The sequence below is a fragment of the Ambystoma mexicanum genome, chromosome 7p (genome assembly GCF_040938575.1).
Source record: "Ambystoma mexicanum isolate Mex_15411 chromosome 7p, UKY_AmexF1_1, whole genome shotgun sequence".
Lineage (NCBI taxonomy): Eukaryota > Metazoa > Chordata > Amphibia > Caudata > Ambystomatidae > Ambystoma > Ambystoma mexicanum.
In genome coordinates, this window is record NC_090939.1 from 512922154 (window position 1) to 512994242 (window position 72089).

Below are 72089 nucleotides of genomic sequence, written 5' to 3' on the forward strand. Positions count from 1 at the left end.
CTGGGAATACCTTGGTTGAGACATCACAACCCGTGCATCAACTGGAGTACCAACCAATTGAGTTTTGATTCTGAATTCTGCGGTAACAACTGTATCAACGTACCACACCCAGAGGTACAATCCGCCAACCTGGTAGCCCAACCTTAGTTGACGATATCAGCTATTCCGGTGGAATACAAGGAATACGAGGACGTATTTGAAGATGTTCTGCATAAACTCCTTCCACCTCATGCCCTGAGGACTGCAGCATCAAGCTTAAAGAAGACATACCCTTGCCCTTTGGAAGGATGTATCCATTATCCCAACTGGAACGGACTGCGCTTAAGGAATATCTCGATTCCAACCTCAGCAACGGACTGATAAGAAGTTCAAAGTCATCAGGCGGTGTATCTTTGTTTTTTGTAGCAAAGAAGGGTACCAAAGAACTCCGCCCCTGTATCGCTTACCGTGGATTGAACAGTATTACTGTTCGGGACAGATACCCTATGCCCCTCATAAGGGATATCCTAGAAGCTGTTAAGGACTCACAAATCTTCACTAAGATTGGCTTATGAGGAGCCTATCATTTGCTAAGGATATGTCATGGCGATGAATGGAAGACCGCCTTTCGAACACCGTTGGGGTTGTTTGAGGATTGCGTAATGCCTTTTGGTCTAGTTAATGCCCCAGCGGTGTTCCAGATATTCATATCTGTTGTAGTGTATCTGGATGATATCCTGGTATTTTCCAGCTCACTAAATGAACAACGTACTCAGGTTAAAGAGGTTCTTCGTAGGCTAAGAGAGAACGATCTGTTCGCCAAACCTGAGAAGTGTTCATTTGAGGTTACAGAAATACCTTATCTTGGATTCATAATCTCATCTACAGGTATACGGATGGATCGAGATAAGGTTAAGGCCATTCTCAGAAGGCCTGATCTATCATCTGTCAAGGAGGTTCAATGCTTTCTTGGACTGGCGAATTTCTACCGCCGCTTTATTCCACATTTCTCTGAGATAGGGCTTCATTACACGGATGGCGGGGAATCATGGCGCTATTAGCGCCATGGTTCATGCCGGCAAAATACCGGCACTGCCTTGGCGGAAAGGGGAATTACCGCCCCATTCCAAGGTTGGTGGGGCGGTAATTCCCCCTTCCACCATTGCCCTTCCCTATTCCCATTTTTGCCCCATAGAGCATAATGGGAATGGGGAAGGCGCTAATTACGGTACCGCAAATTGCGGTACCGTAATTAGCTCCGTGGGTCCCTTTGCGGGTTGGTTTTTAACGCCTGCAAAAAGCAGGCGTTAAATTCCCCGACCCACAAAGGGACCTCGTAGTAAGGCGGTAAGGATTTATCGGTACCGGTATTTTACCGGTACCGGTAAATCCTTACCGCCATCCGTGTAATGAGGCCCATAGTGTTACCTCTTACCTCACTCCTTAAGAAGGGAGTTCTTTTTTCCTGGAATCCAGTGGCCCAGAAGGCATTTGCCACACTACAGGAACTGTTTACTACAGCCCCTGTTCTTATACAACCTGACCAGTCGAAGCCTTTCATAGTTGAGACTGATGCCTCCGGCGGCGCTCTGGGAGCTGTACTCTTACAGGAAGACAAGGAAGCACAGGAACACCCTATCGCCTATTACTCACAAACTCTTACCATCTGTGAGCGGAATTATTCTGTACTTGAGCGAGAGTTGTTGGCCATGAGAATGGCTTGTGAAGAGTGGAGACACCTCTTACAAGGAGCAACCAATCCATTCCTCATACGTACCGACCATAGAAATCTAAGAGTCCTTCAGCAGATGGAATGCCATTAATCTCGTCATGCCCGCTGGGCCTATTACTTTTCGACTTTTGATTTCCAGATTACCTACATACCAGGTACATTGAACGGAGTAGCTGATGCTCTTTCCAGAAGCTGGCCTGAGCCTGGACAGGAGAGGACTGTGTTGGTCAATGAAGAGAAGTTGTTACCCAAACAAAGATTCATAGCCATGATCAATCTTTATCTCCAAAAGGTACAGGAAGGTTATAAATCCTGCACGAAACAGACACCTACCTCCAAGGATCTACAAGAGATAGAAGGGTTATGGTTTTACAAGTCAGCTCTTTTTCTACCCACTCCAGATCTTCAAGAACAAGCACTCAGTTTATGTCATGACCTTCCACTGGCTGGACATAGAGGCCAGAAAGCCACACATGAGCTACTTACTTGAAGTTTTTGGTGGCCTTCGGTAAATTCTGACGTTAAGTCATATGTCCGGTCTTGTTCAGTTTGTGCCAGTGCTAAGGTATCTAGGCAGAAACCTATCGGTCTGTTACAACAACCCGAGCTGCCTACTCGCCCCTGGGAAAACATCTCTATGGATTTTATTGTGGACCTTCCCTCTTCTCAGGGAAAGACAGCAATAATGGTAACAATTGATTCGTTTTCCAAACAAGACCATTTTTCTTCTCTGAAAGGAGTACCCTCGGCAGCAGAAACTGCCTCGGTGTTTCTTAGAGACATAGTAAGACTACATGGACTACCTCGAGTGATCATTTCTGATAGGGGCGTTCAGTTCACTTCAAAGTTCTGGTCCATACTTTGTAAGGAGCTAGGAATTCATAGAGCAATGTCGTCGGGTTATCACCCGCAGTCAAATGGACAGACGGAGAGACTCAATGCCACTCTTGAAGAGTACCTCCGTTGTTTCTGTAATAAGGAACAGGACGATTGGGATTCTTTGATCCCCATGTCAGAATTTGTTTACAACAATACTTATCACACATCTATTGGTATGAGTCCGTTTTTGTGTACCTACGGCTATCACCCTCACTCCTTCCCTAAGATCGGTTTTAGCGATACCAAGGTGCCGTCTGTGGACAAAACATTGGCTGAGATCCAACAAATACATACCTCTGCTCTGCATACCTTGGAAGAGAGCAGAAAGAACTCCAAGAATTATGCTGACGCTAAGAGAAGACCAGTCCCTCAATGGGGTCCAGGGTCACTAGTCTGGCTATCCACCAGGTACTTACCCAGGTGGGCGAGGTTAGGCAAATTCACCCCAAGATATATCGGTCCTTTTCGGATAGAGGCTAAGATCAATCCTGTGGCATACAAACTAAAGCTACCTGCTTGTTTCAGTAGAATACACCCTGTGTTCCATACTTCCTTGTTGAATGAACATATCGAGGATCCTTTTCACAGAAGAACTAGGAAGAAGGACATCAAGACGTCCCCGATTCCTGAAGAGTATGAAGTAGCCAGATTGATGGATTCACGTTACAAACAAGGGACATTGCAATACCTGGTCCATTGGAAGGGTTACCCAAATTCCGAAAGAACTTGGGAGCCTAGGTCGCATTTACATGCCCCAGAACTAATCGAGAAGTTTCACAGACTGTATCCCGGTAAACCGGGAGGGTTCCGGCATCGAAGGGGGCATGCTGTTATGTACCAGCCATGGAAGTTATGGTATAGGTGGAGATACACCTAACATGGATTCCTTTCTATGTCAAGTTAACGGTCTAGCCTTCCACCAAGATGGCGTCCGGAGCGTATATACGCATCACGTACAGTATCAATGATGCGTTGTATCATCGTTAATTTCTAACTTTGTTCGTTGCCCCTTTGCTCGTGTTATTCTGTCACACAGAAGACCTTACCTCCTCCTTCTTGCCTTAGCCTTTTCTCCCTTTCTGCAATCACTCGCGGTGTTACCCCTTTCAGGTGTATTACTCATCAGCGGTTTATTCTAGTAAGTTCACAGGAGTTTCTTTTCTCATTTCTTCAGTTTTCTGTCCCTTTACTTGTATTTTACTATCTTTCTAATTCTGCCTTATCTACTACCTTTTTTCTAATTTTCCTTCTTGTTCTGCCTTTTCGCCTTTCCGAGGCTCTGTCTGCTTCCAGTTCCTCGACCAGTGCACTCTCTCACTGCTGCAATTATACTTCGGTGCCGCAGCTCCTGGTACCGCAGTTTCCTATGGAGCTGCTGGTTCTACGCACCGCCTGCCTTCTGCAGTGCCTGCCGAATCTTGCAGTTTCCCCAGACAACGTCTGCCTTCTGCGGTGCCTTCTGGATTACAGTTCTCCTCGAACAGTGTCTGCCTTCTGCGGTGCATGCAGGATCTTGTAGTTTCTCCATACTACAAGTCTGTTCTTGTCCTTTGATTGCTTTACATTGTTCAGCATATCTACAACCCCTAAAGACCCTTGTCACCACAGCGGGACTCACAGTTACCATATTGGATACTACTTTCCGACAGTAGAGAAGATCTGCTACACAGGGTTTTTTGCCAACGGCTTTTTCCCTGGAGTTTTGGGACTGGCTCCTGGGAGATCACTGGATTTGGTACCCATCCGGTCAAGTTGGCCTCCGAGGAGGCACGTCCTTATTTACGTCAAAAGAGAACCAAAAAGAAGAAGGAATCAAAGAAATACTGAAGAAGACAGGATTGGTCAACTTCTACTAGCTCCACTGGAGATTCAGGTGAGGAGGAGTTGGGCATAGAGAAAGGGGAAGTTGTAAGTTTTGACAATTGTGCTCAGTTTCTGTGTTTGCTTTTCTAATCCTTGGGTCTGGGGAAAAAAATCCTTGTCGGATTAAAAAAAACCTTAATTTCCTTTAGTATTAACTACTTCATTTTTTCCTTTCAGTGTTTTCTTCATCTTTCTGATCAATGTTATGTTTGTTGCCTTCCTGCCCATTTTAACAACAGTTAGATACCTGTAGGCGTATTCTAAATGTGCATTTGTTCCTACAGATTTGTGATACTCATTCATTTCTGTAATTGTTATATCCTGTTTCCTTCATCTTTCCCATTAATGTTTTCATTGTTGCCTTCCTGATGATTTTTAACAATAGTTAGATACCTATAGGCGTATTCTACCTGTGCATTTGTTTCCAACAATCTGTGATAATCATTTATTTGTGTCATGGTTCCAACCTGTTGGGTAGTTAGATACCTGTGGGTGTATTCTATCTGTTTGTAGTGTTTCACATACTTTGTTGACAATCTTGAAGTACACATTATTTCATAAATTTTGGCTTCAAGAACATTAAATACGCATTTGTTAGGTTCGCTGGTAACCTCTGCTTTAGAGTAATGGTGCTATCATTACATTCAAACCATTCATAATTCTTTTTAACATATGCAGTGTAGTGAACTGCATTGGTTGTAGCTCCTGCATGGTAGATTATTCCTACTGTTGTAAAGGTTTTCTTTCCAAGTGACACTTGACCGTGTGTGAATACAGTCAGTTTGCAGTTGTTTTTGGTGCCATATGCATTATAACATAGAAGCATAAGTATTATGTAGGCACTATGTGATTGTATTAGTAAGGTGGAGCGATTGTCTGAATTGCAAATACTACATAATCTGCCATGGTCTGCATTTTGTACAAGTTGCTGAAATGGAATGCTCTCACTATTTGGTATGGAAACATACATAAATCACTAATTTGGGATTTCTTCCTGTATCACTTTGCTACAGAGAGTGCATGCATGTTTCCACATGTACGAAATTTGGAAGATTTCATTTACATTTTCTTTTCCAATACTAATAGAATGTACATTAGAAATTCTTGTGGATCTTCTTGTGAGTTCATAGTAAATCGCACCATTCCAACACAGTCGTCCAATAGTTGCCTTACTCCGTGAAGACTGTATGCGTTGTCAGGATTGCTTGTTGCATGTCTATGCAGCACTAACATTTGCAAACACAAATGGTCTGTACTGTGCAGGTAAATATTGTTAACAATTAGTGGCAATTGAAATAGAATATCCATTGCTACATTTGCATAGCAATTGACCCCACTTTCATTTGTAAATTTGAATGGGCCAGCAAGTTCTGTTTCTGAGTGCATTTTTCGGTTTTTCTGTTGCTTCTTTGCCAATGTTCCTGGTTTACATTCCCTAATAGGTTCTATGTTTGTGGCAATTGATGAAACTTTAGCTTCTTTTGTTTTCTTTGCGGAATTTGCTGTTGCATTCTGTTGCATTTCTGTTTCATTTACTTTTCTTTTACCATGTTTCACTTTATCTGGAACAGGGTATATTTTCAGATGAGGAGTGTACAGTGAACACAATCTATTGTATTCTAGAATGCAAGGAATATCAGCTTTGACTTTACTTGAATCAAAGTTTATTAGCAATTGACAGTCAAGTGTACGTGAGAGTGATAATGCTACGTAGCTCATGCCTTCCTTAAACACTGTGTTTCCTATATCTATCAATACTTTTGTCTAGGGTAAGACCTTGGGATTTATGAATGGTAACTGCATATGCAAGAGTTAGAGAAAATTGCTCTCTACGTACATACATGTCTTTGAAGAGAAGGAATCAAGCAATTGAGCGTCCTATCCTTTTCACTTCTGAAACTTTATCAAAACTAATATTTACAAATTGAATGTTGCTATCACGTGGGTATGATTGAACGGCAACAACTGTGCCCAGTGCTCCATTAACTAGTCCTTGCTCTACGTCAAGGTTACGTTTAAGCATTCCTCTACAATTTAATGATAATTTCAATATTTTTTCCAACCCAGCTCTGTTGGAGATTGAATTTTCTAAACTATTTAGTCTTGTTGTGGCTTGCTCACACATGGGTACTGTCATACCATGTACGTCTAGTTTGTCTGTGGTGCTAATTTCTATTATTGCTTGCATTTATTTCTTTAACATTGTTTCATTGAATTTGAAACAGCTTGCAAGAGTTGGCATTAAAGCCATACAATTGACATTTTTGTGCGCTATTTGTTCCATAACATCAGTTGAACCTGCATTATCGCCATAAAGTGCATGTATATGCCGGTTTTTCAATACAGCTTGTGCTTCTTGCGATAATACACCAACTCTAATACTTTTTAGGATGTTGGCATAAGTGAGATCTGCAGATTGCGGCATGTTCTCAGTTAATTCTCTGTATTGGATATGTTGCCAAGGTTAACATTACCTATGCTACCAACAGTTTTCCGGCAGAGTTTGTGGCCTAAGGTTTTAAAAATTGGTTCACCTTTCACTGGTGTCAATTGTAGAAGATCTCCGAAAACGATAATGTGTTACCCTGCAAAGAGTTCTTTGTTATTATTTTTAAGTACTTCTTGCGATCTGAGATGAATCAAAGCCAACATTAGGTTGGAGACCATGCTCATTTCATCTATTAGTAGCATTTTCATTTGTTTCAATACTCTATGTAATTCCATTGCATCTTCTGCAGAAAGTTTGTAGTAGTCTAATTTATTTTGATACTGTACTGGAAGCAGTAGTAATAGGTGTAAAGTCACACCGCCTATGTTGTAGGCAGCTAAACCTGTGGGGGCTGTTACAACAGCTGACAGTTTGTTGTTTGTCAATTGTGGAAGGAACTTGCTGATGATTTTGATTAAGAATGTTTTCCCTTATTCAGCTTCACCACTGACCTACAGCAGTACAGGTTTGTAATTTTGGCAGATACAATCTTTATTTTCGTGTTGTACACCATGTACAATTTGTTTTGTTACGTCTTCAAAAATGGTACACTGATCGTTGTTAAGTTTTGCTTGTTGTACAGTTAATTCTTCTGTATCTTCTTGATATTGATACATGGTGTTTTCTACTTCAGCCATAGCTACTTCAGCCTCATTTTCTGTTAGTGGTTGTGCTAATGGTGCTTGACTTCCTGTTACAGAAGGTTTACTACTGTCGGAAGATTCTTTATCGAGTTGGGCCTGAAGTTCTACTTCCTGTTAGTGCTCATTGTGTAACATTGTTTTGTACTGCTTAAAGTTCACATCGTTGATAGTGCTTTCATTTGCTTTGAAAGCATCTTCATAGCACTCATAATTATCTAGTATGTCTTCCTCTTTTCTCCATGGTTTGAAAAGTTGTAACAGAGACATGTAATATAGTTCTTTCTGTTGAGGAGTTTTTGATGACAATTTCATATGATTAATTAAACTTCGTTTGTTAAGTTTCACTAAGCTCCCTTCACAATCGGTCACTCTATATCTTCGTTTGCTTTCATCTGGTTTTACATTATTTGTGTATGCAAAGTTTTGAGCTATGTGGTATAGACACATGCTTTCCAGAGTGGTACTCCTGTTCGGATAGTATGTGTCCAGTAAATTGTTTTTTAGAATGTCTTGGCTGTTGGGATAATTTCTGGCAATTGTTTCTATGTCCTCATATGATTTTAGCACTCTTTTTCTAGATTTTGCAGGAGCAAGACTGAGCCATACTATGTTGTCTGATTTTCCATACAAAGCAGTGCCAGTTAAACAATCTGCTGCTTCGTAGGCCCCACATTCTCTATGAGAGAGCATTTTTATGCGTAGGCTGTACAATTACTGCGCTAATGTTTTGTCGATGCTAGGTCATCCCAGAGGTGTTGAAGCTCTGTTATTTCTGCTTTTATTAAGTAGGCTGTAACATATTGTGCAACAGCAGTTGAATTGTCTGAAATGTACTGCACATCTATGTTTGCATTCCATAATAGGGCAATGATTGCATTGTAATCATTGATATATTTTGATTCTTTCCTTCTTTTATGTAATACGTGTTTTTAGGTGATTTACCTTTAACACTACGTCAAATTGAAGACATGAAGTTGTTTACTTCACCTGTTTCTGTAACTGGTCTAGGGAAACCAAAGCAGCATTTGGTGTAGTATTTATCATTTTTTTGTATTTGAGGCGGCAATATTCGCCACATTTGTGTCTTTGAAATTGTAAAATCTGCCCATGCAGCTCACTATGTGTCTGTTGTGAAGGGATGTCACAATCTGGAGAATGACTTGAAGTCACCGTAAGGGTATTGTCCAAATGCTTCACTTTCCCACCCGAGGCACCACTCTCCTCACCTGAGTCTTCAGGGTCTGAGGCTCCGACGCCGTGTCTGTGGGCAAGGTAATCCTTTTTACTCTTCGTTGTGAGTGCTCTGACACGGAATGAAGCCGTGGTGGAACTCTGTATTGGTTACCACCTTGGCTCCATTCCCGTATGCAGGCGAGTAAGGGGAAAAAGCCCAAAGGCGGAAAAAAACCCTGAATTGTAGTCGTGGATTGCGATGAGAGATGTAGTTGTCGCTGTATTGGTAGTGGAATTCAATAGCCTCGGGATCCTTGGGTAAACAACTCGAAGATCCTTCCGGAGAGGAACTGACAAGGGAGGAAAGAACGCTGGCAAGCAGCCGGTAGGCGTAAAAACGCAGTAGCAGAGGGAAATCGGCGGAGGAGAGGAGCCGCCAGGGAGACGGGGAAGGAAGGAGAAAAGAAGGGAGAGAAAACCCCAGAAGGGGGTACAAGAGCGAGCGAGAGAAAAGCACTGGAAGCGTCTCACCGTGAAAACGAAAGGAGACGGTTGCAACGCAAGGAATCATGGGAAGCAGGAAGTAAATAGGCGAGACGAAGAACAGAGGAAAAAACACTAGACCGTAAACAGAGAAACGTGAAAAGAACGTGGTGGCAGTGTTAATGGCGGCGAAGCCGTAGCAGCGGCATCCATCGCCAACCAAGAGGGTTCATGACAGTATGCCCCCTCTTACTGCCCACCCCGCCCGGCTTACCAGGATGGCTCTGATGAAATTTAGCTACTAGGCGGGGCGCTTTGACAAAATGCACAGGTTCCCAGGAATCTTCAGACCTGGGATAACCCTTCCAGGAAATGAGATATTGCAAACGTCCCCGGTAGTAGCGGGAGTCACGGATTTTAGAAACTTCATACACCTCCTGGGAGTCTCTGGATGAAATGTCTTGCAAGGGTTTAGACCTAAAACGTGGTTCAGTTCGTGATTCTTTGAGAAGGGAGGTATGAAACACCGGGTGCACCCGGCGAAGGTAGGAGGGTAGTTGGATCTTGTAAGCCACAGGGTTGATTCTTTCTAGGATGGGAAACGGACCCAGGAACCGAGGTGACAACTTGGAGGACCGAATCCACCTTGGTAAATATTTGGTCGAAAGCCAAACCTTCGTCCCTTTAGTCCAAGTGGGGGCCGTTTGGCGATGTTGATCAGCAAGGGTTTTGTAGGTCCTAAGGCTCCTCGCTAGACTGTCTCTGGCCGTCCGGTGAGCCTCAGAAATTTCCGATAAAGCAGCTTCGGCAGCAGGAGAGTTACTGGTGTGAGAAGCAATGGGCCAAATGGACTTGGGATGAAGTCCGTAGTTGCAGTAAAAAGGAGAGATACCCGTGGCAGAGTGTTTGGAGTTGTTGTAGGTGAATTCTGCCGTGGGGAGGAGTTGTACCCAATTATCTTGGAGTCTATTTATGTAGCATCTGAGATATTGTTCCAGAGTGGAATTGAGTCTTTCCGTCTGACCGTTAGTCTGGGGATGGTAGCCAGATGAAAGAGCACGGTCAATACCTAACCGGGAACACAAGGCCTTCCAGAATTTAGAGATATATTGGCTACCCCGGTCCGAAGTAATCTTATCGGGCAAGCCATGAAGGCGAAATATATCTCTGGCAAAAACTTCGGCCATGTGATTGGCCGTAGGTAAGCCCTCCAGTGGAGAGAAATGGGCCATCTTGGTGAATGAATCTATAGTTACCATGATGCAAGAACAGGACTCTGATAAGGGTAAATCCACAATGAAGTCAGTAGACAAGTTCCCCCATGGCCTTTGTGGTATGTCAGGCTGAGTAAGGAGACCTAACGGTTTGCCTGTTGGATTCTTTGCCATAGCGCAGACTGGGCATGCTTTTATGTATGACTGGACTTCTCGTCGAAGATTGGGCCAGAAAAACGAGCGTTTTATGAGTTCAATGGTGTTTGCCTGGCCTCGATGTCCTGCAACTCGGCTGTCATGGCACCAGAAGAGAATCCTCTTGCGGAGATGTCCTGAAGGTATGTAAAGTCGGTTCTTGTAAAACCAGAGACCATCCTTGGTATGAAACTGAGACGCCAAGCATTTGTCTCTATAGCAGGGTTCGGAGTCTGAAGCTTCTTTGAGCTCCTGTAGAAAAGTGTGAAGAGGTGCCACTATGCGAGTAGATGGAAACATAAGTTCGGTTGAGAGGTGGCCCGAACCAGCAACCGACTCCTTGCGAGACAAGGCGTCGGCTAGGACATTCTGAGAGCCCGGTAAATAGGTAATGGTGAAATCGTATTGGGAAAAAAAATAAGCCCATCGCGCCTGGCGAGAATTGGCACACTCGAGGGACTGCAGGACCTTTAGATTCTTATGATCCGTGCGAATGATGAAGGGAATACTGGCACCCAACAACAGATGTCGCCATTCCTCACAGGCCAATTTCATAGCTAGTAACTCCTTTTCAAGTACGGTATAATGAAGTTGACTGATGTTCAGAGTGCGAGAGAGGTAGGCGACTGGATGTTCTATACCTTCGGACTCCTGGAGCAAGGCAGCACCGATGGCCGCGGAAGAGGCATCAGTTTCCACGATAAACTGTTTAGTTTGATCGGCCTGGAGCAATATGGGTGCTGAGCAAAACAAAGTTTTGAGATGTCTGAAACTAGACTCTGCCGTCGATGACCACACAAAGGTTCCAGATGATTTCTTGAGAAGTGTGGTTATAGGTAGCACCATCTCGGAGAACCGGGGTATGAATCTTCTGTAAAAGTTTGTTAAACCCAAGAACCTCTGAACCTCTTTGACAGAGGTGGGAGAAGACCACTCTAAAATGGCAGACACCTTGCGAGGGTCCATGGAGATACCCCGGTCAGACAAAATAAACCCCAAATAGGGAATGCTCGAGACCCCGAACTGGCATTTTTCAGGTTTGGCTAGTAAACGGTTCTCCTTAAGTCGAGAAAGCACTGTCCGGACATGCTCTTCGTGTTCTTCCTTGTTGATGGAAAATACAAGAATATCGTCTAGATAGATGATCACTGAAACAAATAAGAGATCTGAAAACAAGCGGTCCATAAATCTCTGGAAAACTGCGGGAGCATTAACTAGCCCAAAGGGCATGACTCTATATTCAAACAATCCGAAGGGTGTTCGAAAAGCCGTCTTCCATTCATCCCCCTTGGCAATGCGCAATAAATGGTATGCATTGCGAAGATCCAGCTTAGTGAAAATGTGAGCACCTTGAACCGCCTCAAGAATGTCTGTGATGAGTGGCATAGGATAGCGGTCTCTGACAGTGACCTTGTTGAGACCTCTATAATCAATGCAAGGTCGTAATTCTTTGGAATCCCTCTTGGAGATGAAGAAAAAGGGAGCTCCGGCAGGAGATTTTGAAGGTTGGATGAGGCCATTGTGCAGATTCACATCCAGGTACGTTCGTAAGACCTCCTTCTCGGATCTGGACAAGGAAAACATACGACCGAACGGAACCAGTGCGTTGGGCTCAAGATCAATAGAGCAGTCCTCAGGACGATGGGGTGGTAAAGGTGCTGGCTTGACTTCTGTGAAAACCTCTCTGAAAGCCTCACCAAGATGTGCCATATTATGGATAGTTGAGGATTCCTGACAAGAAGCAGGGGTGACCTGCAGTTGTAGATAAGATTGTTGAGGAATACAATGCTTCTTGCAAAACTCAGACTCGAAACGTAGCAAATTAGATACCCAATCTATTTGTGGGTTATGTCTCCTGAGCCAAGTGATTCCCAAAATAACTGGAAAATGGGCAGCTCTAATGATGTCAAATTGAAGACTCTCCACATGCTGGAAAATTCGGACTTCTAGCTCCTCAGTCGTCTGCGTTATGGGTCCTGAAGACAAGGGAGTACCATCTACACCCTCCACCTTCTGGTCTTCGAGTCTAGCTAGCCTTTTGAGGCCCACCTTGTCAACCCATAGGGTATCAACGAAGTTACCGGCTGCTCCGCAGTCTAAGAGTGCCAAAGTCTCTACGAGCTGATCTTGGATCATCACGCTGATATCGATAACCATGAGTCTGGAATCTTCAGGTGTCTTCTTTGTGGATACAGCCAAAGAAACGTAGGGACTGGAAGATTTGGATAACCACCGGTTTTCTGTCCCTTTTAAAACCGGGGTGATTCGTTTCCCGAACGCCGTGGAGGTAGTTCGGAACAGTCCTTGAGCAGATGTTTGTCAGACCCACAGTAGGCGCAAAGCCCTCTTTCTCTTCGTCTTCTTCTTTCTTCCATGGTGAGTGGTGCTCGGGTGGTTCCAATCTGCATAGGTTCTTCACTCTGTTTAGAAGATGGAAGAAGAGTGTTGGATGATGTCCCTATGGTAGAGGGATTTTCTCTGTAACGTCTTCTTTCATTGCGTCTCTCATGGAGACGATGTTCAATCTGTAGGACCGAGGATAAAAGATCCGAAAAAGAGGCAGGTCGGGGAGACCGGGCTAGTTCGTCCTTTATCTCCTCTTTGAGACCTCTGCGAAAAATGGCAAATTGTGCCTGTTCAGGCCAACCGGCCCCTGCCGCCAGAGTCTTAAATCTAGTAATGTAGGTGAGGAGGTCTGAGGCTCCCTGTTTAACATCCAGGAGATCCTCACAAGCAGTGTAGGTGAGTTCGTGTCTTTCAAAGGATTCTCTGAGAAGAATCTTAAAATTTCCGTAATTCTGTAGAACCGGGTCTTCTCCTGTCACAAGAGGTGTAGCCCACGCAAGGGCATTGCCCACCATATTCGAAATGAGGAAGCCAACCTTAGCCTGATCAGAAGAAAACATACGAGGGCGGAGAGTGAAGTAAATAGTGGCAGCTTCCAGAAACTCTTTAAGTTTTTTGGGAGAACCGTCGAACTTCCCCGAAGATAGGGCCATAGGTGGCAATTCTGGGGGAGGGGAAGGTTCTTTGCCCAAAACCAATTGTTTTAATACCACATTTTCTGCCTTAACAGTCTGAAGCTCTTGAGAAAGGGACTGTACCGCTTTCCATAGTTCTTGGATTTGATCCTGCAACTGTTCTGGAGTAGCCATTGGTATCTTCGGGCGTTGCAAACTGTCACAATCTGGAGAATGACTTGAAGTCACCGTAAGGGTATTGTCCAAATGCTTCACTTTCCCACCCGAGGCACCACTCTCCTCACCTGAGTCTTCAGGGTCTGAGGCTCCGACGCCGTGTCTGTGGGCAAGGTAATCCTTTTTACTCTTCGTTGTGAGTGCTCTGACACGGAATGAAGCCGTGGTGGAACTCTGTATTGGTTACCACCTTGGCTCCATTCCCGTATGCAGGCGAGTAAGGGGAAAAAGCCCAAAGGCGGAAAAAACCCCTGAATTGTAGTCGTGGATTGCGATGAGAGATGTAGTTGTCGCTGTATTGGTAGTGGAATTCAATAGCCTCGGGATCCTTGGGTAAACAACTCGAAGATCCTTCCGGAGAGGAACTGACAAGGGAGGAAAGAACGCTGGCAAGCAGCCGGTAGGCGTAAAAACGCAGTAGCAGAGGGAAATCGGCGGAGGAGAGGAGCCGCCAGGGAGACGGGGAAGGAAGGAGAAAAGAAGGGAGAGAAAACCCCAGAAGGGGGTACAAGAGCGAGCGAGAGAAAAGCACTGGAAGCGTCTCACCGTGAAAACGAAAGGAGACGGTTGCAACGCAAGGAATCATGGGAAGCAGGAAGTAAATAGGCGAGACGAAGAACAGAGGAAAAAACACTAGACCGTAAACAGAGAAACGTGAAAAGAACGTGGTGGCAGTGTTAATGGCGGCGAAGCCGTAGCAGCGGCATCCATCGCCAACCAAGAGGGTTCATGACAAGGGATTTCACGTGTGACATATTATTGGAGAAACTGCAAAACAGTGCTATCACTGTTGTGCCCAAATTTTGGTGCACCTTTGAACCATAACAGCATGTGAATATGTGGTGCTCCTCTCACTTGATATTCTTTTCTCCAAAAGAAGTGTTGCACTTATCCAAGGGGAGGAACAGTTATATTGCAAATAAAGTGTAGCATTGCAATGAAACGATGATGGAAATATCTTGAGACATTAACTGGATCTAGAGAGCAAAGTTCTCCAGGTGTTAATATATCTATGTTGTTTTTGTTGCTGTTTGCTATGCGTAGGAACTCATGAAAATCTTCCCATGCATATTCTGCACAATTTAGCGTAACAAACCAAGTTGGTGGTCCAAGGTTTCTGATCATGCAACGCACGTCTCCGTGCCATCTGAACCAGTATTCCTTTGTACCACGCATGTTTGCAAATAAATGTGTTATACTTGATTGTAAAACCTCATCTTTTTCTTGTACTTTTTGTATTAACTGCGTAGCTGACATATTTCTAAAGTGCGTTCCAGATTTAAGAATGTGTGCAACTCGATAACATAGTGTTGCTAATTCACTTTCATAGAGTAGGTGGAATATGTATTCCACATTTTGTCTAATACTGGGATCTTGCGAATACATTCGTAATGAGCGGTATTCTGATGCCCCAATCTGAGTGGGTCTATCATTGTATCTTCCACCTTTGCCAGTTGGAAATAGCATTGGAAAAGCATGTGCTTCTATACTTTTTTCCCAAATACTCATTGGTGACCCTTTGGTTTGTCGCATTTGGTAAGTTTCTAGTGGATCATCTAAGCTTTCATTGGAATGCAATGGATGAATTGTGAAATGGTCCAAAAGAGTGGATACTGTAGCTGGATCCAGAAGTTCGAATTGTCCAGTTTCTGATGGCTCTTGAATTATTTCAGTTGTTTATCTTAAGCTTTCATCAATATATATTTCCTTGTAGTACTCATTATTGTCTTTTAGATATTGCAATGCTTGTCTAACTTTGTGTAAATCCACTAATTGTTGCCAAATGTTTTTGTCCTTTGTTGGTACTCCATTCACCAAGACTATTAAAGAATGCACTATTGAACGTTCCACTCCTACAGTGTGTACATTTTCCATTAGATCTAATGGCAAGTAAACTACTTTGCCACAAATGCCTTTCACTAATTCAGAGGAAGGTAATTTTGCTGTTTTTGGATGAAGGCGTCTAATTGCTTGAAATGGGTGAACTGTTTGAATTATTATGCTCTCATACAAATTGAGCTGTTGCAGGATTTTTGGTAATGGAAACAATTCCAAATTATTTGTAATAGCATGGGAAGGAGTGTGGTTGTTGTCTAATTTTGCAGTACAGTAACTGCAACATATTAGGCGTTCAGTTATTTCATATTTGTTTTCAGATAAAAGGTACAAAGCTAATTCAAACCATTTAGAGTCTTCTTTGTTTTTATTTTGTATGCTATGTCCATATTTTTTGTGTTCCTTTTGTAAAACGTTCTGCGGCAACACAAACACACATGGTTTGGTACTTCAGCCGTTTACCTTTTAAATTTTACTATTTCTTTTCTGTATGCGTGTAATAGAAGGTTGCTATGTGCAGAATTGTCGCTACTATGTTCTAAAACTGTTGCATTTTCTACGTGGTTCTCACTTCCAAAATACTTTTTCTGAATACGGTCCATTTCTTCTTGTAAATATTTGGGTGTACCATGCAGAAGAATGGTATTTAAATTGCCTAATTCTGAAGCTGGACTTTTTGCATAGTATATTTTATACACTACATTTCTTACATTGGAATGATGTTCTGATATTCTTTTGACATCATGGAAGGTACTTTTGCAAATAGGCCCAGAAATGTAGGCTTATGAATGTCCTTTTAGTCCTGTGTCTTTTCGCACTGCACAAATATCCATATTTTGCAGCACTTTCATTTTACTTTTATATTCACCTTTTACATATTGATTGAGGAACTGACGTAAAGACTTGAAAGCTTTGTTTGGAATGGCACACATTGATGTGCATGGCCATTTGTATACTGGACGGTGTGGTTCTGCTGAATCGAGAGGTAATTCTGAGTTTTCAGGAGATAGTTTTGTAAGCAGTGTTTCTTGTTCCGTGATGGTAGTATTGATTTTCTCATACCCTCATCCACTGCTATGGATGGCAATTGTGTTTGTTTGATTTTGTTTGTATGCTTCTTCATTAAAATATGGCTCTGTGGTTGTTGTGTGACTCCATTCACCACCACAAACATGAAATAAATTATTTTTGTCCACATTCCGTTTATTGCTGAGTTTCTTTTGTAGTTTGGTACTTAGTTTTGTTAGTGCTTTCATCCTATTTAACACTAATTTGAACAACTTCCTTTTGAGAAGGATTGCACTGTCCACGAGTGCTTGTAGAATTAACTTCCTACGTACGTTTTAAGGGGTGAGGATGATGTTGGTCCTCTTCTTAGTAGATTCTGAAGGACTCTATGCTGAAACATTTTTGCTAAAATACTTTTTTTTACTATGGGTTCTTCTTACACTATCAGGATTATTAGGAACATTGTTAGCTGCACTGGCAGCCGTTTTTTTGACACCATTTCTATGTTTTGTGACACTTTTTGATGCAGGAGGTACAGTTTCGGTAGTTGAGACTTCCTTTATTATGTTACCCAACTGCATTAGCTGGTTTGTACCATGATTCTCTACAAACTCTACAACAGGTGGATGCTTACATTGGGTAACTTTATTTTATTTTGCTCTAATGCTGCATTCCTTTCTACACAGTTGCTTTTTGGTAGGCATTCTTTGGTGTCTGTTGAGAAAAAAAATATACTTTGGTCTGTTGTCCAATGTATGTGTGCAGTGTGCATGTGTGCATAAGTCTGATGGGAAACTCTTTGTCATGGTGTGTCAACATACAGTGAACTCTAACAATCATTTGGTAAGGCTACTTTACTGTTTGTAAACTACTACAATGTGCTTCAGATGAGAGTACCAAGTGGCCTACTTGTGACGAGAACCATTATTAATAACCGAAATGCCAAAAACTTGTTACAGCAACTTCTTTTCACAATCTCACATTCTTTGTTCAATAAATTAATATTTGTAGGTAGAATGGTTTACAAATCAATGCATGCTTTGGTGCCCAAAATAAACAAATAACCCACGCATCCTCTTTAAGGAGTAGTTACAATATAAAGGTTGTACTGTACTTACTTTTTTGTGCAAGATGACCAGGTTTCTTCGGATATGTCGTCTGCAGTTTAGATGCTGTTGATTCTCAGGAGAGTAGTCTTCACTGCGAATTAAAAAAAACGAAATCAATTACTTTGTGTGTCTGCAGTAGTGATGATACTGCAGGCATTACTTGTGCTTCTTTCGTCATAGGATTGAACTTTCATATTTCAACCCAGTCCACATGCACATTTCACTTCTCTCTGTGCAGTCTTTGCATAGTACTTGCAATATGGTACTTGAAAGTCCTTCAAAATAACTAAATCTTTTAAGGGTATGGAAATGCCTTGTTCTTTACAAAGTGTACTATGCATAGGAGAGAGGTTTGTAAGCGAAAGGGCAAATTACTAGATGGGGAAACATTTAGTACTTTTTAATGAAAAGCACGATGTTGAAAAATCGGGAGACCCTCAGAAGGAAATGTCAGCACTACAATCGGGAGCGCTTACTTTTCTCATACGATCACATTGCAAGTAGCATTATTGTAGGCCGTACAGAGTTCAGAACTCCGCAATTTTCACATACAAAATTGAGGTCTGCCCTAAAAAGGCATGCTTGCAACGTATGTACAGGTTATGCGGAAGACAGTAAGCAGTCGTGCAAATTGTGAATGACAAATCTGCAATCTTGCACTTTAAAGGGGGGAGCGTTGTTATGTATTCCCTATGGACATTTAGCTGCATTATTTTGTCTAATTTAAATCATAAGGTTTCCACATGTTCTCTGATTAAAATATACATACCTGTACTCTATACTGATGCATGTGGACATGTATGGAGCTGTACGTAGAAATTTGCAATCCTTGCACAGTAGCTTGTGAAGTAGGTGCTTTGCAATGGTATGCGACTTCCATTCAGAATCATCGACAGTAATTTTGAAGTGTGCAATGTTGATGACGGAGTTCAAATTAGCGATGTTCTATGTGATTGGTGGATGATTGTGCGGCCGCTTAGTTGTGTCCAATGATGGACTCACTTTGGTACCGCTGTAGGAAGGATGGAAGGACTGGGTAAGAGTTACATGCTGCACGTAGGCAACGCTTGTCCGCTGGTAGGGCGTGTCACATAGCGGTTTCTACAGCAAATCCTGCATGCAAAGGTGCCTGTAGGCATCAGCCAATCAGATGTTCATATTACTCTTTTGTGTGGAAAGACGGTGCACACACTGAAGATGGCAGAGGTGGAGAGGGTCAGGGTTCTGATGCTTGGAGACATTTTTGTGCAAGGCTTGCAACACTATGCTAAGAGTAGGCATGTGGCACACCATTTCGATGTGCGAGGAGTGGAGGTGGTGTGGAGCGCTGACACTGATGCCAATGCTGCAGCAATTCTGCAAGTTTGTAGATACATGCGTAGAATGACCACTCCTCATGTGGTAATTTTGCACTATGGTGCTTGCCATTTGGGATACCTGACTTCACGTACTTTGTTGGCAGATTTGCCACAGTTGGTTGAAGCACTCATGATCATCTTCCCAACACGAAAGTAATTTTTTCTGCTTTACTCCCGAGAGTACAATGGAACAACACTTCTGTTTTCTGTTCAGATCAAAGCATCGGGAGGTGTATCAACAATTGCGGTATGTGTGCATTCATGCTACGAGTTGGTATGTTTTTTTGTAGCCACGATAACATTGCTCCAAGCAATGCGCATTACTTTGAAGGAGATGGTGTTGCGCTATCTTCTTTATGCGATGTTCTTTTGGAACATAAGGCTTGCTTTAGAGAAGGTTCTGTAATGTTTGCAAGAGTAAAGCAAGGACAAAAAATACAAAAAAATACATAAAATACCAGATGTCTGTATGGTATCTGGCCAAAAAAATAAAAAAACGGCTCTTTTCAGAGCCTACCTTAAAGGGGAAAAAGCGGAATAGTACTTTAATGTACCGTCGTCATGCTCTGATCCTGTACATGTCCGTGAACATGGCGGTAGTTAGCAGCCAGCACATATCACCACAGGGTGTTCAAGGGTGGAGCTGCATGTAAATGAGAATGAGCGGAGCTAGGGATTGGTCCATAAAGTTCAGTAGGTGTGTTCTGACTGACATACTTTAGTAAACTGTCTTGTCCCTCACAGGAGACCACACAGCCATGGCTTTCTATGCTAGAAAACAGATTATCTGGATTTTGGGAGACTCATGGATACATTGGTTGAAGGTGCATGCAGAAAGCTGCAGTTTATCTACAAATCTTGGATTTCCACATGTGGAAGTGCACTGGCATGACGTGCGTGGCATGAGATGGCTGGACTTGGTACCTCTTTGTGTTACTTTACTGACAGAGCGTCCTCCAGATATACTGATCATTCATTGGGGAGGAAACAGTTTAGGCCATGTATCTGGAATTTCTTTGCAATTTGCAATGAAGGAAGGACCCGCGAAGCTCATGGACATGTTTCCAAATTGTCAAATACTTTGTTCCGTTATTGCCCAAAGACAAATATGGCTGCGTTCTTCTGCATTTGGTCCACAAATAGAGAAAGCGAGACGCAATGTGACTAAGGCTGTGTGTGCATTTTTAAGAGGTGTCGGCATGTCCTCTTTCCACAATGAAAACATTTTGTTTCGCAGCACTTTCATTTTCTGCAGAGATGGAGTCCACCTCACGCATGCTGGCAATCAGATTTATCTTCACAATGTGCAAAATGCATTGCAACCTCTTTTGCAATCACACTAACCTATCTGTCAATCCGTTTTCCCCAATCCACTGTTTTTCACCCACACAACACACCACCGAAAGGCTCTTTTCAGAGCCTCCACTTACTCTCAACGTACACTTTATTGCGTTTGCTCCACTTGCACCCTCCCTTGCACGACTGTCCGCAAACTTTTTCAGAACTCTGCAGGGGTCTACGGCCGTCACTTCATAGTTCTTTTGTTATACTGAGAAAGGCAGCTCTGAAAAGAGCCTTTTCTGTGATTTTTGTTGTTTTTACGTTCATTGCTTTACAGCACACGGCACACTAGGAGAAGAGGCGAAAGGAGGGTAAAGAAGGGACACCAGCCACGGGGATAAAAAAGGGCAACTGAACAGAGAAAGATTTAGGGTGAGCTTAATTTAGGTCAGGAGCAGATCATCTGGTGCTCGGTGACTGCAGCCTCAAAAGCACTTTGAAAACTCTCCCCCCTGCATCACAATACGTGCACACTACTGTCACCTTTGAAAGGTAAGGGTCAACAGCATTGTGAATGGCTTGTGAGGCAGCTGGAGGGAGGCGCTCCCCCACAGGAGTTTCTCTTGTGGTGGGAGGATCGGATACCGGGGATGCAGTGGAGGAACTGAAATGACTACGCTCTTCACATGGCACCAGCTTGCGAATGTTCGCAGTGTGGAACAAAGTGAGGTGTCGCTTACGCTCCAAATCTCCCATGACTCAACACCACCTCACACTGGTTACACTTCACCAGGTTCGCATAAACGGAAAACAACCGCCACACCCACAACTCCTGCCGAGTGCTCCTAGTGCGGAGTTCCTCCACTTCATTCTCTTCCTCCTCTTCTTCCTCGATCTCTACATCCTCACCCATATATCTCTCTGCAGGCCCTTGGTGAGGTGGTGGTGGTGGTGGGTTTGGGGGTGGTGCAGAGGCTAATGACCCAACAGCAGCTATGGAAGCCATACCGATTAGTTTCCTTTTGGTCACTACAGCAGTAAAGGCAACACACATCTGCTATAGCTAGAAGGACAATGAAGATGCCCTCGGGGGTGTGGCCTTTAGTAGGGGTGCATGGGTGTGCCTCGTGACTGTCTTCATCCCTACAAAGCGGTACACAAATTTTACACAGCAAGTCCTGAGGTGGCCTATTGTTTGGGATGTATGAAATTACATTTTTACACTCTACAATACTTTGCCTTGTGTCTACAAGTTCAATTGTATTGTTGCCGAAGCACACCAACCGTGGAAATTAGTCCCCACGCTCAGCGTAGGTGCGGTCACATGATGATGTCCTCAACACATCCGCCCCAGTAATGAAAGTCCCCTGGACAGCAAATGCAAAGAATCAAACGTGCGCATGCGCACAAGTGTCCTACGGACAGCGTTCGGGTTCTCAAACTACTTCAAGGTGCGACACAAGTGAGACGAACAGTTAGGAACAGGCGCGATGTTCCCAATACTTACGTTTCTACTGCGCATGTGCACACATGCTATTTTCACTGTACGGACAGTTCCAGTGTCTTTAGGACAACTCCATTTTGTTTGCCTACCAACTTGCCGGCCACCGTGCCTGTTCTATGGACGGCACCATTTTGGCTGCGCCCGACACGGACCTCAATACTGTCCTTCACACACTCCCATTTTCCTCATTTACACCCATTCCGGACATCTGGTGTTTTCTACAAACATATATTATCTCGTTTCCAAGCGGTACGCCGCGGTAGTATATTCCTTGGACACCCCTTTCTGTTTTTGTACACACAATTTCAACAGATGGTGCAGTCACACATCACATCAATCTTACTTGACATTAGACAGCACCCACATTCCATTCCTTGCGGATAGATCGAACAGGCGCGCTGTTCGCAAACATTTTATGTCTTTTTAAAAAATAATTCTACACACAATCTCTTTCTCTACAACTACTGTACAAAAACATTTCAAACACACACACACACACGCACACACACATCAATCTAAAGAAATAGCGGGTGAAGCGGACACTGAAACAAATATGGGGGAAAAGGGATGGATATTTCGTCAAAACATCTATTTTCCTGTTCAGGTTTTGGGGATGGTTCACTAGGGAATGGAGAAGCAGGGCAGGTGCAGGTGGGGCAATGATAACAAACTTTTCCTCTCACACAGTCCTCCAAAAACTCCCGTAAACTTTGAAAATTGTCGTTCAATATGTCAATTCTCTTATCTATCCTTTTAATCCTGTCTTCTTCTGTTTCGTTTGTTGGCCTTTCTTCTTTTCTTTGCTGGTCTGTTAAAAAAAAAAAATACATAAGTTGAATGCCTCTAAAATACTGGTCACTATTTAGCATATGCAGAGCACTCTGTACCATTATTGTCGCTGTCTTCAGACATTTCCTCATGTGGGAAATACTCCTCCAGCCACTGCAAAGTACTAGCCATTTCTGAGTCAAAACATCAGAAAGAAATTATTAATTCTGCACCACATACCACAAATAAAATCACCCATATAAAAAAATGACCTGCACTCACTCTCTTGCTGTAATGTCCCTTTGTCCTACTGCGTCCGTCCACTTTCGTTCCAGGCTGCCGAGTTTCTGTGAAGTGATTACGCTGGAGGCATCCTTTCTTTTTTATGGCACCATCCACTTTATTCTACATGGTTATTAAATGTGTCATTTTCTTTTCCCAGCTTCAGGTTTCCATATTTAATTATTACTACTTATAATATCTTTATGTCCTTCTTCTACGTTGCACATTTTTTGTGTAAGACAATAGTACATTTTCAGCTATCCCCCGCCTCTTTGGGGATTGTTGATCCTGTCCAACCCTGTCCGCAAACAAGCGCTCAGTCTGTCCCTTTCCAATATCAATAGGGAGGGGGTTCTGTATGTTCTATGTTAAATGTATGTCAAGTACGTAGATTATACTACATATCTCTCAAAATCACATGATTACAGTGTATATTCTGCTCAACGACTTCATTGCCACAATTTCATGCCTATACAATTCCCTACAAAAAAAACTTTGTTACGGGGACCTTATGGTTAAGTTGCCCTCCCAAAATCCAGTGAAATTCACTACAAACAAACATTGTTGAGGGGACGTTATGGTTAAGTTGCCCTCCCAAAAACCAGTGAAATTCACTACAAAGAAAGATTTGTTGAGGGGACGTTATGGTTAAGTTGCCCTCCCAAAAACCAGTGAAATTCACTACAAAAAAAAGATTTGTTGAGGGGACGTTATGGTTAAGTTGCCCTAACAAAAACATGTACACTTCACTAAAAAAATACTTTCCTCCTCCCCTTTATGCTTCAAATTAAAACAGAAAAACCCCTGAAATTCGCCAGTTATGGCAAAGTAAGCCCCCAACCCTGCCACCACCCCTGTGCACTGCTAACACTAACACCCAGACCATGAAAGATGTCATCTCAAATGTGAATGCTGACATCAATGACGACATCACTTGTTTAGCCCCTTTCTTTTCCTTCCCTGCCATACATATATATGCGCATTCAGTAAAACAATTTCACTAAAGGAATGTTATACTTCATAGTGCAACCAAACACCACTGCACATTACCCCATTATAGTAAGCTTAGCAACCATAACTCGCACCATCTACTTGCATTGCTAAGACTAACACCCAGGACATCAAAGATGACATCACAAATATCATTGATGACATATTAGTGAATAGTGTGGCTAAACTGCACACTGTGACAAATCTGGACAATTTGTCCCTGAGGCTAGGTCGGTGAGTCCGTTAAGAAAGACCCTTCCTAGGGGTCAGGGGAAACAGGGCCTCGCTGGGAGTTACTCCCCTCTAGGGGACAATGACTTCCAATCCTACAGAGAACTCTGTCAGCACATATAGGAATAGAAGAAACTGATGTTACTTCTGTTTTGCACATCCAAAAAACACTGACATTGCTTTTATATCATTGGCTCAAGGTAGTGCTGACATCCCCTTGAACTCAGCAACTGACAAAAAGCAACACACCCCTTTGCAGTACGGCAGTGGGAATAAAGGGACAAAGAACTTTGAATGGAGAAGGAAGAATTCTACGCAGAGGCGTGCCTCTGATGTACAGATGTACTGGAGGGGCGAAGCCGCGCTACACTGCATTTTGTATGACATTGCAATTTACTGCTCTTATAATATGTATGTGCTGTTGGGCTTTGCAACAGGAATGCGCTGAGTTAAGCCGGTCCTGACTTCCCCAATATGCTGAATTCAAGGGTTTTGTGGGTTTACGTTTACTCAACTTAACTGCACTTCAACTAAATGCATTTCCTTTAATTTCAAGGATTTTATTATACCAAAGTTTGTTTTCATTCCTCCGGCCGTGCCCACTGTATAATTTTCAGCGCCACGACCCATGGCCTTCAGCCGTGCCCACTGTATATTTTTCGGTGCCACTGACATTTGGCCATTCCTACTTTCAATTTTTCAGCACCATTGTTCATGGTCTTTGACCTTCGCCCGTGCCAACTATATATTTTTCGTCACCTTTGGCCATGGCCGTTTATCAGAATAAATGGCAACACAAATGCTTCCCTGCCCTCCCAGACCCTCACCAAGTGCCACCCTCATGTGTGCCTTTTTTCCCCCAACACCCTGATGGCCCTCTCACCTCCCCTGCCCTCTCCCATTTCCCCCACAACAATCGTTATTTCTGTGATGCAGTTTCAGTTGAAATGTCGGGTAGCCGCATTTATTCCCCAGGTCATACCCAAGGGTATGTGAAAAATGTTGGAGCCTCATGTTGCAAACTTGGTCCCTAGACCCCCTCCAACTCCCAAATTTCACTTGGTATCCTCTTGCCTCCCCCTCCCCACCTGTGGCCTGATGGTATTTGCATGTCTTTTTTACCTGCAAATGGAGTTTTATTTTCCGATACCATGGGGTAATCCATGTGGTATAAGTGTGGGTATCTCTCGCATGGAGAAAAACAATGGCAGCTATTTCATTTATAAACACCAAGATTCTCAATGTACCCTCGTATATATAGCTATATACTAATTAAGGAGAAGGGGGCACCCATTCTCCATCAAATATTTACAAAAACCTGATGGAATAACCCCAAACCACAAAAGGATTGTGAGTATACGCTTTGTGCCCAAGTTGCTTCAAACCTGGTCCAAAACCATCCTGCAGTTTTGGTTGTGCACTGCAGCAAAAATGTACATTTCTTGTCTATGGAAAAATGAATGGGGACTAGGCCAAAAGTGCTCTTTTTTTGTTTTCTTGATAACTTTAAAAAAAATGTATTTCCTATGTACCTCTGGCTCAACTTAACTATAAGGTGGCGACCGCCGCCCAATAATATTGATATCTATATCTGTCAATAGGCTAGTGCGACCAGGTGAATATGTGTCAACTGTTCATCCCTTTTACTAACCCTGAGTTTTCCTTTAATATATTATTCGCAGCAGCTGTTAAGTCATGAAAGTGATCACTTTCTTAAAAATGCAAATTGCATGCAGGGGAACAAAAACATTAGCACTTGGGTTCCTGACATGCAATTGTACACATTTTTTTAATTTTTTTATTGATTTAGCTGATTTCTCAACTTTACAATTTATATAAAACGTATTCCATAATTAGATTTATTATTACAAACATCATTTAAAATAAAATTGCAAACATGATTAAGAACATTATTAAAAACATAATTAAGAAGCAACAACATGACGACAGCACAGTAAAACAAAACAAAACAAACCAGAGTTTAAATGCATGAATGACCAATCAAATAGAGTACAGACATTTAGATGCTCAAGATTGTTCACAAGTCAGCAGCGTTTTGTGCACATCAGAGAGCTTCGGAGCACTAAGGAAATTAGTTGTTGTTATGCATATACTCATATTAGTTGTTGCGATTATCGTAGCCCACCTATGTTCCACGGGAATGCTTGCAATTGTGACCATGTGTTTAGCAAAATATTTATTTCTCACAACAGAGAGCGCTATACAATCTGTGATCAGATGTTCCAGTGTTTCTTTGTGTAGTGCATTAACACAGAATCGGCTAATATTTTCACCTTGGCCAATCAGTTTTCTTTGGGCCATAAGATCACGGGTAGGCCATAAATTCAAACGTAACCGTAGGATAGCAGACTGTATTTGGGGATTAGGAGCCTTACCCAAATATGGCTCTGCGGTCCCCATTTTCTTTTCACCAAAAAGTTGCTGATCAAAATGTTTAAAAGTTAAACAAGTGGATCGTGTATTAATCCAATCTTGAAGAAAACATTTTTTTTGGCTCTATCTGGGTCATTGATCAAGATTTCCAAGGTAATATGAGAAGTTGCCATTATTTCCGCAACATAGCTATACCACTCTTGTGCAAAAGTGATGCTTAGATGTGAACATGTACTTGGCAAGTATTGGTAGTAAAGAATTAGACTTGAAATATGTCAAAAATTTGCACAATAAGGCACAAAGTTGCCACTGATATTTGGCTTGTAGAGAAGTGAGTCCTAACTCGTATCTCAGCCATGATCCTGGGGTAGACCGGGGGACATTTAAAATTGTGAGCCAGTATTTGGCTTCAAGTTTGTTCAGAAAGTTGCATTTGATAATGGCAGTTGCTTCTAACCCATATAATAGTGTGGGAGTAATTTTCTGACGCCAGAAGATAACTGCTGGCCAGATAGAAAATTTTCCAAACTTATGTAAAATTAGCTTGGTCTGAGATATGGCAGAAGTAAGCTTATAAATAATGATTGCTCATGTTCGTCAAAATATTGTGTTAAAGCAGTGATTAGTCGCTGGAGCCCAAATGGAGTCTTGGATATTAAGACGAGATCGTCAGCTTACCACAGAGCTTGTATTGTCACATTATTCATCTTGGGTGAGTCAGTAGCAATATTCATAAAAGAGAATCTTACACTGTGGATGAAGAAATTGAAGAGGGCCGAAGCAAGCGTGCAGCCTTGCTTCAGCCCTCTTGCAGTGCATATTGCTGATGATAGAAGACCAGCCATTGAAAGTCTAATTTGTACTGATGCGCAAGAATGCAGTTGATAAATAATGTCGACCAAGCTTGATGGGCAATGTGCTCCAATGAGTTTGTCTATTAATTTAACCCTCGAAACCGAGTCGAAGGCAGCTTTCAGGTTGATGAAGGCAAAATAAATTGGAACTTTTGAATTGTGTGCTTGTTTTTTCCATGCATTCAAAGTGAAAAGGTTTATCGCCGTCCCCTTACCTGCGACAAAACCTGTTTGATTAGGGTCCCGTTGCTTGAATTCGTCCAGCCATTGATTGAAGTCACGCAAGCCAAGGCATGCTAAGATTTGACCTGGCGTATTGAGGAGAGCGATGGGGCGGTAATTAGCAGGCAATCCTCGATCGCCCTTTTTAAAAATAGGGATAAACAGGGATGTTCGCCATGAATCTGGGATCTTTCGAGTTTGCAGAATATGTTGATAGATATTATTCAATATGATGGCCCATTGCTTTGGATGTTCTTTTAGCATGAAGTTTGTGAGGCCATCTGGACCTGTTGCCCGTGAACTCGAGGTTTTGCTAATAAGTTCTTCAATAATATATTCTAAAAAGACCAACCTCCATGGTGAGTTGGGTTGCATGATGTAATTATAGGTTTTGAATTTTTCATCCATATATAATTTGGAGAAATGTGTTACTCAGTTAGTTTCGGAAATGCCATTCAGCAGCAAGTCCACTTGGTTTTGGCTTGTTCTTTCATTTAAAAGCATCCAAATTTGTGAGCTATTTTTCCCTGCAATTCAAGATATAAACCTCTCGCTGTCTTTTTGGAACATATTTGCCTTGTACGCACAAATCCAATTCCTATATTTACATTTGATGGATTGTCTGGCTTGTTTTCTTCCCTCAACCGGCAATGTGATGACGGCTCTCAATGCCTTCTTATGGTTTGTTTTCATTTGTTGAAGATGAGAATCATAGGTGTGACAATGAGACTTTGTACGAAGATCTTGTGAATTAATGAATGTCTTGGTTCTGAATGGATCTAGAGTGCCTACATATGACTCACAACCAAGCTCAGCCTCATGATTTTGTATGGTTGTATTCAACAATTCTAATTTGTCAGTTGTCCACCGAAAACAGGTTTTTGCATTGTTGATAATTAAGTTCCTTGGCATCCATTTGTGACAATCGGTGGGGGATTCATCACCCCAGGGCCAGGTTAAAATTAGCATATGATGGTAACTAGTAACCTGTTTTAGGAGTTCAAATTTTGTCACTTGCATGAAAAGATTTTCCGATAGGAATATATAATCGATGATGCTTTTCAAATTTCCTCTCTCCCAGGTTGGTTGAGCCGGAATATCTCCTGGCAGTGAGCCATTGGCCATTCGGAAGCATCCATCTTCCATGACATTTTTCAATCTTTCAATACCTTTAAAGTCAATTTCTTTTGCAAGACTCATGCTATTGAGGTTAAAATCACCTACTATTATGGTTGCCATGATGTTATCTGTTTTGACTATGGTTTCCAGTAAGATAGACAGGTCTTTATAGAAGACATTATCAGCAACAGTCACTGGGTTTCTCTACAAGTTGATCAATGCCAGATTTTGCTTGCCATTTGAGATTTTAACCAGCTGTAGAAACTTATTTGGTGACATCCAAGGCTGTAGCACAAGTCCCGCACTTGTTTTAACTGCAGCCAACAATCCTGCCATGGGTCTGCACTTAACTGCAGGTATTGCTGGTGCCAGGGAAATTTCATGGTCATCCTAACTTGGAGATTTTATCATCCATGTTTCCTGGAGGGGTATGATATCAAATTCATTAAGGTCTTTATTTACAGATGACTGCAGGTGGCAATTCCATCTAGAATTCCAACTAAGTAGAGAGACAGTTGACTTGTGTGCATCTGGTAATGGTTATGGTTGTTGTGGATGATCACAGAAAGCACAATGGCAATTTTGTTGGAGCTTCTGTATTGGTTGGATCTGGTTTCCCTTAGATGTTAGATCCTTAGGCTGCACGAGTAATCATTACCGATCCTGGGCTATTGTATACATTTGCAAGGCTGACAGTACTTGTGAAGAGTAGAACAAGGCCACATTGCCTCTACTCTTCCCTGTTACGCTTTGTTTTGCCCAAAAAAACAAACACTCTTGCAAATTACACTTTGCGGGCTGCTTTTATTAATGGATGTCTGTGGAATCCACCTGATCCTTAATAGGTGCAAATGCAGCGCGGATTGCACAGGAATCCATTGGTATCAGACCTGCATGGAAATCCCATCCAGGTGTAAAACCTGGTGCTCTTCCAAACAGAGGGGGATATCAAAGCAGAGATGCCAACTCTGCTTTGTCCCTCCTATTGCGTGGGAGGACACAGAAATGTGCTGGGACAGAAAGCAAAAGTGTAAAGATATTACACCTTCATGTTACGCTTTTATTTAGCACCCTGTTTAGTGGAAAATGAAACCCTAGTCTAATTTTTGAATTGAGGTTAGCCAGCACTAAAAAATGCCCTAATGGTATAGTGTTTACATGCAACCCTAGGAAAGGAATGGTGGTGTCATGGTTAACGTGGACTCATCTGGTCACTTTACCAGCAGGGTAATGCATGGCATGAATGGATCGATGGGGGAGAACAAAAATAATGTGTTAGCAATCATGCAGCTGGAGACTAAATAGAAGTAACAGAAGCACCAGGCAAGGGAATGGACATAGTCTGTCAGTCCTGCTCCCCTTTAAGTGTTTATGTACAACAGTGATGCTACAGTTTTACCACATCATGAATAGAAACAAGATGAAAAAACAGATATTTGTAAGATGCTATTGTACTCTATGTTCTCTGTCTCCCTCTCTTTGTCTCTCAGTCTCTCTCTAAAAAGCATTAAGTCATTGGAAATAAATGCAAACACATCTTTCGGTTCCAAAAATCTATTTCTTGGGTGTTACAAAATGTTGTTGTGTAGGTCCTTGGAGGTTGCACTTTGAAGCGTTGTTGCATACTCTCTCTCCATTTCACTCCCTCTCTTTCTCTCTAGCACCAACTGTGATAACACGGCAGCTGCACAGAGCCCTGAGGAAAAAAAAAACTCAGCCTGCTGCAGGCTGTTTGTCATTGGCAGAAGGAGTGCAGTGGCACGAAGGCTGGTGGGCCGCAGATCAGCAGGCATCCCAGTGGAACCACTCTGCAGAGCCGTCAAACGACGGGAGAGCGCGAGTCCCACCACAGGGCCTTCTAGTCGGGAGGCCACGCTTATGTAACCCGCAGCCATCCATTATGAGCGAAGGAGCTCTCAGGCTAATCTATTGATTGAGGGAGACAGTGGAAATACAGCAGGGGGGAAGCAGGACTCTCGTCCATTAGGGCTGCTGCTCTGCGCCAATTAGAAGGAACATCCAATCTTTACTCAGCAGCCATCATCGGGCATTCGGCGGCCAGCCCTGAAGTACTGGCATTCAGTCTTGCTTTCATCACTCCCTTTCAAAACTTCATTCCCACTCCCAGATACAACAATTAAAGGCATGAGAAAACCGGGGCAATGATTCAAAAGCATAACATGCATTCGGAGTGTGGAGTCTTGAGAAATAATGTCCTTCTGTACGAGTTTGGTGGTATTTCTGCCAGACTACTGCCGAAATTGATTACTGTTGCTACGAATTGGTCCTGTGTGTTTAGCGCGGGATTCCAAGTTGCGGAGTGGTGGTGCAAACCCCAGTTTAGGAGTCTCTAGGACTTCATGGGGTTTTTGGTGGAACTACTGTCTCCGGTAGTTACGCCACTGTGATTCTGGCAAAAAATGTGTGGTAGGGTAGCAGATTCACCTCCAGCTTTGTGCTAGAGGTAAATCCTCCTACCCTATCGTCAGTCTCGTAGTTTGGCTGTGCGGGAATGCGGCGGAAACGGAATTACTGCCGCATTACGGCCAATGTTTCCCACACCACCGACCTCGTAATGAGTCTTGATGCCCAACTACACAGTGGCGGAATGGATCCATGGGTGGACTATATTTGTTTCAACACTGTATCAGGTTCAACACTGCACGCCACACTTATTGCAAAGTCACACAAAAAGAGACTCAGGGCCTCATTACACGGATGGCGGTAAGGATTTACCGGTACCGGTAAAATACCGGTACCAGTAAATCCTTACCGCCTTACTACGAGGTCCCTTTGCGGGTTGGGGGATTTAACGCCTGCTTTTTGCAGGCGTTAAAATCCAACCCGCTAAGGGACCTCAGAGCTAATTACGGCACCGCAAAATTGTGGTGCCGTAATTAGCACCTTCCCCATTCCCATAGAGCCCTATGGGGCAGAAATGGGAATGGGGAAGGGCAATGGTGGAAGGGGGATTTACCGCTCCTCCAACCTTGGAATGGGGCGGTAAATCCCCTTTCCGCCAAGGCGGTGCCGGTATTTTACCGGCATGAGCCATGGCGCTAATATCGCCATGGCTCACCGCCTATGTGTAATGAGGCCCTCAGTCTCCATTTCCTTTCTAAGAGGTGTCCCTAAAGGAGGGTTAAAGAGGGCAATTTGCCACGCGCCCTATTTACAGCTTCCCCCCGTCCCCCGTACCCTCCCCGCACCCACGCTCCTTAATTGATGTACTGCCTTCCTCTGGCAAACAACACTTTTCAGGAGTCAATTATGTGTTTACAATCTCTTTGCTTAGATTGTCCTTTCTTCTGGCCTGAATCCGACAGGGTGCTCTAGGTGGGTGGTCAGGGAGGCAATGAGTTGTGCAAGATGCAGAGTGACCAGAGAATGACTAAAATACTCTAATGTTGATCAGCGCCACCCCCACCCAGTATGTGACAGACAGCACTAGGACGGAACATTGAACATTTCAAGGACATGATAGTAGAACGAAATTAATATTCATTTGTATATTGTAGCCTTCCCTCAAGACATGCCTTATTATTAACACAACATTCCAATTTGAAGAAGATGTGACCAAAATGTGTGAAACCAGTTCAGGGAGATTTTTTATTATTTGTGACCGAGTTCTCCAAAAAAAAAAAAAAACGGGCTTCAGGAAGATCGATAGCCTAACTTCTTGAAGTTGAGTGAAACGCAAGCGGTCTGATGACACATGTTATACTTACTCAACTATCTCTCTCTCTTTCCCTCCATTCATGAATGACATAAGATAAGTCATGAGCTGGAATGTGACATTTTGGCGAATTACTACATTTTTGGCTCCAAAAAAGATGTATAAACAGACACAATAAAATCATGATGCTTCCTCGTTAATGACCGCTGATTGTGTCTGATAGTCCTTCAAATTCCTTTGATTCTTAAGCGCACTGATGCCTTTGGGCGTGCTACGCTCACATACATAATAGTGCTGTTCTGCAGCAGATGCATTAACCCACTGAGACATGCTACTCAGAGGCAGCCTTAGGAATTATCTTTAAAACCCTATGCATTACACATAAGTGCATTGTCAAAAAAAGCACCTAAATATATCAATAATATAGTCTCAATTTTTGGCTCTATTACCGCCACGCTAATACCGCCAGCGGGCCCAATGGGGAATGGGAAATTCCTGAATGGGCCCGATGGGGAATGGGGACTTACCGTTCCACCAAACCCCTGATCCGGCACAAACAGTGCCAGGGGGTGTGGCAGTAACGCTAATAGCCTCGGCGGTAATACCATCAGGGATACCGCCAAACTCGTGATGAGGCCCATTGTCTTTCATTAGGAGACTTTCATTCTTGGAAGGGCAGTTATACAACCCACAGGCCATTTTTGTCTAGCCTTGTATTTTGTGGTGTTTGTAATTTTCTATTCATGATGGTGTAAAACAACAATAACATCATACTTTTTTCTGAACATATTTCCATCCGGAAGTATATATTTGTCTGAGTACTTTATTATGATATATGTGGTTTTCAAGTTATTATTTTAACAGAATATTGATGGAAAATAAACATGGTGGTAAGCACTCATGCCAAACAGACCTTTCTAACTACACTGCAATCCGGAAAAAATGCAGTGCTTGCAACTTAGCATCATCATATTTCAATGATTTCCGTCCAACTGTCCAAACCTAATTACTACTGGTTTATTCACACACACCCTCGTTTATATGAATGATTATATCATCCTCGATTTCATGCCAAAACAGGGCTTATTTAGTTCACATGAGATCACCTGTGGGTAAGGCACAGAAGGATAAACTGATTTATTCAGGATTAGACACTTGAGTTAATTGATGAAGCCATGATGTAATAATGCCAGTCAGCAACTAATTGACCACATATTTTCTCAGGTCTAGTTGGAAGAAATGATTTATTTTAATCAGTGAATTCCACGAATGCTCTGTTTCAAACAAATTCCATGAAAAGTGACACATCATAATAAACCAATTTGACAACTATGTAATTCCCTGTAGAATTATTTTAAGTAAAACAAGTATAATCGCAGCTCTACCCGCATCCCTCCTTGATGGAAGAATACAACTTCCAGAATGCATGGCACTGTGTTTCAAGTAACTTGCCTATTGAAGTCACAGGTATCCTGTCAACACTGCTCTTTTGGGCAAGTAAATATAGTGATGGCCATGTCATTTCACAGCCTCCCATTTAAGGACTCCACTATTATGCTTACTATACCCCTGGTTTCTCAACCTCTCCTTGATGCTGTGGTAGTAAGCGGTAGCGAAGATGATCAAAATACTCGCAACTCATTGAACGCTATGCTAGCAAGATAGTTCAGGGAGTTGAATGTTCCTTGACACCTTGGTGTCCACACAGAATACAGGTTTCTATTCTTTTAGGGAATCCAAACATGATTACTTTCTGGGCCTGCAAAAACCCAAATTTTTCACTATATAAACCAATAAGCAACCCCAGGCAGCAAAGGTACCAACAAGATTTATTTTGGTACAGCTGTGCACAAATTAACAAAGACATTGGCATAGTATCACTGTCCCAGAAATGTGGCCACAGAGCAGAGAAACAACAGTATTTTGGAGTGTTTTACACACTGAGCCTTATATATAGAAGAAACAGTAGTATAATTGTAGGCATTAACATTAACAAGGAACTTCCAAACAGAGCAACCTCTGACCTCAGAGCGCATGGCTTTTCAGCACCATTCGAGACCTCTACAATTCTGCATGGCTCAACTGCGTTACCAACCACTGCCTTGATTATATCTTTCCCAAACAAGTAATACGACTTGGCCCTCCACCTGCTCCTACCTGCGAGGCTAAAAACCTTGGGGTCATCTTCGACTCCACACTCTACTTCTCTCATCACATCTCTGACGTTTCTAAGAAGTCACACTACCAGCTGCACCTCCTCAGAGGTATTCTACATTTCCTCTCCTTCCCCCAGAAACTCATTGTCTCCAGAACTCTGGTTCGCTCTAGAATGGACTACTGCAACAGACTCTTTCTAAATCTTCCTGCCTCTATTCTCCGCCCTCTGCAACTTATCCAGAACAGGACTGTGAGACTTGTCCTTGGCCTCAAGCCCAGGGATTGTATCTCTCCAGGATTGAAATCTCTGCACTGGCTCCCAGTGGCTGCGAGGATCAAGTTCAAAACCCTCTGCATTGTCCACAAGGTGTTCTGGGGCCTGGGGCCCCAATACCTTCAACTCCCTCTTCTTAAATATCTTCACTCTCGAGCACTTTGCTCAACCGCCTCCAACTCCCTTATGGTCATTCCGTTCTCCAAGCAACACGTTGGTGGTAGATCTCTTTCTTCGGCTGGGGCCTCCCTCTGGAACAACCTCCCTGCCTCCCTGAAACTTGAGGAGAACCATCTCCGGTTCGGGAAGCACCTCAAAACCTTTCTCTTTGCTTCTTCCTTTTTTCCTCCCCTCCCCTGCTGATCTCCTGGCTGAAACTGAATCTGCACTGGTTACCTGCTACCCTCTCTTCTCAGGCCCAAGTCCCTCCGCCTCCAGTCACACACACCTGCACTGCCTGCAGGCAACCCCCGCTTTTGGGGACTGTTTCTGTATCCCTACAGTCCCACTACCAGTGCTTGACCCCTGATGTCTCCACTTACCTTTGCACTTGCCACCTGCTGGCCGTTACCTTTACTTATTGTTTTATTCTACACTCGTGTACTGCACTGTCCCTCCCACCTTTCCCCCACACTTTCCCCCTCCCCTTCCCATGCACTTGCGCAATCTGAATGACACCTGGCCTAGTAGGATTGTTGTCTGTCCTCCCTTTATTCCCCCTCCCTTGCCTCGTTGCGCCTTAAAACACTAGTGTATAGGCGTGTTATAAATGCCATATCATATACCATATACTAGCCCCACTGTGACTTTTATTCCGGTTCTTAGGCAGCTAAGCACTCATGTTACGATACAAGCGCATTGCAAGGCAGGCCTGCGCTCTGGACAGAGGCTTACATCATTCCCATACAGTCGTATGGGCCTCACGTGCATGACGACCAGTCAAATCTTTCACTGCGTCACTTCCCTAATCATGGCTGTGATCATCTTGACTGAGGAGGGGAAAGGAGGAAAGGGAAAGTGAGTCATGATCATTTTCAAGGTTTGTGGTTGCAGTCCTGGAGGGGTTGTTTTGCCGGGTCTTGGCCCTGTGCTGATTCGATCGCACTATACGGTATTCCTGCAGAAGAGCCACTTTGCCCTGTCTACCCCAGACCCAATCCCTGCTCTGACATCATTGAAACTCTTAGGGGGTAATTCATAGAATTCAGCGCACAAGTGGCGCACGCGGCTGGCGCACAGTGTGCGTGTGCGAATCCCTGCGCCAGCCGCGTGCACTAAAATCCATTTTCGCGCACAGCGTATTCATGGATTCCAGCCACCAAAACCAGCCGTGGCGCACAGTGGCGCAGCGACCCTGCAGTAGCACCAGTTACGCCCCCAAGAACGCCTCTCGCGCAGGGAAAAGACATCAATATACCCAATCCAGCGCAAAGGGCTGCGCTAACCCTGTACCAGCACAGCAAGCGGGCTACGTGTATCACTGGGGTCCGTGGGAAGTACCTCACGCGATTGGCCCCGTGCGAGCAGGGTACGCGTATTTCAGGGGTGCGCGGGAAGTTCCACATGCGATTTCATCATGGTACGTGTATTTCAGGGGTGCGCAGGAATTTCCACACGCGATTGGCCCCGTGCGAGCAGGGTACGCGTATTTCAGGGGTGCGCGGGAAGTTCCACATGCGATTTCATCATGGTACGTGTATTTCAGGGGTGCGCGGGAATTTCCACACGCGATTGGGCCCGTGCGAGCAGGGTACGCATATCTCAGGGGTGCGCGGGAAGTTTCACACGCGATTCCATCAGGGTACGTGTATTTCGGGGTGCGCGTGAAGTTCCACACGCGATATCAGCAGGGTACGTGTATTTCAGGGTGCAGGGGAAGTTACACACGCGATTTCCGCAGGGTACGTGTATTTCAGGGGTGCGCGTGAAGTTCCACACGCGATATCAGCAGGGTACGTGTATTTCAGGGTGCAGGGGAAGTTACACACGCGATTCCAGCAGGGTACGTGTATTTCAGGGGTGCGCGGGAATATCCACACGCGATTGGGCCCGTGCGAGCAAGGTACGCGTATCTCAGGGGTGCGCAGGAAGTTCCACACGCGATTCCATCAGGGTACGTGTATTTCGGGGTGCGGGGGAAGTTTCACACGCGAAATCAGCAGGGTACGTGTATTCCAGGGGTGCGCGGGAAGTTCCACACGCGATTCCATCAGGGTACGTGTATTTCAGGGTGCAGGGGAAGTTACACACGCGATTTCAGCAGGGTACGTGTATTTCAGGGGTGCGCAGGAATTTCCACACGCGATTGGGCCCGTGCGAGCAGGGTACGCGCATCTCAGGGGTGCGCGGGAAGTTCCACACGCGATTCCATCAGGGTACGTGTATTTCGGGGTGCGCGTGAAGTTCCACACGCGATATCAGCAGGGTACGTGTATTTCAGGGTGCAGGGGAAGTTACACACGTGACTTCCGCAGGGTACGTGTTTTTCAGGGGTGCGCGTGAAGTTCCACACGCGATATCAGCAGGGTACGTGTATTTCAGGGTGCAGGGGAAGTTACACACGCGAAATCAGCAGGGTACTTGTATTCCAGGGGTGCGCGGGAAGTTCGACACGCGATTCCATCAGGGTACATGTATTTCAGGGTGCAGGTGGAGTTACACACGCAAATTCAGCAGGGTACGTGTATTTCAGGGGTGCGCGGGAATTTCCACACGCGATTGGGCCCGTGCGAGCAGGGTACGCGTATCTCAGGGGTGCGCGGGAAGTTCCACATGCGATTCCATCAGGGTACGTGTATTTGGGGCTGCGGGGGAAGTTCGACACGTGATTCCATCAGGGTACGTGTATTACAGGGGTGCGCGGGGAGCACCACACGTGAATTGCACGTGTGGGCCCTCCCAGGTGTTCCCTCTACACCCTCCACGGCCCCTGCAGGTGGCTCACACCACAGGGGCCTACCCTGCACATGTCCTGCAGGCACCCCATCCACCATGGCCATGCCCCCCAGCCAACCCACATGTCAACTTGCACTACTGCCCACCAACGTATGTCCCCCTGCACCCCCAGCCACCAGGGGCACCCTCCACAGGCCCCCACCCATGTCTCACACCACCCCCCAGCAGTGCAGGGGCACCCTCCACCAGGCCCCCACCCATGTCTCACACCACCCCCAGCCACCAGGGGCAGCCTCCACCAGGCCCCCACCCATGTCTCCCACCACCCCCACCCCCCAGCAGTGCAGGGGCACCCACCACCAGGCCCCCACCCATGTCTCCCACCACCCCCACCCCCCAGCACCGTGGGGCACCTGCAAAGCAGGCCCCCACCCATGTCCAACTCATGTTCCCCACCACCCCCACCCCCCAGCACTGTGGGACACCTGCCAGCAGGCCCCCACCCATGTCCAACTCATGTCTCCCACCACCCCCACCCCCCAGCACTGTGTGGCACCTGCCAGCAGGCCCCCACCCATGTCCAACTCATGTCTCCCACCACCCCCACCCCCCAGCACTGTGGGGCATCTGCCAGCAGGCACCCACCCATGTCCAACTCATGTTCCCCACCACCCCCACCCCCCCGCAGTGCAGGGGCAGCCTCCACCAGGCCCCCACCCATGTCTCCCACCACCCCCACCCCCCCAGTCAACAGGGGCAGCCTCCACCAGGCCCCCACCCATGTCTCCCACCCCCCACCACCCCCAGTCACCAGGGGCAGGCTCCACCAGGCCCCCACTCATGTCTCCCACCACCCCCACCCCCAGTCACCAGGGGCACCTGCCAGCAGGCCCCCAACCATGTCTCCCACCACCCCCACCCCCCAGCCACCAGGGGCACCCACCACCAGGCCCCCACCCATGTCTCCCACCACCCCCACCCCCCAGCCACCAGGGGCAGGCTCCACCAGGCCCACATCCCATGTCTACCACCACCCCCACCCCCCAGCAGTGCAGGGGCACCCACCACCAGGCCCCCACCCATGTCTCCCACCACCCCCACCCCTCAGCCACCAGGGGCCGCCTCCACCAGGCCCCCACCCATGTCTCCCACCACCCCCACCTCCCAGCACTGTGGGGCACCTGCCAGCAGGCCCCCACCCATGTGCAACTCATGTACCCCTGCACCCCCACCCCCCGGCACTGTGGGGCACCTGCCAGCAGGCCCCCACCCATGTCCAACTCATGTTCCCCACCACCCCCACCCCCCAGCACTGTGGGGCACCTGCCAGCAGGCCCCCACTCATGTCCAACTCATGTACCCCTGCACCCTCACCCCCCAGCACTGTGGGGCACCTGCCAGCAGGCCCCCACCCATGTCCAACTCATGTTCCCCACCACCTCCATCCCCCAGCCACCAGGGGCAGCCTCCACCAGGCCCCCACCCATGTCTCACACCACCCCCACCCCCCAGCCACCAGGGGCAGCCTCCACCAGGCCCCCACCCATGTCTACCACCGCCCCCACCCCCCAGCAGTGCAGGGGCACCCACCACCAGGCCCCCACCCATGTCTCCCACCACCCCCACCCCCCAGCCACCAGGGGCAGCCTCCACCAGGCCCCCACCCATGTCTCCCAGCACCCCCACCCCCCAGCACTGTGGGGCACCTGCCAGCAGGCCCCCACCCATGTGCAACTCATGTACCCCTGCACCCCCACCCCCCAGCACTGTGGGGCACCTGCCAGCAGGCCCCCACCCATGTCCAACTCATGTTCCCCACCACCCCCACCGCCAGCACTGTGGGGCACCTGCCAGCAGGCCCCCACCCATGTCCAACTCATGTTCCCCACCACCCCCACCCCCCAGCCACCAGGGGCAGCCTCCACCAGGCCCACACCCATGTCTCCCACCACCCCCACCCCCCAGTCACCAGGGGCACCTGCCAGCAGGCCCCCACCCATGTCCAACTCATGTTCTCCACCACCCCCACCCCCCAGCACTGTGGGGCACCTGCCAGCAGGCCCCCACCCATGTCCAACTCATGTTCCACACCACCCCCACCCCCCAGCAGTGCAGGGGCAGCCTCCACCAGGCCCCCACCCATGTCTCCCACCACCCCCACCCCCCCAGTCACCAGGGGCAGCCTCCACCAGGCCCCCACCCATGTCTCCCACCACCCCCACCCCGCAGCCACCAGGGGCAGCCTCCACCAGGCCCCCACCCATGCCTCCCACCACCCCCACCCCCCAGCACTGTAGGGCACCTGCCAGCAGGCCCCCACCCATGTCCAACTCATGTTCCCCACCACCCCCACCCCCAGCACTGTGGGGCACCTGCCAGCAGGCCCCCACCCATGTCCAACTCATGTTCCCCACCACCCCCACCCCCCAGCAGTGCAGGGGCAGCCTCCACCAGGCCCCCACCCATGTCTCCCACCACCCCCACCCCCCCCCAGTCACCAGGGGCGGCCTCCACCAGGTCCCCACCCATGTCTCCCACCACCCCCACCCCCCAGCCACCAGGGGCAGCCTCCACCAGGCCCCCACCCATGCCTCCCACCACCCCCACCCCCCAGCACTGTGGGGCACCTGACAGCAGGCCCCCACCCATGTCCAACTCATGTTCCCCACCACCCCCACCCCCAGCACTGTGGGGCACCTGCCAGCAGGCCCCCACCCATGTCCAACTTATGTTCCCCACCACCCCCACCCCCCAGCAGTGCAGGGGCAGCCTCCACCAGGCCCCCACCCATGTCTCCCACCACCCCCACCCCCCAGTCACCAGGGGCGGCCTCCACCAGGCCCCCACCCATGTCTCCCAATACCCCCACCCTCCAGCCACCAGGGGCAGCCTCCACCAGGCCCCCACCCATGTCTCCCACCACCCCCACCCCCCAGCACTGTGGGGCACCTGACAGCAGGCCCCCACCCATGTCCAACTCATGTTCCCCACCACCCCCACCCCCCAGCCACCAGGGGCAGCCTCCACCAGGCCCCCACCCATGTCTCCCACCACCCCCACCCCCCAGCCACCAGAGGCACCCTCCACCAGGCCCTCGCCCATGTCCCATCCATGCCCCCCTGCACCTGGGTCCCACCAATCCCCAATCATGTCCGTAATGGCCATCCTCCCCTGCCAAAAGGCCCAACCAACTATCACATCCACCCACATATCAAAGGCAATTACATGTTACACACCCAATGTAAATAATGCAAATGAACACATGTCTGTCACACACAATGGCTGCAAGTGAATGTTAAAACACCCAACATGACATGCATGAAAGCAATGAGATGATACGACACATTGAAGGATGAAAATATAAATGTATTTAAAATAAACTTGAATGGAAATGAAATGAGAAAAACCACAAAGCAAAACAACCAAAAGAAGATGAATGTCCATGAAAAAAATCAAAAACACACAGCACAATCAAAATAAATGGTGTCCAAAGTCACAGTCAGAAAAGAAATCCAAGGGTAAATGATAAACAAAAACCATTGCTCCATGGCGATGAAAAAACTCCATAAAAAAGAAAAATCCATTGAAGAACTATTTACAAGATAATCCCGGGTCCATGAGCCCAACCAAATGAAACCTAACTATCACTACTAACTAAGAACTGAACTACATACAAAAACGTGGCGCATTGTCCAATCGCAACCAAATAAAAAAAAAAATAAAGGAAACCTAACACTAACTATATAACTATATACAAACGCCGCGGGCAAGTCCAGCGGCTCACTCCGTGGTGTTCTGGGCCAGGGCATCATCGAACTCCTGTTCGATGTCCCGGAGGCGGTCCTGTTCCATGGCCCGAGGGTCCGCAGGGACGCCGCCGTCACCTCCTCCAACCCCCTGCGGATTGCCTCGAGGCACTCGGCCCGCCTCAGGGCCCTCCGCATGGAGTTCTCCGCCCTGAATATTGTGAGCCGCGCCTCTTCCGCCCGCCACCGCTCCACACCTATCTGCTGGCCCAACCGCTGCCACACAGAAGACACACCCCATCCTGGGTCCACCTGCCCTCCGGCCGATGCCTGCCCCTCCGATGTTGAAGGCCCCGAGGCTTCATGGCTCCCACCACGTTGCTGCTGCTGCTGTGCCTCTGCCCGTGCACTGCCTCCTGCTGCCTGCACATCCTCCGCCGGCTGGGGTGCAGTTGTTGATGTGGCCACCCCTGCTGGACGTCCGACTCCCGACTGTGGCAGGGATGCCTCCTCCACCAGCCTGGCCGCACCGTCAGAGGCAGCTCCACAGGGCACCCAGGTGACTGATGGGTGGGAAGATGGCACAGAGGACGACTGGCGCGTAGGGGGTCCAGTTGAGGAGGGGGTCGGAGCAAGCCCCATCAGACGGAGGAATCCGGCCTGGGTGACCGGTCCCAGCAGGGTGACGTGGTCAACGAGCCATTCGAGATGACGTGCAGTCTCTCCATGAAAAGACTGCAGGTCACCTCGCATGGCCCGTTGACGCAACGCCACACCAGCCAGGACAGGCTCAACCCGGACCTGGATAGCCACGTCCGCAGGCAGAGGAAGGCCAGTTGACGTGAGCTCATCCCCTGCCTGAAAACGGGTCTGGACGTAGGCATCCCTGCTGGTGCAAGATGATGCAGGGACAGGATCGGGGACAGGATTGCACACAGGCACCTCCGCGGCGGCCTGTGCTGCCTCCTGTCCCTGGTCCTGCACTGCACCACTAGCACCAGTGGGATCCCGACCTCCAGACCCCGTCTCTGGTGCTTGCACGGCCTCCTCCTCCACCAAACCCCCCACCAACCTGGATGACTCCGAGCCATCTTCCCCTGTTGGGCCCTGTGGGGTCCCAGCTGCCCCTTCTGCTCCCGAGGAGTCCAACTCCAACCTCCGCCTCTTGGACCTCCCCCCGGCAGCTGCGGCCTGGGACGCGGCACCGGACTCCTCACTCCCCGACGAGATCACAACACGGGAGGGGAGCCGGGCCTTGCGTCTCCGGCTGGCGGTGGGATCCCCGCCGCTGTGCTCCACAGCACCTTCTCCGCCCTCTTCATCAGTTGACGCTGCAGACAGGGAGAAACAAAACACAGGCATCAGGGCACTGTACAATGGACACATACACACATGACAGTTGTACATGAGTGGCATTGGCAAACCTCAGACATGTCATCACAATCCCCAACACACATGTCATTACAACTCACACACATGAGCCATACCACAGCCATATCGCAACTGCCACCACCATCCATACACATACAACATCATGAGGAGCCAAAGGTGAGCCAGACATCACATGCAACACAGGAAGTGCACCACACATGTACACACACCACCACACTTGCATGCATGTGTACACCTCTGCCAAGTGTCGCACTGTTCAGATGGGCATCCATGTCACATCTGCCAATCAGGCTTCCACATACCGCTGTCACATGCATCCATGTTGCATCACTGTTGCACCCTTGTCAAATACACACACATGCACATGTACACAGTGCTGATACACGCAGCCGAAAACAACATACATGCGTGACATCACGGACATGTCTACTTACATACACATTCATCCAAACATGTGTGCCCACACAACTGCATTTGGCATGCAAGCCTACACACACAAGCACCATCCATGTCTCACACATTACAGCCCTTGCATGTGTCAGCCCCACGGCCCTGTACACCCCCACCTATACTCGACCCCATACAAACAGATGTGCAACCTGCACACTACTGAATAATCACCACACGCACTGCTCACAATCAGGATGCATGTACATTCACCGCTCGACTCCAGACGGGTCTGCTTCTCAAGGACCTGGACGTGGAGCGCTGGGGATATGCGTTCCAGGACCCTCATCTGTTCTTCCGACAAGTGGCCCCGGCGCCCCTTGGCATCCGCTGCCTTCAAGAGGCGCCGGGCCTTGTTCAGGGTCCTGGACCTGAAGTCCTCCCAGCGCTTCCTGACATGTTGTACAGAAGGTCTGTAAGTCGCAGACTGCCCCCCCCTCCGCGTTGATGGCAGTCACGATGTCAGTCCAGATCCGAGTCCGTCCTTCCTTGTCGGCGCGGGAACTTCCGAAGAGGGCATCATACTGCCCCAGGACTTGCTCCACAAGGACACCAACTTCGGTGGTACTGAAGCTGGTTCCCCTCTGCCTCTCTGGCCGGGGGTTGTCAGTGGTCACAGATGGTGTTTGCCCCGACATGACAACCTCAGAGGCAGGAGTGGGTGGGCAACTGGGTCCTGGGGCTGGGCTGTGGAGCGATGGAATCCCAGTCGGGAGTCTTCGGTTCCAGCAGGGGTGTTCACAGCAACAGCACCCCTGGCTGATGTGCAGGCAGCAAATGGCAGTGCATGTGGGCAGCAGGCAGTCAGGCAGCAGCAGATGGCAGGTGGGAGCGTGCTCGGGGCTCTGGGGGGCAGTATTTCGGCCTTCTGGGCAGGAGCGTGATCTTCCGTGTGCTTACGCGTGGCCAGCTTGATACGGAGTGATTTGGCACGTGAAAAATCTGCACGTCAGCGTGTAATTCGAGGAAAGGCCCCTAGCGCGTAAGCGCGTCTGCACGCAAACGCATTTTCATTGGACAGAAGGTCCCTCAAGCGCAAGCGCCCCTGTGACGTGACGCATACAGACGTGCATGGGCATTTCAGCGTGCGTGAAAAACTGCACGTCCGCGTGTAATACGAGGAAAGGGCCAGGCGCGTAAGCGCGCGTGGAAACTGCACATCCGCGTGTAATACGAGGAAAGGGCCATGCGCGTAAGCGCGCGTGGAACCTGCACGTCCGCGTGTAATACGAGGAAAGGGCCATGCGCGTAAGCGCACATGAAAAACTGCACGTCCGTGTGTAATACGAGGAAAGGGCCATGCGCGTAAGCGCGCGTGGAAACTGCACGTCCGCGTGTAATACGAGGAAAGGGCCCATGCGCGTAGGTGACGTGACACGCGCGTGCGTTTCCCTCAGCACGGGTTAAAGGTGAGCGGGCCCAGCAGTTCGCTGTACATGCCTTTCATGGAGACCGACGTGTGTTGCTGCTTCCTGTTGTTTTGCACGCCATCACAACTTCACAGCTATCAAGGACGTATCTCTTCTTTTGGCGGGGGTATTGGCTACGCGTGTTTTTCTGCATCGCGCTAGTCAGACGGTGAGTCGCACACGCTCTTTTTCCCACTGCGGGTGCCCCTGTGTATCGCACCCATTTTTGATGTCATAGTAGCCTGCGTGTCCCACGCGTACGCGTTATTCGTGTTACTAGGTGCCACCACGTACTGCGGGAGGTTGAATCCACGCACGTAGTGTGGGATGTATTTACCCATGCATCCTAGCCCTACCTCAAAACTGTGCAGTACTGACATGAAAACATTATGATGGCCAGAGCTTCCCAGAAAATGCACAGGGAAATGCATGAAGAATAGGCTGCCACTCATTTTTGCCGATGTTATGGGCACAGAAGGACACTGCCTAAAACCACCATTGGACTACCCGCACAGTAGTCTGAAACCATTGGGAATGGCAATGCTGATTGCCAAATGCAACCTAGAATTGTGGGGAATTAATTTCTTAAATCCCAAAAATGGGTGCAGTACCAGTACTCACCACTATCCAAAAGCCGGCGTTTTAAAACCACTCTGTTTCCCTGAAGGCAAGTCAAAATGCCTATTTTCAAACATTGCAATATGTGCAAAATATTTACTGAACACCAGCAGACATTTGGCAGAATGGAGTTTTGTGTGCCTACAAAATCTGGGAAATGAAGAGCCCAAAAACAATGCTTATAACAAAAATGCTATGGAGTCAGCAGCTTAAGCCTAACTGCAACTGGATTTAAAACCACCAAAATCGAAAATGTTAAATTAAATGAGTGACCTATGTTTGGTGTCACATGCCTTTGTAACTGTTGAAATGTCATAGTTTTGCACTTAGAATCAGCATTCTAGCTGCATGTGTAAAATTACAAGTTATTTTAAAAGCAACAAAAAGTTAGCTGAAGGTCTGGCTTAAGGAACTTGATTTTGCCTAGCAACGGATCCCATCAGCAGTGAAACTTGAGTCACCACTGTGTTCCCAGGCCAACCTTCCTTTTGCTGCCCAAGCTAAGGATATGCCATCTATCTGATAATTGAATTATCTGTGCTCTGCAAGAGAGTGAACAAAGCCCTCTTCACTCAGGCAAAGGTTTTTATTACCGCAGTCGTAAATTGTAGCTTCCTCTTGGCAGGAGCTGGGAGGAGCACTGCCTGTGAGAGCAAGCTGGCTTGGCAGAACTGGAAAGAACCAGAAATTCAACCTTGTGCTGAGGGTAAACCACACCCCTTTGGAGCCAGAACATAACTTTAAAAAGATGAATAACTCATAGAGCGGACATGTGAAAATTTTATAAATGATACCATAATTCTTGTGATTTTTCTGCCCACAGTTTAAGACGTGGTAGGAACCGGTGGTATGTTCAGGGGGGTTTTAGCGGAAAAGTGGATATTACTATAAATGTGTGCATGTTAAAAATCTGAAACTTCATCAGTTAATGTCCCTACCCCCTGCACACATGTATGTAAAGTTGGGTCCATGTCGGAAATTGAAAAAGCAGTTAAAAAGTCAATTATGTACACTCTTTGAATGCGAGCTCCTAGAATGAGCAGATTTGGACATAGACATGGCTAAATTCAGCCACACCATGTATATGTAATTTTAAACAAATGTGTACCTGTGCAAATATGTTTTTAGGTCAGATATAGATTGTGTGTAAAGTTGACAGGGGTGGGTTCTCTGTATCATAAACAGACCTCATCATGATGACACTTCATTTCATTCCCCCAATCAAGTAAGGAATGAAAATTTGACCAATGACAGGTGAGAGAGGCAAGTCTAGTGATGCAACACACACACCCATTCTCAAGAAACAGATAAAAGCAGAGAGTCAGGACACATAGAGACATTCAATTTCATCTGCCGCTGGAAGCCCTGCCGGAAAAATCCATACTTACCTCCATCAAACTCCAGAAAGCCAAACTAGAGACTTCAATCTATCCAGAGCAGAGACCAGACCAGAGAGAAAGCAGTGTTGTGCCTAGCAGAGACCAGACCAGAGAGAAAGCAGTGCTGTGCCTAGCAGAGACCAGACCAGAGAGAAAGCAGTGCTGTGCCTAGCCGAGACCAGACCAGGCGCTGTGAGCAGAATCCGGAAAGACCTGACCAGACTGAAGATCGTGACCAAGTCGCTTTCCTGTTCAAAATCTCTTGTGAGTACTTAGCAAAACTCAGAACACATCTCTTAGTTTAAATTCATCTAATTCAATCTATTTAACCTAAGTAGAACTGCCTCCTACCTGTCACCTGTCATTTCTAGTAAAATTTGTCATTTTGAAAAAGTGTGCGTTTAAAATTTACAAAACCAAAAACGACCTTTACTAAATTACTCATATCTCCGCAACCGTTTGGGCTAGAGACTTGCAATAACTTTCATTTGGAAGCTGAGATCCCAGGTTTTCCTAGGACCCCAAGGTAGAGATAGTCCTTGCGGTTCCTCTGTAATAGCGCTCGGCGCATCCGCGAATTTTACCGCGATTTGCAATTTCTTCACATGTAAAAACTGCTGCGGTTTGCCTTTCATTGCCAGAAATTCGTTTAACCTGCTAACTATCCCTGCATCATTGCTAGTGTGAGCCTGGACTAATATTAACTAGATACCACTCATCCTGAACCTCTAAAAGGGAATTAAGAGCGTTTCCAGCATATTTCTCATTCATTGCTAGCACCTATCAAAGCATTTGCCTGTGTTTTCAAACTTCTGTTTAAGCTTGCTGGATTGAACTGATTACATTGATTGCATTTCTGAGAGCTGTGTGCTTTCCTCCCATTTCCTTGCATTGCATAAAGAGGGGGGGAGTGAATAGCCAGAGAAAAGTGATTACATTGTTTGGTTGAAATCATATTGAGTATTTTCTGTACTGCATTCATTGAATATTGCATCCACCTGAGCCTACATAAAGCATCCTCTACCACATTATACTTTTGTTCCTATTTACCAGTGTGCTACCTTATCCATTTCATGTCAACTCATTAGTGATTAAAGAAGTGTGCTAGTGCCAGATTCTCCGTTGTTAATATTTACCATATCAGATTAAGTGTGATATTCAATTATTAATTTATTAAAAAGTGTGATATATATTTTAATTTATCAAATAAACCTTTTAAACTTGCAAAACAGAATTACTTCTTGGCTCAGTGGGGTCAGGGGGATTCCAAGAGAGGGGTGTTATACAAGGGTAGTCATCCAGAACGCATGAACTGGACCTAAAGATATATCAATAAGGGTTTTCATTCAGTATTCTAGACTAGGCGTTAACTTGGCTGTAGTGCTGAATTGAATCCTCTTACAAAGTGGGGGCTCGAGCCGAGACGTTGGGTTAGATTTACCACTTGTGCAGCTTAATACAGTGTGCTAACTGACGGGATACATACACCCGGTCGGATCACCACGCTGCATTACGCTGTGAAGCATTCCTCAAAAGGGACACTCCAAGAAAAGTTCTGTTCTGCAAAAATAAAATACTAACTTCTGTAAGTCAGGACAGAGACCAATCTCTAGAATGACGACCTTAGTAGACATGAAAATAGCCAGAGAGCACCTCTTGCATAAGCTATTTGTGAGAGGTGAATGGACCGAACAGGGCCAGGATGTGTGGTTGCAGGCCATCACACAACAGGTCACTGAAACAGGGTCAGATATATATAGAGATCAGGGTCCCTTACATGTGGCCCTGAGTGAACTATATATGGCTCCTAAAGCCAAAGAGGAACACAATAAGATTGCCAGGATAGCAGCATACCTGTACCTATATATGGGAGACATGCAGGATAGATGTGCTGAAAGCCAAAATCTGGCAAATAGGCAACAGATGGCCTTACAGAAGGTCCAATCTGATCTGGACTCTTCTGAGCAGAGGCTGCAGAGGAGCCAGGAGTCAGAAAATGACAGCAGACTGTACATCACTAAAATGAAGGAGGATATGGATGTGCTGCAAAAGGAAAAGTCAGAACAGGATACCAGATTTCTGGCCTTGCAGAAGGAACACCAAGAAGGTTTGGACTCCCTACTGCAAAGCCAGAAAAAGCTGGAGCAACAGTTAGACTTTAACAGGGCATGCACGGAGCAGGTAGCCACCCTGCAAAGTAATCTAGATAGAGTGAAGGTAGAGAGCAACAAGCTGATCTTGAAAGACCTGGATACCCAGGCAGAGTTTGATGAAGAACGCCAGAAAGCTGGTGCCTTTCAAAGGCAGAGGGACGACCTGGCGGCACAAATGCAGGCTCTTAGTCAGGAAAGAGACGCCTTAGGCCAGGAAGTCTGCCATTTAAAAAGGAAAATGGAAGATAATAACCTGGCCCACCAGGGGCTGGGTGACCTCCAAAAAGAAAACCAGAACTTGGTAGAGCACACCAGAAGGGTGGAGGATGCTCTAGCAAGAAAGGAGCAGGCCAATAGGGACACAGCTCAGGAGGTAACCCTCCTGCAGCAAAGACTGGCCCAGTTCTCCAGGACCAACCAGGAAGCACAGAGGGAAAATGAGGCCCTCTGTCAACACAATGATAGGCTCCAACAGCAGGTAGCGGTGCAGGAGAAACTGATAGAGTCGAGTAAGGCCTTAACAGAGGAACTGAAAGCACAAATGCAGGCTCTTGCATTGCAACAGGGAGCAGGGGCGGATAGAGATGAGGTCCGCTGGGAAAGAGAGACTCCTGACCATAACCGCAGGAGCCCTAACACCAGGGGCCTTCATCTTCCCCAGTCCCTGGACTCTACCACCCCCATGTCCCCTGGCGCACATGAGCACAGGGCCACAGGGATGGCAGATTACTATCCAGCTAAGAGTATGGGGCTCATAGGCCAGTACCACTCAGGAATGGAGGGGTGGGCATCCGGGTATGGGCACCCAAGTACAGTACAGTTCAATGGGGAACCCCAGGAGAGTAGGCCCATTAAGGGCATCCTGAAAACCTCTGCCCAGTTAGGTCAGTGGAGGGGGTACCCATCAAATCCTGACAGCAAGGAGGAATCTGAAGACTCCTCTGAACTGCGCAGGACACAGGAGACCAGGTCCCCACATTCTGCCAGTCATTCCCAGGCTCGCAGAATCCGGGAAAACCTGGAAGAACAGACGGGAACCTCTGGGAGCAGTGCCTCTGAGTCCGACGAAGAATGGACAAGGGTTACCCGAACCAAAAAGGCCAATAAGGCAAAAAGGGCCTTGCTCAAGGACCCCTTAAAGCAGATTAAGGCGATCAGGAGCGTCATCACGCCTTACCATAAGAACGCTAAGTATTCTGTTTGGGAGCACTTAGAGTTGTTTGAACAAATGATGGAGACTTTCCATTTGAAGGACAGCCAAAGCTGCATTCAATATGTAAAGTGGACCTTCTCCCCGGAATACTCCAGTTTCTTTGCGGGGCTGGAGGACCAAAATCATTTAAGATGGTCCACCTATAAGGCGGCCATCCTGAAACATTTTTCTGTTCACAGAAATCCTCAAGAGGCTCGCAAGGCAGCCTACAATTTGCAATGTGGGGAGGATCAGGCCCCACAAGAATTTGTGCAGGAGTTAAAGCGGGCTTTTGCACAGACCACAAGAAGGGTGCGCACGGATAGCCGTGAATTTATAAACACGTTTTTCCATGCCTTGCCCAAATATATCATGACCCAGCTCGTGAGGGATTTTCACGAGAAAAGATCTTTAGACTGGGTCATTGAACAGGCTACCCGGATCTATGAGGTGCAGAAACCGATAGATAGCAAAAGTAATGCCCAGAAAAACCCCAAAGCCAACAGCACCCCTGCTGCTGCCAAGGTGGCAGAGGTAAAGGTCACCCCCGTTTTGGATTTGGAGATGGGGGGGCCTAAAAACCTGCCTGCACCTAATAATGCTAGGCCCAGAAGGTCCTCGGGCCAGTCGCAGACAGGGAGCCAGGGAGGCAGCCCCACAAATGGGGTCCCTCGCTCTCCTGACTATGTAAGTCCTCGCTACAAAGGTAACAGACCCATCCTGGGTTATGTGTGGACTCCTCCAGCCCAAGGGGGGGGATCCAGCCAAGCACCTAACCCAGGGAACTTCCCTCCAAACTTCCCACAGGAGGGCAGAAATTTACCAAACCCTGGGCAGAACTTTTTCCCCAGATATCCACCCGACTTCCAACCCCAAAATCATCCATCCTTCTTTCCTCAATTCCCTGAGCCCAGACCACTGAATCCGGGAGAGGGGAGGCCAAGGGTGGAGGGGTACCAAAATCTTCCCAACCAGGGGTACTACCAGAGGAGGGACAGCTACCCTTCCCGGGATCAGCCCAGGGGAGAAAACAGGGCCCCGTATCAGCCTGAGCGGGTTTCCCAGTTAGAGCGCCAGGTTCAAAACATGGCGCGGGATATGGGTCATATACTGAGGGCACAGCAGAACCCTCAGATCAGCATGCCGGCGCAGAACGCACCCAACTCTGGACCTGGTGCTCCAGAACAATGACGGGGGCAGCACCCCGATAAATCACCGGTTCCCAGGGAGGAGGCACAAAGGGAAGGGGGGTGTAAAGCCTTGGAGGAAGCTTCCTTCCTCACTTGTAAACAGCCCCTGGAAACCCAGGAACCGGAAACAAAATCTCTTGCCCCTGAAAGTCTGCCTCCTAAGGAGCAGAGGGGGGGTAGGAGAAACAAAAGACCCAAACAGACTCAGTTTGAGGAGGAGGTACAGATCTTCCAATTTGAGGGAGAGGGATCCTCAGAGGATCCTGGGAAAAGGATCTTCTCCTTCAGAGAGGGGGGAACTCCTCCCAAAGAAAAATGGGTCCCTAGGGATGCAAATCCAGACTGGGGAGATGTGGAGACTGAGCTACCGCCGCCCACCATCTCATCCCAGAACCAACAGCAAGAAAATCCCCTGGTTCAAACCCATCCTGGCGACTGCCTCCAAAAAGGGGGGGGCGGCCCAGAAACGGAGCCAGGGGAACCCACAATGGCTCTGATCTCCAGTTGCAAATTTTTTCTTTCAGATTCCCAAGACTCTCCACAGAATTCTGCCCAAATCTCCTCGCTAGCGATGTCCAAAACCAGAAAATTAGCCCACCAGTTGTCCAAAAATGTACATTATCTGTGCCCCCTTGAGGAGAAGGAGGGAAGATATTATGCCCCGGTACAAGTACAGGGGCAGGGTACAATCTCAGCACTGGTGGACACTGGATCTCAAGCTACCCTTCTGTCCAGAAGGGCCTTTGACGAACTGAATGCAGGAAGGGGAGAGAATTACCAAATTCCTCTCACCTCTCTTCCTGGACAACTGCAGAACTTTGACGGGAAGGAAATTCCCGTCGAGGGGACGGCAGACTTGGACATTAAGATCGGGCGACATAAGTTGAAACACCCGGTCATAGTTGTGACCCCAGAGGGCACCCCTTGTTTACTAGGGAATGACCTCCTGAGAAGGTTGTCACCCCTAATAGATTGCGTAAACAAGGTCCTCTGGACTCAGACTAGCCGACCCATAAAATTAAAACAGAGTGTCAACCATGTTAGTTTAAACGGCACATGCCACATGGTTGAACAAAAATCTGACCAAGTAGAATTTCACTTCCAGAACAACCAAATTCCAGACGTGACGGTAATAGCAGTAGGACAACAGACTGGTGATGGGGGGTCCTCTCTATTTCTGAAAATCAACCTTCCTTCCAGTCTAAAGTGGTATTCCACGCTGGAAGGAAACACTCTGAAATTCTATACTAATCCACAATCAGAAACCCCCACTCCTATAGTCCAGAAAGATGTGAAATCAGCTCAAAGCCTGGCTGATATTCAGCAAATTGGAGAGCAGTTGTTCATCCCTGTTCAGTTAAATGATGGGAAGGACTCTGTTCTCGCTCGAGTTTGTGTGAACAACGGTAAGAGCTTCATCAGCGAAGCCATGTTTCGCCAACTTCCAAAAGATCCAGCCATTCCCACCTTCAAACTGATAGACAAGTGGGAAATGGACCTGGAAGCACCCAATTCAAAACATCTCCTGCCAAGCAGGTGTATGCTCAAAATCTCCATTGGCAACAAGAGCATAGTCCATAATTGTTGGGTCGTGCGAGACGTCACTGCCGCCTTTTACTTAGGCAGTGACATTCTCAATCGCTTTGCCATTAGTTTGGACCTAATAAACTTCAAAGCTTGGTCCCGATTAGCGGATAATCCCATGGGCTTTGATGATCCAGAAAAAGCATTTAGGTCAGCTCAATTGCTACCTTATGCAGTTGAAATTCAGGTAAAAGAGGAAGTCACCATCCCAGAAAGGACTCGACAATTCTCCCTGGAAGTGAAAGTTAAAAGGGGACAAGAGTTGAAAAACCCTGATGCTTACATACATCTAAATGCTTCTCTCCAACAGCAAGGGTTGGGGGTAAACCCAACTCCATTAGTCAACATAGAACATGACACCATTCCAATATAGGTGGATAACAGCGACTTAAAGAGTATTACTCTAGCCGCAGGCACCATTATTGGAATGGCGGTTGATGACCGACATTTTTCCATCGACTTAGTAAATGAACTGTTAGGACCAATCCCCAAGGACTGTTTTGACAGTGACAGTGATGACAACACAACACCAGACAGGATTTTTACCCGGCATGGGGGGAACTTCCTGGTGTACACTTCCTGCCCCTATGGTAAGGAAGATGTGACTTGTGACTTCAGGAGGGATGAGGTGATTTTCCAGGTCCATGAGGGCTGCCTTTCCCACCTGAAGCCTCCAGTCCAAATCAGCACTCTGACCAGGGACTTCTCCACCCAGCTGGAGGAGGCCGCTGAAATAGCCAAACCAGAAGTCTTTCCAGGCTTCAGGCAGATGGTGGAAGAGAGAGTCAACCTAGCTGATGCCTGTGTGACTCTGGAACAAAAGCAAAAGTTGAAACAAGTTTTCTTGGATTTCCAAGATCTCTTTGCGGTAGACTCATATGACTGTGGTCGCACTGACATCCACACAACAACAATCCCCACGGACCCTGGCATGACTCCTGTGTTTGTGAAGCAATATCGCTTGCCTCTCGCATCAATGGAGTCCCTTACTGAAATAATTAAGAACCTTGAGTCCCGGGGAATAATCCGTCCAGTCCACAGCACCTTCAATAATCCGGTGCTGGGAATATTGAAGCCAAACGGCCAGTGGAGACTCTGTGCTGACCTTAGGGAGCTCAACAAACGGGTCCATACTTCCCGATGGCCTCTGCCCTACATTGACCAAGGGCTGGCCCAGATCCAGGGGTCACAGGTATTCACTGCAATAGACCTGACCAATGGATACTGGACTGTGCCTGTCAGTAAGGAGGACCAATACAAGCTGGCTTTTACCTTTGGGGGCCAGCAGTACACATGGACCCGGACTCCCTTCGGATACCTCAACTCCGGCAATGAATTCAACATTTTTCTACACAAGGCCATGCCCGACTTGGGTGCAAGGGGTAACCTGGCTTATGTAGATGATGTCCTCATCAAAAGTTCATCTGTGGAGGAACACATAGCAGAGATCCGTTATGTTCTGACACAGTTGAGGGCCGCCGGGGCAAAACTTTCCTTTCAGAAAGCACAGTGGTGTAGAACCCGTGTTAATTTCTTGGGGCATGAGATTACTCCTCAGGGTCTCTGTCCCCAGGAAAAGAAAGTGGAAGCACTTCAGAAACTGAAAGACCCCACCACTCTGCGGGAACTAAGGAGCCTCCTTGGACTGACTAATTACAGCAGAAAGTTCATTGAGGGCTACGCAGAGATCACCAGACCCCTGATTCATCTCCTGAAGGGGGGGGTCAAGTGGGAATGGGGTCCAGAACAAGCCGAGGCAGTAAAACAACTCAAAAGAAGCCTCTCACAAGCGCCTTGCCTAGCTTACCCTGTCAGAAACAAGGAGTTCTTCCTGGAGACGGGGTTCTCTAATACGTGCTTGACGGCAGTATTATATCAAAAGCATGACAAGGTCAATAAAGTAATCTCCTATGCGAGCAAAACTTTATCCTCTGTGGAGGAAAAATTCAACGATTGTGAGAAGGCACTCCTGGCGACGGTGTGGGCATTGAAGAATTACCGCCCGTTTATCCAGGGGGAGCACATCATAGTGGAGACTCCACACCAGCCTCTGCAATATCTCCAAAGTGACAGAATCCGGGCCGGAAATGTGAGTAATTCCCGAATTACTTCCTGGATTCTGTCAATGCAAGGCTTTCCTGTGGAGGTCAGATATGGCCAAAACAAGAAGAGTCCCCTCGCGCAAGGTCTGGCTGACTTGCATGATTGTGCCAGAGAAAACTGTCTCAAGGACGAAAGTCTAAAAATAAAGGACAACATGGAGGCATACCTTAATTCCCCCCACAAAGTCTTTGAAGAAGACAAGTGTGAGGGAATGCCCACTGTCTATGTGGATGGATGCTCTTACCATGTTGACAACAACGGGGAGAAAGAATTGGTGGCCGGCGTAGGGAATGCATGGGTGAATGAGTCCCCAGAACCCTCCGCTGGATACAAAATTGGTCCCCGAAGTAGTCAGGTGGCAGAATTGATGGCTGTGCATCAGGCCATCCTCACTGCTGTCCAGCATCAACTCCACGAACTGGTCATAATCACAGATTCGGATTATGTACGGAACGGGTTCGTGGAGCACCTGGTTAATTGGAAAACCAGAGGCATGTTATGTGCTAACAACAAACCCTTGAAACATGGGAAGTTGATCCAAAACATTGATGATCTGGTCACCTCGAATGGGATGACCATCTATTGGAAAAAGATTAAGGGTCATTCCAAAGTAGAGGGACCAGACAAAACTGGAAATGACTTAGCTGATCAGCTGGCCAAAACCGGGGCCATCCAAGGGGATCTAATTGAGATTGAGTCCCTGTTGGGGGAAATCCAGGTCACTGCCATCACTAGGTCCCAGACAAATGCTCACAACGACCTTTCAATTCTACAATGGAGTAAGGAGACCCCTGATGCTGATTTGATTACTGCTCAGAAGGGGGATCCAATTATTGGTAAATTTTACCAGCACCTTGAGGACCCTGAGAACTTTCCCCTGACGGATACCGATTACATTGGGAAAGAGGACCTAAGAGTGTTGATGAAATGTCCAAAAATGTTCCGGATCCAAGACGGTTTGCTGGTAAGGAAATCCAAAGCTGGCCACGATCAGTGGGTGGTTCCTACCTCATTCCGAAGCCTGATGTTAAGTCACGCCCATGATGCGGCCACCGCCGGTCATAGGGGGTTTCACACAACACTGGAAATCTTAAGAGAGGTTGCATACTGGCCACACATGGGCCAGGACCTCAACCAATATTTGAAGGGTTGTCTTGTGTGTGCACAATTTCAGCCGACATCCCTCACACACCGGGCGCCTTTACAAAAGAGGGGAATGACACTCCCATGGTCAGATTTACAAATCGACTTTGTAGGCCCTGTGATTCGCTCGGCTAGGGGGAATAAGTACATGTTGACTGTGACATGCTTGTTTACCAAGTGGGTGGAATGTCTCCCAGCCCCAAATTGCAAGGCAGAAACTGCAGCTGCCTTGATGATTAACCACATCTTTTCCCGTTTTGGTCTACCTCAAAGGATTGAGTCAGACAGAGGTAGCCACTTCACCAGTGAAGTAATGACAAAGATGTGGGAGATACTGGGGGTCAAGAGAAAGCTGCATATTGCTTACAGACCAGCTTCTTCTGGGGCAGTAGAGAGATATAACCGGACAATTGTGAGCATATTAAAGAAGTTTGTGGCAGATTCTGGGCCAAGTTGGGATATCCGATTACCTCTGGTCCTAATGGCTATCAGATCTACCCCTTCATCTGCAACCAAAATGTCACCATTTGAGTTGATGACTGGGCGCAAGATGGTGCTTCCGCAGCATTTGCTCTACAGGACCCAAGAGCAGACACTGATAAATGCCTCCACTACTCATGAGTATGTAGAGAATTTAAGGAAACACCTCCAACATGCTTTTGCTTATGCTCAGCGGAATCTAGAAAGATCGGCTGATGGCATGAAGAACCATTATGACCTGAAAACTTCCAGGAAGGAATATCAGGTGGGAGACCGGGTCTATCTATACAACTTCCAAAGGAACCAGGCCAAGCAGCGCAAATTTTTGCCTACATGGAAGGGACCCTTTGAGATCGTCGATAAGATCTCCCCTGTGGCCTACAAAATCCACATCCCCAAAGGTCCTTTGGCAGAGGGGGAAGACAAGTGGGTCCACATAAACCAGTTGAAATGTTGCCATCCCAGGCACACTCTGCAACAACTGGAGGAATCCTCTGGAATCCTAGCGGGTACTGTATCAGACTAATTCAGTTCCAATCATAAAACATACCACATCTAGTCTCTAAAATATTGTGATTTGCGTGAAACTGTCTCTTAGTTATACTGTTTTTTTTTATCAAAGTAAGAATGTAATGTTTCGTCATGATGAAATGCATATGCTGTCCCACCATCTCAACAGTGGTGGAAAAACGTCTATGAATAGGTATTGCCGCTCTTCCTTTGTCGTCCTAGGAGAAAGAAAACCTTGAGACGGGCCAAGGAGGACGATCCGGAGACCGGGAGCTGAGACGCAACGGGCTCGGGGTACCGCCCAATCTTCCCATCAGGACCGGCGAGGAGAACTGATCGATCTGACCGGATGGAGGAAAAGATGCTGAACTGTGCCATCTATTGGAAGAAGATGAGGAAACATCCCAGATCTTGCGAGTCCCATCAGTGAAACCGAATGGCCATCGCAAGAGGGGGGCTTGTGGGATGTATTTACCCATGCATCCTAGCCCTACCTCAAAACTGTGCAGTACTGACATGAAAACATCATGATGGCCAGAGCTTCCCAGAAAATGCACAGGGAAATGCATGAAGAATAGGCTGCCACTCATTTTTGCCGATGTTATGGGCACAGAAGGACACTGCCTAAAACCACCATTGGACTACCCGCACAGTAGTCTGAAACCATTGGGAATGGCAATGCTGATTGCCAAATGCAACCTAGAATTGTGGGGAATTCATTTCTTAAATCCCAAAAATGGGTGCAGTACCAGTACTCACCACTATCCAAAAGCCGGCGTTTTAAAACCACTCTGTTTCCCTGAAGGCAAGTCAAAATGCCTATTTTCAAACATTGCAATATGTGCAAAATATTTACTGAACACCAGCAGACATTTGGCAGAATGGAGTTTTGTGTGCCTACAAAATCTGGGAAATGAAGAGCCCAAAAACAATGCTTATAACAAAAATGCTATGGAGTCAGCAGCTTAAGCCTAACTGCAACTGGATTTAAAACCACCAAAATCGAAAATGTTAAATTAAATGAGTGACCTATGTTTGGTGTCACATGCCTTTGTAACTGTTGAAATGTCATAGTTTTGCACTTAGAATCAGCATTCTAGCTGCATGTGTAAAATTACAAGTTATTTTAAAAGCAACAAAAAGTTAGCTGAAGGTCTGGCTTAAGGAACTTGATTTTGCCTAGCAACGGATCCCATCAGCAGTGAAACTTGAGTCACCACTGTGTTCCCAGGCCAACCTTCCTTTTGCTGCCCAAGCTAAGGATATGCCATCTATCTGATAATTGAATTATCTGTGCTCTGCAAGAGAGTGAACAAAGCCCTCTTCACTCAGGCAAAGGTTTTTATTACCGCAGTCGTAAATTGTAGCTTCCTCTTGGCAGGAGCTGGGAGGAGCACTGCCTGTGAGAGCAAGCTGGCTTGGCAGAACTGGAAAGAACCAGAAATTCAACCTTGTGCTGAGGGTAAACCACACCCCTTTGGAGCCAGAACATAACTTTAAAAAGATGAATAACTCATAGAGCGGACATGTGAAAATTTTATAAATGATACCATAATTCTTGTGATTTTTCTGCCCACAGTTTAAGACGTGGTAGGAACCGGTGGTATGTTCAGGGGGGTTTTAGCGGAAAAGTGGATATTACTATAAATGTGTGCATGTTAAAAATCTGAAACTTCATCAGTTAATGTCCCTACCCCCTGCACACATGTATGTAAAGTTGGGTCCATGTCGGAAATTGAAAAAGCAGTTAAAAAGTCAATTATGTACACTCTTTGAATGCGAGCTCCTAGAATGAGCAGATTTGGACATAGACATGGCTAAATTCAGCCACACCATGTATATGTAATTTTAAACAAATGTGTACCTGTGCAAATATGTTTTTAGGTCAGATATAGATTGTGTGTAAAGTTGACAGGGGTGGGTTCTCTGTATCATAAACAGACCTCATCATGATGACACTTCATTTCATTCCCCCAATCAAGTAAGGAATGAAAATTTGACCAATGACAGGTGAGAGAGGCAAGTCTAGTGATGCAACACACACACCCATTCTCAAGAAACAGATAAAAGCAGAGAGTCAGGACACATAGAGACATTCAATTTCATCTGCCGCTGGAAGCCCTGCCGGAAAAATCCATACTTACCTCCATCAAACTCCAGAAAGCCAAACTAGAGACTTCAATCTATCCAGAGCAGAGACCAGACCAGAGAGAAAGCAGTGTTGTGCCTAGCAGAGACCAGACCAGAGAGAAAGCAGTGCTGTGCCTAGCAGAGACCAGACCAGAGAGAAAGCAGTGCTGTGCCTAGCCGAGACCAGACCAGGCGCTGTGAGCAGAATCCGGAAAGACCTGACCAGACTGAAGATCGTGACCAAGTCGCTTTCCTGTTCAAAATCTCTTGTGAGTACTTAGCAAAACTCAGAACACATCTCTTAGTTTAAATTCATCTAATTCAATCTATTTAACCTAAGTAGAACTGCCTCCTACCTGTCACCTGTCATTTCTAGTAAAATTTGTCATTTTGAAAAAGTGTGCGTTTAAAATTTACAAAACCAAAAACGACCTTTACTAAATTACTCATATCTCCGCAACCGTTTGGGCTAGAGACTTGCAATAACTTTCATTTGGAAGCTGAGATCCCAGGCTTTCCTAGGACCCCAAAACGGTAGAGATAGTCCTTGCGGTTCCTCTGTAATAGCGCTCGGCGCATCCGCGAATTTTACCGCGATTTGCAATTTCTTCACATGTAAAAACTGCTGCGGTTTGCCATTCATTGCCAGAAATTCGTTTAACCTGCTAACTATCCCTGCATCATTGCTAGTGTGAGCCTGGACTAATATTAACTAGATACCACTCATCCTGAACCTCTAAAAGGGAATTAAGAGCGTTTCCAGCATATTTCTCATTCATTGCTAGCACCTATCAAAGCATTTGCCTGTGTTTTCAAACTTCTGTTTAAGCTTGCTGGATTGAACTGATTACATTGATTGCATTTCTGAGAGCTGTGTGCTTTCCTCCCATTTCCTTGCATTGCATAAAGAGGGGGGGAGTGAATAGCCAGAGAAAAGTGATTACATTGTTTGGTTGAAATCATATTGAGTATTTTCTGTACTGCATTCATTGAATATTGCATCCACCTGAGCCTACATAAAGCATCCTCTACCACATTATACTTTTGTTCCTATTTACCAGTGTGCTACCTTATCCATTTCATGTCAACTCATTAGTGATTAAAGAAGTGTGCTAGTGCCAGATTCTCCGTTGTTAATATTTACCATATCAGATTAAGTGTGATATTCAATTATTAATTTATTAAAAAGTGTGATATATATTTTAATTTATCAAATAAACCTTTTAAACTTGCAAAACAGAATTACTTCTTGGCTCAGTGGGGTCAGGGGGATTCCAAGAGAGGGGTGTTATACAAGGGTAGTCATCCAGAACGCATGAACTGGACCTAAAGATATATCAATAAGGGTTTTCATTCAGTATTCTAGACTAGGCGTTAACTTGGCTGTAGTGCTGAATTGAATCCTCTTACAGTAGGCTGCAGGGTTGCGTGCACGGTTTTACTGCAGTTTTGGGGTGCCTGAGCATTGCGTGACCCGTCACCACATCACCGGGGTCACATACAGCCTTGCAGGTGCAGGGGGGCTGTTAACATCTTGGTTCCCACCCCTTCACCCCAATTGCCCAGGTCAATTGTGGTGTACACCTCCCATTGGCACCACTCCATCTGTGCCAGCACTACTACATCTGTGCCATGGTTGGGAGGCCACCAAAGGTGAGGGGCACCTCAGCTGGGCGTACTCCTCGTGGCGGGCGTGGTCGGGGACGTGGCCGTGGTGACCAGGGAGTAGGGGGACTCCAGGATGTCCAGGGCAGCCACAGAGGGGGAAGAGGCAGGGGTGCGCCACTTGAGCACAATGTTGTGCCATGTGTCGGTGCAGCCATGCCACCACCCCCTGTGGTTCCGGGGGGTGCAGCTCCTGCATCTGGCACTGGCACCCATATGACCCTGCAGTCCGTTCCATCGACTGCCACGGGCCCAAGGGTAGTGGTAGCTGCAGGTGCAGCTGTGGACACCGCCACCCAGGCTCAGGGTCTGCCAGCGCAGGCTGCGTTGGCACTTGAAGACCCCTTGGTAGATCTCCAACAGGCCAGGGGGGAAACCATAGGGGCAGGCTGGGCTGCTCAGACCAAGACACGTGTCCCTGGGGCAGTCATGTCATCTGCTGCCCCGAACAGCCGGGTGTTGGCAAGTGCAGGGGCAGATGCACCCAACAGCACCCCGGTTGTGAGTCTGCCAACCAGGACCGTTGCGGCCAACAACCCTGCCACAGCTGATGTTGCTGCGCAGGGTCCATTAGTGGGCACCCAGCTGCCACTGACACAAGTCAGGCCTTTGGTCATCCCTCCACCTGCCACTCCCTTGGCTCAATCCACCGAACCCACTGGCCATACTGGTCAGGGCGGCATTAGCCAGCCAGGGTCTGCGCCACAGTCCAAGAGGAGGAAGGTTGCACCTGCAGCACAGGCTGGGACCCCACACACAGCCACGACCTCCTGCACATCGAGGAAGAAGCCTTTCTGTAAGCAGGAACTGGACTTCCTCGTGGACTACGTGAGGGGCCACAGCCGTGACATGCTAGTGGGTGCCAATAGTCAGACCACGGCTGCCCAACGTGACACCCACTGGAAGCATGTTGCAGAACATGTCAGTTCATTCGGCCATGAGGTGCGCACGGCGCAGGAGTGCAAAAAGCGTTGGAAGGACATCAAGCGCAGCACTAAGGCCAAGCGTGCCTCAAATTACAACTTGACTCTGGTGACTGGCTGTGGGCCTGCACCAGAGGAGGAAGAACTCACTCCGCATGAGGCTCTCGTTGCGGAGTTCATACCACTTGAATTGGTCGAAGGAGTGGGAGAGAAGCTGGACTTTGATGCCCAGTCCAGTGAGTGTTGATGCGTGTTTGTTGAGGACGTGTGTGTTCCACTTGTGGGATGTGTTGTGCATGATTGCTGCTACATGTGACGTGTACATGGTTCTGATGTGTAACTAATGCAATGCTACCGTCATGCATGTCTCCTCTGCCTGCATGCGGGACTCCATGTAGGCACGCTCCCTTGCCCCTCCTCCGCCACTCTGCACCCCAGTTCCACCTTTGCACTGGTCTGCTTCAATCTTGCCAATGTGTACTTTCTTATTCATATGTCCTGTGTAGATGATAACTTCCAGCGTAGAATCTGCCAGACATATGCCGTGTGGTACAGCCTTAGTACTCGATGCAGGGTATCTCACTTGTACTGTGCATGGGTCAGATGTCCCACAGGGACATGAGTGCCCATTCATGCTCCATGTGCATTGCACGCATGCCCCTATGTGTCCTTGACTGGATGATCACTGTAATATAAGTCCTTGGTTACATACATTGCCTGCCATCTCATCAGCCTTCCCATGTCAACTGTGGCTCAGTCCTGCATTGCACACATGTTTAGGCTCTGACAATCTGTGTGGCTCACAGGCCTCAGCCTGTTCAATGGCCAATGACTCTGTCCAACTCTTGTTGTGTCTTCTTCACACATGGGCGGCCTCCGGAGTTTCCATCATGTGTCCTTCCCACTGTCCCAGCATCATTTGCAGTGTTGTAATTTGAATCACATTAAGCTGTTGATGCCAGTCAACACTGCCTGTCAATACACAGGTATATGGTCAGCCTTTTGATACCATGCTAGGCATCCCTGCTTTGGTACTGGGGTGGAGGGGTGCTTGGCTTCTAGACATGGTACACATTGAATGCACAATGCACGTGATGTCTGAATTTGACATTGCACTGCCTTCACATTTCCTGGCACACACCATGTAGTGCTTGTACATGTAGGTAGTGAGTGGCGTACACATTTTCTGCACTGCATAGACCCACTTCCATGGAAACTGCCACCGATCAACAGGTCTGATCACAGAAGCTATTCAAGGTATACCCAGCATGCATGCCAGGTCATATGTTGTGTGTCACATGTCTGCCGGATGCCTTTGCTGTCGGTGTGTGTGTGTCTTGTGTGCTTCTGACATGTGTATTGACCTTTTTCTCTCTATTTTTCAGGTGATGACGCAATGGAGGCAGAGGATGGTGTTGTCATGCCAGACACAGGGTTGGTAACGCACCATCAACCCGGCACTAGTGGGGGTCGTGGGGTGGTAGGCCACGAAAACCCCAAATGCTGCAGTCCATCTTGTCTCTGGCTGCCTATGAGTCCAGCCTTGATGACGACTCTGACGTCCATGTTGAGTTGGATGAGCATCAAGTCCATGTGTCAGGGGTGAGTGATTCTGATGTGGACACTCCTCTGTCTGCGACACCTGCACTGAGGGATCAGACAGTCTTGGTTCCTCCGCCCGTGGTGGATCGGGACGCAGGGTCACCCTCCACACCAGTCACTGATGTGCCTGGGACATCACGTCGACGGGGGCATGTAGTCGTGCAGCCGCAGGTGGTGCCAACACAGCGAGGACCCCCAGTCCTTGGGTCCCGCAGGGGTCAAGCCCGGCAACGCGGTCGCCGCGCGCAACCGCTGTATACTGAGTGGGAGCAAGACATGACTGCCAATTCCGAACGACAGGGGGCAGCAATGGAGAACATCGCTGAGAGCATGGAGCGTGTGGCCCGATCTGTGCTCCCCACTGCTAGGCAGGTGCTTCTCCAGCAGCAGGCGGCACGGTCCACGGCCCGCTCGCTCAGGCTGGGCATGGCGGCCTCAAACAGGGCACGCCAGGCTGAAATGTCGTCTCTGCATCAAGCAATTGCTGCTCACGCAGAGGCACACATGGATGCCCTGAGGGAGGAGTATGCTTCCCTCAGATCCACTCTGGGTGTCCTTATGATGTCCCAGAGGCAGCAGGCAGAGGAGAGGTTTGCACAGCTTGAGCGTACCATCTCGGCTGAGCTACAGGCTTGCCGGGAGGTGCAGCGGTTGTCCAGCCAGGCCTTGTAGGAGGAACTCCGTGTTACACATGCTACCTTGCAAGAGGAAGCACGTGTATCACGGGAGGTTCTGCATGCAGACCTACGTCACATCGCCACACAGAACCAGGCTCACCCGTCCGGCAGACTTGCTGCCGACGAGGGGCAAGCTGCGGCTAGGCGTGGCCAGGCTACTGTGCCACGTCCTCCTTTCCAGGATGAGCCAGACTCGGACGACCATCTATCTCCCACATAGGTCGTGCTGTGCAGGCGTTGAGCCCATGGAGGATTTTTTTTTTGGCTCAGCATCATCGCATGTGGATGTTGAGCAGCACCCTGTACCTCCCCCCTCCTGGGTGCCTCCCCTCCCCCCCGGGTCGTATGTGGCCATTTTTGATTTTTCTTTTAGTTTAGTTAGTTAAGTTTCTGTTTGATAGTTAGTTTAAATAGGTAATGTAGGTTTTCCATAGTTAGTGTAATTAGTTAATAGTTGATTTGGTTTAAAATTGCTAGTCTATTGTGCTTTCATGTGATGGTGCGGTGCTTTGTGGCTTTTGAAGGCATCCACTGTCTGTTCCAGCTGGGCCCTTCATGGTTGTCTTGTGTATGTGTTTGCTGCTTGGGTTCCTTGACTCACATATGCCACTCCTGCCTCCCTTATCCATGGGCTCGCAAGGATGGTTCGGTGTTACAGCATTTTACACAAGGGCTTTGGACTGTCATATCTGTGGCATGTCTGGTGCTGTGTGACTTGTGTTGACACCCCTAGTGGGGATGATTTAGGTGCCATTGTCCACTGTTCAGCTTTTGCTAGATGGGGTGTGTCATAATTAATGTGGACATTGATTGCTATGCATTGTGTAATATGTTTCATATCTTTCCTGTACATGTGCTTGTTGCAATTCATGCTGTAGATAGTGTTCCACACTTTGGAGGTGAAAGACAGACTGATGGTGTGATTTGTGATGTGACTCTCTGACATGGTCAAGTAATGAGATGCCTGATGAGACACACACAGATGACTTTGAAGCATTAATCATCTGTTTCATGCCCTTTCTGCAGGGGGATGAGCCTCCAGAGCACCTTTGCCAGCAGACATGGATCATTGGATGACGGAATTCTGGACCCGTTTGTTGGTGCCCACATGCACATGTGTGCAGAAGCAGAGGCACAGTGATTGCAGACCCACATCCTAGAACTGCTGACATGTTCCAAGGAACTCCAGGCAAGGTGAGCATCACAGGGGGGCCACGACACAGCAAAGCTTGCACCAGGCGAGTTGCACATGCAGGCTTAGTCACAGCACTGAGGGTGAGCTTAGACGAATATTGGTGTTGAAGCACGCAATGCAGCTCAGATGTGTTTGTGGACTGATGGCTGCAGATAGTAGGGTTGTCTGGGACACATGCAGGGGCAGTGGCACATACCCTCCGGGACACCAAGGTCCATTGAGGCACTTGTATCAACCATGTAGCCTTCCGAGACATGGAAAGGGGCAGCTCACAGGGACATACAGCAAGGGACATACTCGGATGCAGTGCATGTCTTTTCCACGTACTTCATGATAAATGCACTGCCAACTTTGTTTCGGTCACGGTGGTACAGAACTTGCTCTATAGTCATGGCTTGCTATATGGGTCTGTCTGCTTACCCAGGGAACATTGCATGTTGTGTGAATTGTGACACATTGGAGTTCCATTTGCCACGCACCCAGCAGCGGCTGCCTTACTGCATTGACTGTGTATGACCCGTCACAGGGGTGATGTTATATATGGGTACGAAGCATCAACCACAGATTGTCTGTTTGTAGAGTAGTCTGTTGCTATGGGGCATGTTTGGTGTTGTGTTTTTGTGCAATTGGCACGTACAGGTTGTTGACTGTGTCTCTCTTTGCAGCATTGCAGTGCTCCTGTAACCGGACCTGAGAGTACGCAGGCAGGAGGCCAGCACTCAAAACCAGAGCTAAGTGTCTTGTTGTTTTTCTTACAAACTGCTCTGCAGAGGCTTGCTGGGGAGTGTACTGATGCATGGATGTATGTGTGGTTCCATTTGGTATGTTTTTTTCTCCCTAATCACCCGTGATCCTATGCAATTTTGAAACCTGTACCCTCTACCTGGTGTTCCTGCTTCCCGTGCCTATCCAAGCAACGTTCCCTGACCCTCTTTCCCCACTGGGGTTGCGGATGCCTGTGTAAACCCCAAACTTGCAGGCACCAAAACCCTAGAGGGGGTGGTTGGTTCGTACCACTCCTGAGCCTGGACTACAGAAGGCCATGACAATGATGTCCAAGTTTGTTTGGATTCTGTATGTGTTCATGCAGGTTGTACATTTTCGTGCATTCCCTAGTTTCATGTGTCATTCCTCCTCCCCTCTCCTGCTGCTCATTCCAGTCATCCAGTGTGTCAACACCTGTCCCGACTGCATATCCCTGAACCTCATTCCCCACCAGGGTCTCAGGGGCCTGTGTGAGTTTGACCTTGCAGGCACCCGGGACATGGTGGGGGTGGTTGTTTCGTGACACTCCCGCGCCTGTACAGGGGACCTGTGACAGTACACATCCATTCATGGTGCATCATCCTATGTCATGTACCACACATGTCTCACATCGTGTCGTGACATTGTTTTGATGTGCTACCTTGGTTGTTGCATCATTGTGGTAGTACTTGGCCTTTGTGAGTTACTGCTACGTCAAGTCATCTACTGGAGGGTGTTCGGGTTCGTTTTTATGCCTTGGATTTTGTGATTTTGGAAATGAGTGTGGATTCTGAGGGTTCAGGCATCTTTTTACACACAAGGTGGGAGATGGTGACGAAGGGTAAAGGTGATCCTGTGGCCAGGTGGAATTGAGGTTTGGAGGCTCCATGACCCAGGTGCAGTTGTTCAGTGGGTCATGGTCATTTGTGAGGGAGGGGGGTTGTTGTTGATAGTTGCCTTGCCCTGCAGTGTGATGGGAACCCTGACATAGTAATGGTGGTATCCTATGTACATGTTGTGTTCTGCTGATCAATGCCTGTTCATGTGTTGTGTTTTCCTTTCAGGTGCGATGGGATAGTTGTGGTTTGACATGCTGGGGTGTACACATGGTGGATGTTCACATGTGATGTGTAGGGAACACTGATGGTCACTTGAGTGCACATGCATATGTGGAGTGCATGTCCTTGCAGAACCACACACTTGCACTCTGATGCACTACATGTACTCCCACCCTTGCATATCCACGTGTACACTGTTTGCCTTCTGGTGCCCACTGTGTCCCGGCAGCACATGTTCTGTGACCGATCATGGATCCAGTACATGCCTAATTTGATGTTTGACGTGGTCTGTCACTTAGATGTGATGCTCAGGGTGTGCATCACACACAATGGCTGTTCACTGTGCTGTGCGCTGAGCAGTGTGATGCAGGAGTAGGACACTGCACACATGAGCTGCAGTGTTGATTTTGCAATGCATAATGTGCATGTAGACAGGCATTCATTGTGATGTTACGTCTACGACTGTTGTAATGCATTTGGAAATGACTTATTTTGGTGGGAGGTTGTTGGTCTGTCATTTCATCTGATTCCGGGACAGGCATCATTGTCTGATGCCAATGTACATTTAGGACATGGCAATGTGTACCTCATCGTTACTGCATTGGTGTATGGGTATTGCGTGCCATGCCATGTTGATGTTTGGGAGGGTTTGAGTGACATGACAGTGATGGCCATGGCTTGGTTTGCAGGTGTGTGTGATGCACACCTTGCATGTCCGTGTCATCCGCTTCTCAGAGCAACTAGCTGGGGGTAGATTTCTCTCCGCAGCAGGGCCCTCCCCCTGGAACAGACTTCCGGCCTGACTTGAACTTGAGGGGAATCATCTTCAGTTCTGGAAGCACCTCAAGACCTTCCTCTTTGCTTCTGCTTACTGTCTGCCTCTCCCTTGCAGAATTCTCCACTGGAACTGCACAGGAGCTGCAACTGGCCACTCTCACCGACCTCGGTCCCTGGCCCAGCCACTCTCCACTTGCATTGCCTCCCTGGCAACCCCTGCACTGCAGTACTGTCTCTCTATCCCTACAGCCCTCCCTTCCCAGCACTTGTCTGCACTTACCTTTGTAGTTGCCACCAGGCGACCTATGTATTATTTTTTTCGGCTACTTCCCCTGTACTGGACTCCTCCCCACCCTTCCCCTTGCACTTTTCCCATTCCCCCTGCCCCTGCACTTGCACGATCCCAATGACACCTGGCCTAGTAGTACCGTTCTCTGTGTTCCCTTGTTCCCCCCTCCCTGCCTCATTGCGCCTTGGAATACTTGTGTATGGCCCATATCATGTCATATGTCATATGTGTGCCTTTTGGTCACACAGGATAGCTTGTGTTTAAGTAGCTAGGGATGCAGACGATGTGGCACTTCCATGGCAACTTGCTCAGGGTGGTAGGGTTGTGACAGTTAACTGTCTCTTTGTCATCATCGATTGTCACCTGGTATGTGCCAGGCCTGTGTGCACTCCACAGGGGTGGGAGTTTAGGTGAAAAATGTGGCCACAAGCTGGGTCCGGGCTTCCTCGCCATGTGCCCTGTCCCCTCCCATGGGCAGCGCCTGTGCCTGTGGTTGGGGATTTGGGGGCACCACCATGTCAACCGGGACGCCCTGCCGTGTTGCAACATTGTGCAGGACACATGCTGCCACAATGATCCTGCACACTACTGGTGGTGCATAGAGTAGTTGCCCACCAGAGCAGTCAAGGGAGCGGAAACATGACTTGAGCACTCCGAATGTGCGCTCCACTATGCCCCTGGTTGCAATATGGGCGGCGTTGTATCTTACCTGGGGTGGTGTGGTGGGGTTCCGGATTGGCGTCATCATGTGGTTGCTCAGAGGGTAGGCACTGTCCCCTGGGGAGGTGATAATAGTTGAGATTATTAGGGTTTGGAAATTTGTCTGTGTGTGACTTGCATGCATGTGCAAGGGCATTTGTACTGACCTAGGAGCCATGTGTCGCCATGCTGCCCAGCTTCCAGGGCCCGGCTCAGGGCGGACATTCTGTATATGAAACTGTCATGGGTGGAGCCAGGGTAGTTTGCATAGACAGAGGTGATGATTCCCTTTGCATCACATACCACCTGTACATTGATGGAATGCCAGAGCTTGCGGTTTCGGCAGATGTGCTCAATGGCCCTAGGTGGACGTAGGGCCACATGGGTGCAATCTATGGCACCGAGCACTTTGGGGAAGTGTGCCACCCTGAAAAAATCCAGGACAACGGCCTGCCTTTCTGCGGGTGTTCTGGGCATGTATATGTGCCTGCGGACTGAGGGGCGCACTGTCATGATTGCCAGTACCTGGTGTAGGCAGCGTGACTGCGTGGCCTGTGAGACCCCCCCCACTATGGCAGTGGTCCGCTGAAATGACCCAGTGGCCAAAAAATGCAGGACATTGAGCAGCTTCTCCAAGGGGCTCAATGCTTGGGAGCAAAGGGTGGGGGATGTGAGGTCATCTTCCCACTCCCTGACCAGGTCTAGGATGATATGGGGTGGAAACCTATACCTGCCATAGACCTGGTCGTCAGGCATCCCAAAAAGGCTTGTCCGTGGTGCGAAAATGCATGCCCTGGCTATTCTCCTCCTCCTGCGGTGTCCCACGATCAGTGCAGCGACAAATGGGGCATTCATCATAGCTGTATATACGCGTTTGTTGTTTGCGCGCACTTTTATGCTGTGCTCGGGGACGCTTCCGCCTGCCTTCGTGTGGCAGATGCGTTGACGCCTGTGCATGTCTTTTGCCGTCCGCGGGTTTCCCGTATTCGATTACGGTCCGAGTGTCATTGCGTGTGTTCGGAGGGGAGTGAGCGTACACGCAACTGGCCTGGGTACGTGTGTTTCGGGTGCGCGGGAAGTTCCACACACGATTACCCTGGGTACGTGTGTTCCGGGGTGCCGGGAACTTTCACACGCGATTGGTGGAAATCCACGTGTGTTCTGTCATCACGTACAATGAGGGAAACACCTGCGCGCGTCACGTCACAGACGCGTTCACGCGCTAAGGGCCTTTGGTCCAATGAAATCGCATATGCGTGCTGCCGTGCATACGCGCTAAGGGCCTTTCCTTGTATTACACGCGGACGTGCAGTTTTCCACGCGCGCTTAGGCGCATGGGCCCTTTCCTCGTATTACACGCGGATGTGCAGTTTTTCACGCGCGCTGAAATGCCCATGCACGTCTGTACGCGTCACGTCACAGGGGCGCTTGCGCTTGAGGGGCCTTCTGTCCAATGAAAATGCGTATGCGTGCAGACGCGCTTACGCGCTAAGGGCCTTTCCTCGAATTACATGCTGACATGCAGATTTTTCACGTGCCAAATCACTCCGTATCAAGCTGGCCACGCGTAAGCACACGGAAGACCACGCTCCTGCCCAGAAGGCCGAAATACTGCCCCCCAGAGCCCCGAGCACGCTCCCACCTGCCATCTGCTGCTGCCTGACTGCCTGCTGCCCACGTGCACTGCCATTTGCTGCCTGCACATCAGCCAGGGGTGCTGTTGCTGTGACCACCCCTGCTGGAGCCGAAGACTCCCGACTGGGATTCCATCGCTCCACAGCCCAGCCCCAGGACCCAGTTGCCCACCCACTCCTGCCTCTGGGGTTGTCATGTCGGGGCAAACACCATCTGTGACCACTGACAACCCCCGGCCAGAGAGGCAGAGGGGCACCATCTTCAGTGCCACCGAAGTTGGTGTCCTGGTGGAGCAAGCCCTGGGGCAGTATGATGCCCTCTTCGGAAGTTCCCGCGCCGACAAGGAAGGACGGACTCGGATCTGGACTGACATCGTGACTGCCATCAACGCGGAGGGGGTGGCAGTCCGCGACTTACAACATGTCAGGAAGCGCTGGGAGGACTTCAGGTCCAGGCCCCTGAACAAGGCCCGGCGCCTCTTGAAGGCAGCGGATGCCAAGGGGCGCCAGGGCCACTTGTCGGAAGAACAGATGAGGGTCCTGGAACGCATATCCCCAGCGCTCCACGTCCAGGTCCTTGAGAAGCAGACCCGTCTGGAGTCGAGCGGTGAGTGTACATGCATCCTGATTGTGAGCAGTGCGTGTGGTGATTATTCAGTAGTGTGCAGGTTGAACATCTGTTTGTATGGGGTCGAGTATGGGTGGGGGTGTACAGGGCCGTGGGGCTGACACATGCGAGGGCTGTAATGTGTAAGACATGGATGGTGCTTGTGTGTGTAGGCTTGCATGCCAAATGCAGTTGTGTGGGCACACATGTTTGGATGAATGTGTATGTAAGTAGACATGTCCGTGATGTCACGCATGTATGTTGTTTTCGGCTGCATGTATCAGCACTGTGTACATGTGCATGTGTGTGTATTTGACAACGGTGCAACAGTGATGCAACATGGATGCATGTGACAGCGGTATGTGGAAGCCTGATTGGCAGATGTGACATTGGTGCCCGTCTGAACAGTGCGACACTTGGTAGAGGTGTACACATGCATGCAAGTGTGGTGGTGTGTATACATGTGTGGTGCACTTCCTGTGTTGCATGTGATGTCTGGCTCACCTTTGGCTGCTCATGCTGTTGTATGTGTATGGATGGTGGTGGCAGTTGCGATATGGCTGTGGTATGGCTCATGTGTGCGAGTTGTAATGACATGTGTGTTGGGGATTGTGATGACATGTCTGAGGTTTGCCAATGCCACTCACGTACAACTGTCATGTGTGTATGTGTCCATTGTACAGTGCCCTGATGCCTGTGTTTTGTTTCTCCCTGTCTGCAGCGTCAACTGATGAAGAGGGCGGAGAAGGTGCTGTGGAGCACAGCGGCGGGGATCCCACCGCCAGCCGGAGACGCAAGGCCTGGCTCCCCTCCCGTGTTGTGATCTCGTCGGGGAGTGAGGAGTCCGGTGCCGCGTCCCAGGCCGCAGCTGCCGGGGGAGGTCCAAGAGGCGGAGGTTGGAGTTGGACTCCTCGGCAGCAGAAGGGGCAGCTGGGACC